This window comes from Salvelinus alpinus, chromosome 27 (genome assembly GCF_045679555.1).
Source record: "Salvelinus alpinus chromosome 27, SLU_Salpinus.1, whole genome shotgun sequence".
Classification (NCBI taxonomy): domain Eukaryota; kingdom Metazoa; phylum Chordata; class Actinopteri; order Salmoniformes; family Salmonidae; genus Salvelinus; species Salvelinus alpinus.
The window spans coordinates 25,131,620-25,203,708 of record NC_092112.1 but is presented as its reverse complement, the minus strand read 5'-3'; the positions used below and the strand labels follow the sequence as shown (position 1 = coordinate 25,203,708).

The 72,089-nt window shown below is 42.0% G+C and overlaps 4 protein-coding genes across 4 annotated transcripts; all 4 read left to right on the top strand.

The window, feature by feature from the left end:
- The first annotated feature begins 36,545 nt into the window (after positions 1–36,545).
- Positions 36,546–37,925, top strand: LOC139556235 (trace amine-associated receptor 1-like). Its single transcript, XM_071369894.1, has 2 exons — positions 36,546–36,650; positions 36,751–37,925. Exon 2 carries the CDS (start codon positions 36,770–36,772, stop codon positions 37,805–37,807), a length of 1,038 nt encoding a protein of 345 aa, XP_071225995.1. The 5' UTR covers positions 36,546–36,650; positions 36,751–36,769; the 3' UTR covers positions 37,808–37,925.
- Positions 37,926–38,244: 319 nt separating this feature from the next.
- Positions 38,245–39,467, top strand: LOC139556236 (trace amine-associated receptor 13c-like). Its single transcript, XM_071369895.1, has one exon. The coding sequence runs from the start codon at positions 38,346–38,348 to the stop codon at positions 39,372–39,374; it is 1,029 nt and encodes a 342-aa protein (XP_071225996.1). The 5' UTR covers positions 38,245–38,345; the 3' UTR covers positions 39,375–39,467.
- A 701-nt stretch (positions 39,468–40,168) lies between these two features.
- LOC139556237 (syntaxin-7-like) lies at positions 40,169–51,914 on the top strand. The gene is made up of 10 exons (XM_071369896.1): positions 40,169–40,678; positions 41,397–41,510; positions 41,772–41,841; positions 41,964–42,054; positions 44,097–44,234; positions 46,762–46,811; positions 47,349–47,451; positions 48,511–48,583; positions 48,959–49,041; positions 49,165–51,914. Exons 2-10 carry the CDS (start codon positions 41,426–41,428, stop codon positions 49,258–49,260), a joined length of 789 nt encoding a protein of 262 aa, XP_071225997.1. The 5' UTR covers positions 40,169–40,678; positions 41,397–41,425; the 3' UTR covers positions 49,261–51,914.
- Positions 51,915–53,385: 1,471 nt separating this feature from the next.
- LOC139556234 (DBH-like monooxygenase protein 1 homolog) lies at positions 53,386–68,954 on the top strand. The gene is made up of 12 exons (XM_071369893.1): positions 53,386–53,875; positions 55,483–55,629; positions 55,821–55,988; positions 56,201–56,284; positions 58,845–59,024; positions 59,162–59,264; positions 59,450–59,616; positions 59,859–60,050; positions 60,700–60,759; positions 64,433–64,575; positions 68,058–68,226; positions 68,470–68,954. Exons 1-12 carry the CDS (start codon positions 53,594–53,596, stop codon positions 68,623–68,625), a joined length of 1,851 nt encoding a protein of 616 aa, XP_071225994.1. The 5' UTR covers positions 53,386–53,593; the 3' UTR covers positions 68,626–68,954.
- The last annotated feature ends 3,135 nt before the right edge of the window (positions 68,955–72,089 follow it).

The following is a 72,089-nucleotide window of genomic DNA, read 5'->3' as shown; positions in this document are numbered from 1 at the left end:
TGTTATTGACCAAATACTTATTTTCCACCATAATTTGCAAATAAATTCATTAAAAATCCTACAATGTGATTTTCTGGATTTTTTTTTCTCATTTTGTCTGTCATAGTTGAAGTGTACCTATGATGAAAATTACAGGCCTCTCTCATCTTTTTAAGTGGGAGAACTTGCACAATTGGTGGCTGACTAAATACTTTTTTGCCCCACTGTATATATACATATATATATATTTAAAAATGATGGCTGTCCCTCTCCGTCACCCGCCTGAATTTACCTTCCAGGGAGGTCTTGGCCTACAGGCCATGATTCATTTCTGTGAAGATCTAGATTATAAACTGCATTTCTTGCACATACACTCTTCTTTAAAAAAAAAAAATTGTACATGTGTCTTTCTATAAACGAGGGTACCAGTGAGGATCAGCTTATCAGCTTTTGATAAGTCATTGATAACAATCTGCAAAAAAATATATTGTCATTACATTAAGCTATAAGGAGAAATCATAGCTATATTCAATAAAATTCACAAGTTGATTTAAAAACTATGTTTAACCCTTTATCATGGTTGATGTTGTGACGGATTTGTCCAAAATTATGAGACATAAAACATTACTTTTCTGTCCTTGCATTTATGGCAGTGTAAGTTGTTATTATATCATATATTAACCATTAATCAGATAAAGTAGACATTGGACAGTTTTTTGTACAGAGAACTCATAAATGCAGTGTTGCTACATAACATTTCGGGTCTCCTTATGTTACGGGTGAAAACAGTTTTCATGGGCACACAAATCCAAAATAATGAATAATGTATGCGGTTGCAAAATCGAATGCTTCTAACTGAAAGAGTCAGCATACCTTAATACTTAAAACCTAAATTGATACTGTCATTAGCATAGTTCTTCAATAATTATGCATAATACTTGATGGATGTGCATTTAGTGTCCAGCTGATTAGTTACACCATGTGATATGATAGAAATTCATATGATTTATATGTTTAAGGTAATGGTAAGATAATGACTAAATTATTTATATGTTTAAGGTAATGGTAAGATGATGACAAAAAATATTCCACTGTTATGACGTTGGCCTGGGGGTAGGTTTATGACAGTCATAAATACCTCTCCCCCCCTTTTTCCTCTCTCTACCCTACTGATGTGACGTTTGAAAATCCCTTGGTTAACATAGAGATTCTGGGAACATCAGAAGTTGGGGGGAAATGAACCATATTTTGGTAATCCGACCAGTTGAACATATGGGTTGGTACTTAATGAATATGATGTCAGTTCGGTTGTCATCTGAGACATTCTCATCAATGATAGGATGACCTAAACTCTACAGTGGAAAGTCTACACATTAGAGTTATCAGATTCACATGGAATTGTTGGGCAATTTAAATGTTTGAATTTAAAATTATTGATGAAAAGATTAAATGTAATTTTAGCTTCCAAATGAGAGATTTGGGTTTTCATAAGGTTAGGGCTCTGCTCAATCAGTGGCCCGCCCCTGTGATGAGACATGGGTTATAAAACTATGAAAACACACCCTTCTCCCTCCACTATATAAAGCCTTGACGAAAATGTAACCTCCTGTTCCGGGTACATTAGGATGACGATCCGATGTCTGAATGGTTCAGATAACTACAGAACGAAGCCAACCTCAGCGTGAGCTTTGGTTGCGAATGGTATGAACTTTGAACTCTTATTCACTACAGAAGTGATACCTCCTAGCCGTTGAGTTAGCAACAGCAGCTGCAAACGTGGGCTAGGAAAGAACAGACAGAGTATCCCGTCTACCACACAATGACGTTACTACAACGTATCCAATTTACTAGCAGAGACATTCTTCATAGGACAAAGGACTCTGTTGGGCAACACGGCCTTCCATCTACCACCAACCTGTAAATATTTATTGCATTTTCCCTTTCCAAATGGGCGGTAATTTAGAATGCATAAGATACTGTATTTACGATAGAGACATCGCTTCTCCCTTTGTTCCTCAGTCTTCCCGCTCTTTCACTCAAACCCAGACCCCTTTTCTTTGTGTAACCAGCTGTCATATCTGTTCCGTCCACTAGGGACGTTTTCCTTTATGACGTAATTTGTAATCAAGGTATGATTCATTCTGTGTATATGTAATTCTGTGTGATTAGTTAGGTATTTAGTAAATATATAATTAAACCAATTTTGTATTGCTGATTCAACTTGTTAGCCAGTGAAGATAACAAAGAATTTACAACTTTCGGATTAGACTGAAATAAGGTGACGATTAATATTGACTGCTATTGATGTAAAATATTACTAGGTCTTTAAGAGTTTATTCGGAAGATAACTGCTCTATAAATATTATTTTGTGGTGCCCCGACTTTCTAGTTAATTACATTTACATGATTAGCTCAATCAGGTAATATTAATTACAGAGAAAGGATTTTATAGAATTGTAACGCTCGTCGTGGGTGGAAGAAGAGGAGGACCAATGCGCAGCATGGTAAGTGTCCATGATGTTTTAATAAGAAACTGAACACTGAACAAAAACAATAAAACGACAAAACGAACAGTCCTGTACGGTGAAACAGCAAACAGAAAAGAATCACCCACAAAACACAATGAAAAACAGGCTACCTAAATATGGCTCCCAATCATAGACAACGACTGACACCTGCCTCTGATTGAGAACCATACTAGGCCAAACACATAGAAATAGAACAATAGAACAAAACATAGAAAAAACAACATAGAATGCCCACCCCAACTCACGCCCTGACCAAACTAAAATAAAGACATAACAAAGGAACTAAGGTCAGAACGTGACAAGAATAGCATGTCATATCACTTAATCCGGCATAGCCAAAGACACGACACCACCCTGAAACCATATAATTGTATGAAATTTAATAGAATCATAAAACTATAATCTGACGATGTGTGTAGTTTTAGTCAGAATTAGAACAAGAACCTTTTGTTCCTTTTTAGTATGTAAGCATGGTGCAAGTGGGAAACAAATGATAAGAGGAGCTATCGACAGACGAGTTGTACTACTGTGTTCCTCACAGGACATTCTGTCATCACCCGTGTTGGGGAGAAACTGTTAGGCTTGCAGAAAATTATGAAACATGTTGCAGATTAAACAATGTATCTGTGTAGTGGAAAAACACAGACTGTCTGAGCAAGGCGTAGCTTAAGATTTGAACTTGTATGTGTGTGCCTAAGAAAATACCGAGAACAGTTCAACTGTGTTTGACCCGACCTGGCTAGAACTCTGAGAAACTTAGGATAGGACAGGGAGTACTTCTCAAGGTTCCTCTAATCTCGGGGGAATGGAACTGTCGGCTGGGTAGTGATACACAGGGGTGAGAACTCTGGAGAAGGATACAACTCACCTACTGTTCGTCTGTATAACGAAATTCTCATAACACCATGATATTTTCACACTTCATCATCTGATCCAGGAAGGAATTCTCCGAATGACAGTCAACTGACGAAGAGCTGTTGTGATAGAGCATGCAGTCCAACAACAGCCCAAGTGCTGGAAAAAGGGTGTTTGCGAGGAATGTCCAGAATATTTTGATTTCTCATTCGTTACGCCGGTGAAGATGGTTGTGCCTGGATCCACATTGGATTTAATATCTCTAGCAAATTGATATTGATCATCTGTTGTTGTCTGCTTGATTTACAGCAGGGTCTCAATAGATTTAACCTTTACTTCATACCCATCCCGGATCCGGGAGCATCCTCATCAAAAAAGCTGACTAGCATAGCCTAGCCTAACGCGACAGGGATAGCATATAATATAATTTCATGAAATCACAAGTCCAATACAGCAAATGAAAGATAAACATCTTGTGAATCCAGCCATCATTTCCGATTTTTAAAATGTTTTACAGCGAAAACACAATATATATTTATATTAGCTAACCACAATAGCCAAACACACAACGGCATGTTTTCACCATGATTCCACCGCAAAGGTAGCTTTCACAAAATCCACAAATAGAGATAAAATGAACAACAACCTTGAACAACTTCATCAGATGACAGTCTTATAACATCATGTTATACAATATATTTATGTTTTGTTCGAAAATGTGCATATTTATAGCTACAAATCCTGGTTTTACATTGCAGCAACCATCACAAATAGCACCAAAGCAGCCAGAATAATTACAGAGAGCAACGTGAAATACATAAATACTCATCATAAAACATTTATGAAAAATACATGGTGTACAGCATATGAAAGATAAACATCTTGTGAATCCAGCCAATATTTCCGATTTTTTAAGTGTTTTACAGCGAAAACACAATATATATTTCTATTAGCTCACTACAGTAGCCAAACACACAACGCAATTTACTCCCCGACAAAATAGCTTGCACAAAACCGACAAAATAGAGATAAAATTAATCACTAACCTTGAACAACTTCATCAGATGACAGTCTTATAACATCATGTTATACAATACGTATGTTATATGTTTTATATGTTATACGTTTTTTTTACAATACGTTTGTTATATGTTTTGTTATATGTTTTATATGTTTTGTTCAAAAATGTGCATATTTAGAGCTGCAAATCGTGGTTATACATTGTGAATACATAGCAACAATTCGCCAGAATGTCCGGAGATATTTTGGACACTCACCTAATCTGACCAAAGAACTCATCATAAACTTTACATAAAAATACTTGTTGTATGGCAAATGAAAGATACACTGGTTCTTAATGCAACCGCTGTGTTAGATTTAAAAAAATAACTTTACCACAACATACTTGGGTTATTGTGAGACAGCGCTCACCAACACGGCGGAGAATAGGAGTCAACAAATTACACAGAAATACGAAATAACATCATAAATGTTGTCTTACTTTTGCTGAGCTTCCATCAGAATGTTGTGCAAGGAGTCCTATTTCCAGAATAAATCGTTGTTTGGTTTTAGAATGTCCGTTTCTTCGGTCGAATTAGCAACCTTGGCTAGCATTGTGGCGCGAACATTCCCATCCTCTCTTGGCGCAAAGAACGGAAAATTCCAAAAGTCCCAATAAACGTTGAATAAACTGATAAAACTCGGTTGAAAAATCCTACTTTATGATGTTTTTCTCATATGTGTCAAATAAAATCAGAGCCGGAGATATTCGCCGTGTATACCGAACGCTTTTCAGAAGACAATGTCGAGGTCCCCCACGCGTCATAGAAAACAAACAAAATACCGGACCTGTCACTCCAGAAGCTCTTATTCGGCCTCAGATCAAGCTAGACACCCCATTCAACCTTCCACTGCCTGTTGACATCTAGTGGAAGGCGAATGAAGTGCATACATATCGATAAATAAAAGCCAGTTGAATAGGCAGGCCCTGAAACAGAGCCTCGTTTTCAGATTTTTCACTTCCTGTATGGAAGTTTGCTGCCAAATGAGTTCTGTTTTACTCACAGATATAATTCAAACCGTTTTAGAAACTTCTGAGTGTTTTAGAAACTTCTATCCAATAGTAACAATAATATGCATATTGTATGATCTAGAACAGAGTACGAGGCCGTTTAATTTGGGCACGATTTTTTCCAAAGTGAAAACAAACTATTGACAAGAAGTTTTAACAGAGAAAGTATCAAGGTAATGAGTTAATGTTTTCATGTTTTTGTGCCTTGGATTGGACACTGAGTCTACTGCACGCAATTGTGGGATAGACTGTTGCGCAACCCCCACCGCTATTCCTATAAATTATTCTGGATACAATGGCAAAAACTGACATAGCCTAGTGTGTTTATTGACAATATGATCTGGTAATGAAATAAAATGACAAATACATTTTGAGTTCCATATTACACCTGCAATTTTAAACAATAAAGTAGCCTACTTGAAATTCAAGTACTGGAATAGAGCTACCTTGAAAACCAATTAGGTGCTTGAAAAGTCTATAATTATTGTAACCAATTTATAAGTTCTCCTGCTCCCTTATAATTATGCTTGATTTCATTTTTTAGCCGTTTTGTGAGAGATGTGGATACTTTAGTTTGTTTTCTGCCGCTTTAATTGAAGGGTGTTGTAGTATTATGTTGCAGTAAAACCACGTGTGGATATTATGAGGACACATCTAATGTTGGCTTCAACTTGGCTTTCCATACAGTTCCTTACATTAAAAAAGGAACCTGGTTTTTGGTCACTTTGTAATTATAAAAACAGCAATGATACTATTCAAATAGCTACCACTATTCATGGCTTTATTATGTGTGCCTGCGTCGGCCACATAGGCTACACTGAGGTCCTTGACAATTACTGTGCTTAAAGTGCTTTAAAAAAGTCCCTGAAAGTCCTTTGAATTTGACTTCCCAATGTACTATGTATGAACCCTGCTTTGAGGGTCATTCCAGTGCCTTGCCGTTCACCTTCGCACCCCTGGGCCAGACTCAATCATAGGACCTACTGAAGAGACCTACTGACTTAAAGGTCAAGACTGAGTCTGCGTCTCTCACATCCATAAAAATGGATCTCTATAGGAGAAAGCTCTGCCTCCATCTATGGAGGAAGGATGTCAGCGTTGCGCTGCAGCTGAAACCTGGTCCCGACTGAGTCCGAACACTCCTTGGTGACAATAACACCAGGCTCCAAAGCATCGAAGCTGTAAAACAGGAAATAACAACAAAAAAATTGGAGAAGACATTACAACAACATCAATTTACCTCCCAAGTTTAGATAAGAAGAATAACCTCATACAATGCAATGAAAATTATATTCACCTGAAGTGCTGGTACTGCTTGATCTGTGGCAACGGCCTGAAGTACGGAGTCAGATGTTGTTGCCAGCCATAGCTTTCCACTAGCACCGTACCATCCTCCAGTCCAACCAGCTGTGGGATGTTGACCCCTGTCACAGTGCTGTCCTGCACAACACCAGCAATCTCAGACAAAGTGTTCACTCTGGTCTTTCTGAAGCGCTGCTTGATGAGGCCGAAGCACAAGTCGGGGAGCAAACTTGGTGTGGCCTGTGATCAAGAAGTGAAGGTCCAGACTGTGGTGATGCTTGTGCATGGTCCACCAGGCACAATACCAGGGCACAAAATTGTTCTTGTTTTGGCCACTGCAGTTATCACAATTCAGGTCCATATATGTTTCCCCAACTCCGTAGTTGGTGAAAAAATGGTGCATGTAGTTGATGGCTGCGCTGCTGCCTTTGCTGGATGACAAGCCTTCATCAATCAAGTAGTTGACTTGTTGTGGTATTCCTTCACAGTAAACACCAAACAAGCCACACTTGCGAGGAGTTAAAAAGTAGATGGGACCTGGCTGCATAGGGTCAGAAGGATAGTGCACCTGCAAACAACAAAATAATTCAAATGAATTGTCTCACCCCTGTCAGTCTGTCTTTACACAGCTCAGTGAAAGGCATTTGCCTGCCTTCCAAATATATATACAGTACTGTGCAAAAGTTTTAGGCAGGTGTGAAAAAATGCTGTAAAGCTAATGCTGTAAAGTACGAATGCTTTCAAAAATAGACATGTTAATATATTATATTTATCAATTAACTAAATGCAAAGTGAGTGAACAGAGGCAAAATCTAAATCAAATCCATATTTGGTGTAACCAACCTTTGCCTTCAAAACAGCATCAAATCTTGTAGGTACACTTGCACAAAGTCAGGGATTTTGTAGGCATATAGTCAGGTGTATGATTAAACAATTATACCAAAGAGGTGCTAATGATCATCACTTCAATATGTAGGTTTAAACACAATCATTAACTGAAACAGAAACAGCTGTGTAGGAGGAATAAAACTGGGTGAGGAACAGCCAAACAAGGTGAGGTTGAAGAATACAGTTTACTGTCAAAAGTCATACACCATAGCAAGACTGAGCACAGCAACAAGACACAAGGTAGTTATACTGCATCAGCAAGGTCTCTCCTAGGCAGAAATTTCAAGGCAGGCAGGGGTTTACAGATGAGCTGTCCAAGCTCTTTTGAAGAAGCACAAAGAAACGGGCAACGTTGAAGACCGTAGATGCAGTGGTCGGCGAAGGAAACTTACTGCAGCAGAGGAGACACATCAAGCATACTTCCCTTCGCAATCAGAAGATGTCATCAGCTCAGAATTGGCAGAAAACAGTGGGATCCTGGTACACCCATCTACTGTCCGGAGAAGTCTGGTCAGAAGTGGCCTTCATGGAAGACGTGCGGCCAAAAAGCTATACCTCCGACTTGGAAACAAGCCCAAGCAACTCAACTATGCACGAAACACAGGAACTGGGGTGCAGACAAATGGCAGCAGGTGCTCTGGACTGATGAGTCAAAATGTGAAATATTTGGCTGTAGCAGAAGGCAGTCTGTTCGCTGAAGGGCTGGACAGCGGTACACGAATGAGTGTCTGCAGGCAACAGTGAAGCATGGTGGAGGTTCCTTGCAAGTTTGGGGCTGCATTTCTGCAAATGGAGTTTGGGATTTGGTCAGAATTAATGGTCTCCTCAATGCTGAGAAGTACAGGTAGATACGTATCCATCATGCAATACCATCAGAGAAGCATCAGATTGGCCCCAAATGTATTCTGCAGCATGACAATGACCCCAAACATACAGCGAAAGTCATTAAGAACTATCAGTGTGAAGAAGAACAAGGAGTCCTGAAAGTGATGGTATGGCCGCCACAGAGCCCTGATCTCAACATCATCGAGTCTCTCTGGGATTACATGAAGAGAGAGAACCACCTGACGTTCCCTAAATCCACAGTTGTGGTTAGTTCTGCAAGATCTTTGGGCCAACCTACCTACCGAGTTCTTTCAAAAACTATGTGCAAGTGTACCTCGAAGAATTGATGCTGTTTTGAAGGCAAAGGGTGGTCGTATATTTTTCTTCTGTTCACTCACTTTGCATTTTGTCAATTGATAAATACAATCTATTTAAAAACATGTCTATTTTTGAAAGCATTCTTACTTTACAGCATTTTTTCATACCTGCCTAAAACTTTTGCACAGTACTGTATATTATATTTTATATCATTTTTTTGTGTATATATGTATATATCTATGTCCATAATCAGTATAAAGGAGAAATGTTGCTTACTTGTTGAGAAAAATCAAAGCTGTAATGCATTCTGATGTCTTTGTTTTCTGATTCAGTAGGGGCCCCCTGAGACAATTGCAAGTCTTGACAGCTAGTCTTGCAGTCAGCAACCATCTTCTGGTAGACAGACCGCTCACTCTGAACAAGCAGGAAATGCTGCTCTTGCTTCTTCTGCTTGGCTGACTTAACAGCTTCTGGCAGATCTGAAGGCCTGATAGTTGTTCCTGCTTGTTCAGCACAGGTCTGTCCTCGGCTTAGTAATTGAGATGTGGGGCAGCAATTCTCTCAACAGATTCCTGAAGGAAGACAGCCTGACTACACATACCTCTGGAAAATACAGAAATAATGTGAGATCAATAAAAGTATTGCCAATCATGTTGGAGGTCAATTAAATAATCAAAACGTGTTTATGCTTTACATACCAAGTGTTGTCATCGATTCCTTGTAGAGACGCCACACTGCTGCTTTTGTCACATGGGATGGCAGCAGCTATCCACCAAAGTGTTTGTGTCCTGGGTGGCGTCCTGGTAATACTATTGCATTATCTTCTGCGTAGTTGTATATAAAGTTCACCACTTGCTGCAAGTCCTCATGCTTCAGGTGTAACCTGTGCTTGCTTGGGCCAGCTCTCTTTTTGATGGGAGGCATTAGACCATTCTTCTTGTATGACTGGTGGAGGAGAGTCAGGCGTGTTCTACTGATGCTGAAAGACAAATTTCAGATACAAATATTTTAGCATTATTATACAATAGATAGCCGTAATCACCGTCAGACACACCTGGCTAACTTGATGGGTTAGCTAGCTAGCTAACATTAGCTAGCTAGCTAAACAATGAACCATAACCCCAATCCATAGAGTACTAGCAATACAAACTGATTGTGATAGCTAGCTATAGTTAACCAAATAGGTTCAATGCTTCTACACCTGCATTGCTTGCTGTTTGGGGTTTTAGGCTGGGTTTCTGTACAGCACTTTGTGACATCAGCGGATGTAAGAAGGGCTTTATAAATACATTTGATTGATTGATAATGGTTACAGCATTGGGCCAGTAACCGAAAGATTGCTGGATTGGATCTCCAAGCTGTCATGGGTGCACGTCAGCAATGCTCAAGGTCCTAAACGATATCATAACCGCCATCGATAAAAGACAGTACTGTGCAGCCGTCTTCATCGACCTGGCCAAGGCTTTTGATTCTGTCAATCATCGCATTCTTAATGGCAGACTCAATAGCTTTGGTTTCTCAAATGACTGCCTCGCCTAGTTCACCAACTACTTCTCAGATAGAGTTCCGTGTGTCAAATCGGAGAGCCTGTTGTCCGGACCTCTGGCAGTCTCTATGGGGGTGCCACAGGGTTCAATTCTCGGTCCAACTCTTTTCTCTGTATATATCAGTGAAGTCACACTTGCTGCTGGTGACTCACTGATCCACCTCTACGCAGACGACACCATTCTGTATACATCTGGCCCTTCTTTGGACACTGTTAATAAACCTCCAAACAAGCTTCAATGCCATACAACACTCCTTCCATTGCCTCCAACTGCTTTTAAATGCTAGTAAAACTAAATGCATTGTCACACCCTGACCTTAGAGAACCTTTTATTTCTCTCTTTTGGTTAGGTCAGGGTGTGACTCGGGTGGGTAGTCTAGTTTTTCCTTTTCTATGTTGGCCTGGTATGGTTCCCAATCAGAGGCAGCTGTCTATCGTTGTCTCTGATTGGGGATCATATTTAGGCAGCCTTTTCCCACCTGTTGTTTGTGGGATCTTGTTTTTGTATAGTTGCCTTGAGCAATGCAATACTGCACGTTTGTTATATTCTTTGTAGTTTTGGTTGTAAGTTTCACTATTAAATATAATGTGGAACTCTACGCAAGCTGCGCCTTGGTCCACTCATTTCAACAAGCGTGACAGAAGATCCCACCACAACTGGACCAAGCTGCGTGCCCGGGAGGAGATGGCATCCTGTTCTTTGGAGGAAGTCGAGGAGAGAATATCCTGGACTTGGGAGGAAGTCTTGGCAAGACACGAAAGCCTGGCGGGGAAGCAGGCGGAAGCAGCAAAGGAGCAACAACGACGACACCGGGGTTCGCGGCCACGACGGAAGCCCGAGAGGCAGCCTCAAAAAGAAAATGGGGGGAGGCACACGGGGTGGTTGGCGGAGCCAAGGTGGGAACCAGAACCAACTCCCTGTACTCACCGTGTGGAGTTGGTCACCGTTCAGGTGCCATGTTTTGCGGTTCTAAGCACCGTGTCTCCAGTGCGCCTCCACAGCCCGGTGCGTTCTGTGCCAGCTCCCCGCACGTGTCGTGCTAAAGTGGGTATCTGTGAAGGACGGGTTGTGCCGGCTCAGCGCTCCTGGTCTCCAGTACGCCTCCAGGGTTCAGTATATCCTGCGCCGGCTCTACGCACTGTGTCCCCAATGTGCCTTCACAGCCCAGTGCGTCCTGTGCCAGCTCCCCGCACTTGCCGTGCGAAGGTGCTCATTTGTTCAGGACGCGTTGTGCCACCTCTACGCTCCAGACCTCCAGTGCGCCTCCACGGTCCAGTACATCCTGAGCCGGCTCCACGCTCCAGGCCTCCTGTGCGTCTCCCCAGCCCGGTACGTCCTGTGCCGGCTCCACGCACCCGGCCTCCACTGCGTGTCTCCCCAGCCCGGTACGTCCTGTGCCAGCTCCACGCACGAAGCCTCCAGTGATGATCCATGGCTCGAAGCCTTCAGTGATGATCCATGGCCCGAAGCCTCCAGTGATGATCCATGGCCCGGAGCCTCCAGTGATGATCCATGGCCCGGAGACTCCAGTGATGATCCATGGCCCGGAGCCTCCAGTGATGATCCATGGCCCGGAGCCTCCAGTGATGATCCATGGCCCGGAGCCTCCAGTGATGATCCATGGCCCGAAGCCTCCAGTGATGATCCATGGCCCGGAGCCTCCAGTAATGATCCATGGCCCGGAGCCTCCAGTGATGATCCATGGCCCGAAGCCTCCAGTGATTATCCATGGCCCGGAGCCTCCAGTGATGATCCATGGCCCGGAGCCTCCAGTGATGATCCATGGCCCGGAGCCTCCAGAGACGATCCACAGTCCGGAGCCTCCAGCGGGGGTTCCCAGTCCGGAGCCTTCAGCGAGAGTTCCCAGTCCGGAGTCTCCGGCGACAATCTACGGTCCGGAGATCCCGGTGACGATCTACGGTCCGGAGTCCCCGGCGACGATCTACGGTCCGGAGTCCCCGGCGACGATTTACGGTCCGGTTCCTCCGGTGACGATCCACGGTCCGGTTCCTCCGGCGACAACCCACGGTCCGACGCATCCGGCGATGATCCCCGCACCAGAGAGTTCGCACTTTTGGGGGGGGGGGTACTGTCACTCCCTGACCTTAGAGAACCTTTTATTTCTCTCTTTTGGTTAGGTCAGGGTGTGACTCGGGTAGGTAGTCTAGTTTTTCCTTTTCTATGTTGTCCTGGTATGGTTCCCAATCAGAGGCAGCTGTCTATCGTTGTCTCTGATTGGGGATCATATTTAGGCAGCCTTTTCCCACCTGTTGTTTGTGGGATCTTGTTTTTGTATAGTTGCCTTGAGCACTGCAAAACTGCACGTTTGTTATATTCTTTGTAGTTTTGGTTGTAAGTTTCACTATTAAATATAATATGGAACTCTACGCACGCTGCGCCTTGGTCCACTCATTTCAACAAGCGTGACATGCATGCTCTTCAACCGATTGCTGCCCGCACCCGCCCGCCCGAACAGCATTACTACTCTGGACGGTTCTGACTTAGAATATGTGGACACAACTACAAATACCTAGGTGTCTGGTTAGACTGTAAACTCTCCTTCCAGACTCACATTAAGCATCTCCAATCCAAAACTAAATCAAGAATCGGCTTCCTATTCGCAATAAAGCCTCCTTCACTCATGCTGCCAAACATACCCTTGTAAAACTGACTATCCTACCCATCCTTGACTTCGGCGATGTCATTTACAAAATAGCCTCCAACACTCTACTCAGCAAATTGGATGTAGTCTATCACAGTGCCATCCGTTTTGTCACCAAAGCCCCATATACTACCCACCACTGCGACCTGTATGCGCTCGTTGGCTGGCCCTCGCTACATATTCGTTGCCAAACCCACTGGCTCCAGGTCATCTATAAGTCTTTGCTAGGTAAAGCCCCGCCTTATCTCAGCTCACTGGTCACCATAGCAACACCCACCCATAGCATGCGCTCTTTGCTATTCTTCTTATCCATGGAACCCCTGGCCCAGACAATTCGTCAATCGAATGAAATAACAGCAATTTCCCTCAAATCTACGGATCACTTCATCTCATTATATGCAGATAAAATTTTACAATATTTATACAATGTATCTCAATTGCTCCCAAACACATTGAAGATCATAGATAAATTCAGCTTAATCTCAAGTTATAAAAATGTATCTAAGCAATCAGCCCTGCTGCCTCTCAAGAACCCAATGAAGGACTCCATCTGTACTTATGGGATCCCAATCATTTCCCATTTTGAGTATAGATTTCCCTGGCTGAGTATAGAGAGAAATATGGTGTCTCCTATTGTCCTGGAAGAGGTGGTCTTCACTGAGATATCCCTTAAATAATGTAAACTACGCTTTGGTCCTATTATTGCTCACACAATTTTTATTTGGTGCAAAATTGAAAAACAATGTAACTGGGAATCATAATTGTCACGCCCTGATCTGTTTCACCTGTCTTTGTGCTTGTCTCCACCCCCCTCCAGGTGTTGCCCATTTCCCCCATTATCCCCTGTGTATTTATACCTGTGTTTTCTGTCTGTCTTTTGCCAGTTTGTCTTGTTTGTTCAAGTCAACCAGTGTTTTGTCTCAGCTCCTGCTTTTCCCCAGTCTCTCTTTTTCTCATCCTCCTGGTTTTGACCCTTGCCTGTCCTGACTCTGAACCTGCCTGCCATCTTGTACCTTGGCCCCACTACTCTGGATTATCGACCCCTGCCTGCCTTGACCTGTCGTATGCCTGCGCCAGTGGTTACAATAAACACTGTTACTTCAACACAGTCTGCACTTGGGTCTTACCTGAAACCTGATAAAAATGGCATACCAATACTACAATATTACACAATAATGCCTGCCTTGCACTCTGGAGGGCGGCCTTTGGTATCCCCCGAATGGTCCAAATGTGGAATCCATACCCTTACTGACATCATGGACTGTAATGGTATGAGACTATTCCAAGATTTGAAAAATACATACACATTACCAGGCAACTCCTTTTTTCTGTTGTCGTGGAAATTTCCACTAAGGACCCTAAAGTCAAGATTAAATTCATTTATGTTTATTCACGCCAGCGGAGAGATTACAAACAGCACTTCACAGTACAAGTTAGTCAGAAGCTCTGAGGTACTTACCCCTCAGCATATTTATACTATTCACAACGGGTTACACAAAGATAGCCAAGTGTGTTCTTTCTCAGCAAAGTGTTTGCTCCCAGAGAGTGGCTGCCCAGAAGAATACATGGCAACCACAGAGTCTGGGCGTTCAGCCTGTTCCACGTCTGCCGAGCCAACCTTGTGAGAGCAAACCTCAGACACCCTGTCTGTCTACAACAGGCGCATTTCTAAGTATGCAAAAGGTCAAATATGAATGACAAGTGTGAGACACTGTAAGCAGAAAGAGACACAGTAAAAATCCACTACACTATATTTATAACTTAGGTCAGGTATGCTGGCCTATGGAGTCCCTTGGGAAACCCAACTACCGAACCATCCAATGATGGGATTTATAAAGACATTATCTGGGCTCCTGAAAGGACTCATCTCTATAATATATAAAGAACATATTCTGAGCTGGCCATTGAAAATGTACAACCCTTCAGATTCAATTAGATCTGTGGACCATACTTTTTTCAATGGCCAGCTCAGAATATGTTGTTTGGAAGAGAGTATGGAAAAATATGACCTCGGCATCCCGTAACCCGATCCGTCAATTTATACAATTTAAGTTTGTTCACAGACTGTATTTAGCACCAACTAAACGTTTTATGATGAAATTGACCCCAACTCCCAACTGTTCACTGTGTTCCCTAAATCAGATATGCACATTCCTTCATATGATGTGGGAGTGCCCTGTAGTTAAATGCTTCTGGGGTAAAGTTACACAATTCATTTTGAAGTGCATGAATTTAAATATTCAGTGCTTTGCATCTATTATGTTACTTAGCGAATATAGCCCCTTGAATCTCAATCAGAGAAGATTACTGCTGGCAGGCAGCACTGCTGTGAAAAATGTTTTGGCTCTCAGATGGCAACTACCTCACTCTCTCATATCCAGTGGACACAGTTACTGTTAGAAGTTATACGATTAGAATTGAATGGTGCTAGTCAAGGAACAATTGAGACCTGAACAAATATACTTGACTAAATTTACCTTTTAGTAATTTAGCAGACACTCAGAGAGTTAGAGGAGCAATTATGGTTAAGTGCCTTGCTCAAGGCCACATCAATAGACTTTTCGCCGAGTCAGCTCGGGGTTCAAACCAGACACTTTTCGATTAGGCGGGTGGGAAACATGGTTTCCTAGTGGGACTGAGAGGGGAATAGGTTGGGGTTATCTTTGTGCGCATTTCTTTGATTGTTTTTGTACCTGTAACCCCCTCTCAGAATTTTTTTTACTAAACTAAATTAAAAGTTGGTCACACAAAAAAATGCTGTGTTAAATAAATATTCATGCTGTCTTAAATGAAATAGTCATGCTGTTGTGAACTAAATAGTAATTATGTGTTGAACTAAATAGTCATGCTGTTTTTAACTACGCTACCGGTCACTTAGAAATGTCCTTGTTTTTGAAAGAAAAGCACATTTTTTATCCATTAAAGTAGCATCAAATTGATCAGAAATACAGTTTAGACATTGTTAATGTTGTAAATGACTATAGTAGCTGGAAACGTCTGATTTTTAATGGAATATCTACATAGGCGTGCAGAGGCCCATTAACAGCAAGCATCACTCCTGTATTCACGTTGTTGACACGTTGTGTTAGCTAATCCAAGTTTATCCTTTTAAAAGGCTAATTGATCATTAGAAAATCCTTTTGCAATTATGTTAGCACAGCTGAAAACTGTTGTTCTGATTAAAGAAGCAATAAAACTGGCCTTTTTAGACTAATTGAGTATCTGGAGCATCATCATTTGTGGGTTCGATTACAGGCTCAAAACGGCCAGAAACAAAGCACTTTCTTCTGAAACTCTTCAGTCTATCGTGAGTTGTTGGCCGTCAAGAAGGCGCTGAAAGCATGGTGGCACTGGCTGGAGGGTGATAAACACCCATTCCTTGTCTGGACGGACCACAGGAACTTGGAGTACATTTGAGCAGAGACGAGGCTGAACCCATGTCAGGACAGGTGGGCCCTATTCTTCGCCAGGTTTGACTTTACCCTCTCCTACCGGCCAGGATCAAAGAATGTTAAGGCCGATGCGTTGTCCCGGGTGCATGACACAGAGGATCGGATGGAGAAAGTGACACCCATTATTCCCCTGTCCTGCATTGAGCCCTCACCTGCCCACTGTCCTGAGGGGTGTATCTACGTGCCCTCTGATGTGCGGTACTGTCTCCTCGCCTGGGCACACACAGCACCTGTGTTGGGGCACCCGGGTATAGCCCATACTATCGACTGTCTCTCCGCCAAGTACTGGTGGCCCACCTTGGCCTGGGACGTCCGGGTTTACGTCTCTTCCTGCTCCACCTGCGCGCAGAGCTAGACACCTCCCCTATGGCAAACTCCACCCGCTGCCGGTTCCACAATGACCTTGGTCCCAACTCTCCATGGATTTTGTCACAGACCTTCCCCCCTTGGAGGGGCACCACCATCCTGGTCATTGTGGAGTGGTTTTCCAAACGCCTGTCGTTTGATTCCTCTGCCTGGTCTACATCCGGCCCTGCAGACCATGGAGGCTCTCTTCTCTCACGTCTTCTGGCACTACAGGATCCCGGAGGACATCGTGTCTGACCATGGTCCTCAGTTCATCTCCTGTATCTGGAAGGCCTTCATGGAACGACTGGGGGTCACGGTCAGTCTCACCTCCGGGTACCGTCCCCAATCAAATGGGCAGGTGGAAAGGGTAAATCAGGAACTGGGTAGTTACCTTCGTAGTTACTGTCAGGACCGGCCGGGGGAGTGGGCTGCACAGAACTTCCCCCGTCACTCCTCCACTAACCTCAAACCCTTTCAGTGTGTTCTAGGCTATCAGCCGGCCCTGGCACCCTGGCACCGGAGTCAGATCGAGGCTCCTGCGGTAAATGATTGGTTCCGGCGCTTGGTTCCGCCGATGAGTTATGGAACACCGTGCACACCCGTCTCCAGCGCGTCGTCCTCCGGCAGAAGGCGCAGGCCGATCGTCATTGCAGTGTGGCCCCGGTCTTTCACCTCTGTGACAGCGTCTGGCTTTCTACGAAGGACCTGCACCTCCGATTGCCCTGCCGGAAGCTGAGTCCACGGTTTGTGGGGCCGTTGAAAGTCCTGGGTAGAGACAATGAGGTGACGTACAGATTACAGCTCCCCGTCAATTACTGTATCGCACCCTCATTTCATGTGTCTTTCCTCAGGCCGGTGGCAGCTGGTCCCTTGGCTAGTGCTGGACCCCATGATGCATCTCCCCTTCCCTTGGACGTCGAGGGGGCCCTGGCGTACTCAGTCTGCAGCCTGTTGGGCTCACGGCATCGTGCGGGGCTTCTCCATAACCTGGTCGACTGGGAGGGGCACGGTCCCGAAGAGCGGTGCTGGGTTCCCGGCGCAAGACATCCTGGATGGTTCTCTCATTCGGGACTCCCACAGGCATCGTCCCGACTGACCCGCACCGCGTCTCCGAGGTTGTCCCCAAGGTCGGCGGCACCCTCGCTTTGGCTCCCCCTCCTGTCCAGCTCAGGCATTCGGCGTCTCCGGCCTTCTAACTGCTGCCGAACCTACTGCTGGCAAACGCCCTTCACTCATCAACCCCGGACTTGTCTCGTCATCTTTACACACGCCTGGTTCCAATCCTCACTCTATCACTGTATACAGTCGTGGCCAAAAGTTTTGAGAATGACACAAATATTAATTTCCACAAAGTTTGCTGCTTCAGTCTCTTTAGATATTTTTTGTCAGATGTTACTATCGAATACTGAAGTATAATTACAAGCATTTCATAAATGTCAAAGGCTTTTAATGACAATTACATGAAGTTGATGCAAAGAGTCAATATTTGCAGTGTTGACCCTTTTCAAGACCTCTGCAATCCGCCCTGGCATGCTATCACTTAACTTCTGGGCCACATCCTGACTGATGGCAGCCCATTCTTGCATAATCAATGCTTGGAGTTTGTTAGAATTTGGGGGGTTTTGTTTGTCCACCCGCCTCTTGAGGATTGACCATAAGCTCTCAATGGGATTAAGGTTCCTGGCCATGGACCCAGAAAATCGATGTTTTGTTCCCCGAGCCACTTAGTTATCACTTTTGCCTTATGGCAAGGTGCTCCATCATGCTGGAAAGGCATTGCTCATCACCAAACTGTTCCTGGATGGTTGGGAGAAGTTGCGCTCGGAGGATGTGTTGGTACCATTCTTCATTCATGGCTGTGTTCTTAGGCAGAATTGTGAGTGAGCCCACTCCCTTGGCTGAGAAGCAACCCCACACATGAATGGTCTCAGGATGCTTTACTGTTGCCATGACACAGGACTGATGGTAGTGCTCACCTTGTCTTCTCCGGACAAGCTTTTTTCCGGATGCCCCAAACAATCGTAAAGGGGATTCATCAGAGAAAATGACTTTACCCCAGTCCTCAGCAGTCCAATCCCTGTACCTTATGCAGAATATCAGTCTGTCCCTGATGTTTTTCCTGTAGAGAAGTGGCTTCTTTGCTGCCCTTCTTGACACCAGGCCATCCTCCAGAAGTCTTCGCCTCACTGTGCGTGCAGATGCACTCACACCTGCCTGCTGCCATTCCTGAGCAAGCTCTGCACTCGTGGTGCCCCGATCCCGCAGCTGAATCAACTTTAGGAGACGGTCCTGGCGCTTGCTGGACTTTCTTGGGCACCCTGAGGCCTTCTTCACAACAATTGAACCGCTCTCCTTAAAGTTCTTGATGATCCGATAAATGGATGATTTAGGTGCAATCTTACTGGCAGCAATATCCTTGCCTGTGAAGCCCTTTTTGTGCAAAGCAATGATGACGACACGTGTTTCCTTGCAGGTAACCATGCTGGACAGAGGAAGAACAATGATTCCAAGCACCACCCTCCTTTTGAAGCTTCCAGTCTGTTATTCGAACTCAATCAGCATGATAGAGTGATCTCCAGCCTTGTCCTCGTCAACACTCACACCTGTGTTAATTAACTTCTTATGGGCGGGTGGGACGGTAGCGCCCCACCTGGCCAACATCCAGTGAAATTGCAGAGCGCGAAATTCAAAAATACCAAATTCAAATATTTAACATTCTTGAAAATATGTGTTACACATCAAAATAAGGCTAAATTTCTTGTTAATCCAGCCGCTGTGTCAGATTTCAAAAAGGCTTTACAGCGAAAGCAAAGCATGCGATTATCTGAGGCCAGCGCCCCGCATACAAACACATGAAAATCATATTTCAATCAAGCAGGTGCGCCACAAAAGTCAGAAATAGCGATATAATTAATGCCTTACCTTTGAAGATCTTCTTCCTTTGGCACTCCAAAATGTCCCAGAAACATCACAAATGGTCCTTTTGTTCGATAATGTCCTTCTTTATGTCCCAAAAATTTCCATTTATTTGGCGCGTTTGATTCAGAAATACACCGGTTTCAACTCGCCCAACATGCCTACAAAGTATCTAATAAGTTACCTGTAAACTTGGTCCAAACATTTCAAACAACGTTCCTAATCCAACCTCAGGAACCCTAAAATGTAAATAATCGCTAAAATTTAAGACGGAATAAACTTTCTAATACCGGATAAAAACAACGTGAAGCGTGCCCCAGTTCACGCGCACCAAAACAGTAGAGTCCACCTGGAGTGAAACTTACATTGAATAGGACTACTTCTTCATTTCTCAAAAGATAAACATCGAAAAATTTCTAAAGACTGTTGAGATCTAGTGGAAGCCATAGGAACTGCAACCAGGTTCCTAATAATAAGGGTATCCCATAGAAACCTATTGGAAAATCCTATGACCTCAAAAACAAAATTCCCTGGATGGTTTGTCCTCGCCTGCCATATCAGTTCTGTTATACTCACAGACATTATTTTAACAGTTTTAGAAACTTTAGAGTGTTTTCTATCCAAATCTAAAAATTATATGCATATCCTTCTGGGCAGGAGTAACAGGCAGTTTACTTTGGGCTGCCCCCTACTGCCCCCTACTCAAGAGAGGTTAACGAGAGAATCACTTACAGGATGTCAGCTGGTCCTTTTTTGGCAGGGCTGAAATGCAGTGGAAAAGTTTTTAAAAATTATAAAAAGTAACACAATAAGAAAAACAATAACGAGGCTATATACAGGGGGTGACTGTACCGAGTCAGTTTGTGGGGGTACAGGTTAGTTGAGGTCATTTGTAAATGTAGGTAGGGGGAAGTGACTATGCATAGATAATCAACAGTGAGTAGCAGCAGTCTAGAAAAGGGATTTACAATGTACAATGTAAATTGTAAATTGTCCGGTGGCGATTTTATTAACTGTCCAGCAGTCTTATGGCTTGGGGGTAGAAGCTGTTAAGGAGCCTTTTGGTCCTAGACTTGGCGCTCCGGTAACGCTTGCTGTGTAGTAGCAGGAAAACAGTCTATAACTTCGGTGACTGGAGTCTCCAGTTTATGGGCTTTCCTCTGACAGTGTCTATTATATAGGTCCTGGATGGCAGGAAGCTTGGCCCCAGTGATGGACTGGGCCGTTTGCACCACCCTCTGTAGCGCCTTACGGTCAGATGCCGAGCAGTTGCCATACCAGGCGGTGATGCAACCGGTCAGGATGCTCTTGATGGTGCATCTGTAGAACCTTTATAACCTCTCTAGGGTACGTGAGACATTAGCGTCCCACCTCTTCAACAGCCAGTGAAAGTGCAGGGCGCCAAATTCAAAACAACAGAAATCCCATAATTAAAATTCCTCAAACATACATGTATTTTACACCATTTTAAAGATACACTTGTTGTAAATCCAGCCACAGTGTTCGATTTCAAAAAAGCTTTACGACGAAAGCAAACCAAACGATTATGTTAGGTGAGTGCCTATTCACAGAATAACACAGCCATTTTTCCAGCCAAAGAGAGGATTCACAAAAAGCAGAAATATAGATAAAATTAATCACCTTTGATGATTTTCATCAGATGACACTCATAGGACTTCATGTTACACAATACATGTATGTTTTGTTCGGTAAAGTTCATATTTATATCCAAAAATCTGAGTTTACATTGGCGCCTTACGTTCAGAAGTCACAAAACATCCTTTGATTTTGCAGAGAGCCACATCAATTTACAGGAATACTCATAATAAACATTGCTAAAAGATACAACTGTTATGCATGGAATTTTAGATGCACTTCTCCTTAATGCAACCGCTGTGTCAGATTTCAAAAAAGCTTTACAAAAAAAGCAAACCATGCAATAATCTGAGTCGGTGCTCAGAGCCCAATCAAGACACAAATATAGCCGCCATATTATGCAGTCAACAGAAGTCAGAAGTAACAATATAAACATTCACTTACCTTTGATGATCTTCATCAGAATGCACTCCCAGGAATCTCAGTTCCACAATAAATGTTCGTTTTGTTCGATAATGTCCATCATTTATGTCCAAATTCCTCCCTGTTTTTCTAGCGTTTAGTACACTTTCCAAGCTCACGACGCGCGGGCAGGTCCAGCAGAAAGTACGGACGAAAGGTTTAAAAAGTTATATTACAGTCGGTAAAAACATGACAAACGAAGTATCGAATCAATCTTTAGGATGTTTTTAACATAATTCTTCAATAATGTTCCAACCGGAGTATTCCTGTGTCTTCAGAATTGCGATGGAACAGAGCTCGCTCTCACGTGAACGCCATGGTCAGAGCATGTTCAGGTCATGGCAGACCTGACTCATTCCTCTCTCCTTCGGCCCCACTAATCAGTAGAGGCATCAGACAAGGTTCTAACGACTGTTGACATCTAGTGGAAGCCTTAGGAAGTGCAACATTACCAATATCCCACTGTATCTTCAATAAGAGCTGAGTTGAAAATCGACCAACCTCAGATTTTTCAATTCCTGGTTGGATTTTTTCTCAGGTTTTTGCCTGCCTGATGAGTTCTGTTATACTCACAGACATCATTCAAACAGTTTTAGAAACTTCATAGTGTTTTCTATCCAAATCTACTAATAATATGCATATTCTAGCTTTATGGCTTTGTAGCAGGCCGTTTACTCTGGCATGCTTTTCATCCGGACGTGAAAATACTGACCCCTACCCCAAAGAAGTTAAGGATCTGGGGAGACATGTCAAATCTTTTCAGTCTCCTGAGAGGGAAAAGGTTTTGTTGTGCCCTCTTCGCGACTGTCTTGGTATGTTTGGCCCATGATAGTTCGTTGGCGATGTGGACACCAAGGAACTTGAGACTCTCGACCCGCTCTACTACAGCTCCGTCAATGTTAATGAGGGTCTGTTCGGCCTGCCTTTTCCTGTAGTCCACGATCAGCTCCTTTGTCTAGCTCACATTGAGGGATAGGTTGTTGTCCTGGCACCACACTGCCAGGTCTCTGACCTCCTCCCTATAGACCGTCTCATCGTTGTCGGTGATCAGGCCTACCACTGTTGTGTCATCAGCAAACTTAATGATGGTGTTGGAGTTGTGTTTGGCCACGAATTCTTGGGTGAAAAGGGAGTACAGGAGGGGACTAAGTACACACCCCTGAGGGGCCCCAGTGTTGAGGATCAGAGTGGCAGACGTGTTGTTGCCTAGTCTTACCACCTGGGGGCGGTCCGTCAGGAAGTCCAGGATCCAGTTGCAGTATGGTGTTGAATGCTGAGCTGTAGTCAATGAACAGCGTTCTCACATAAGTGTTCCTTTTGTCCAGGTGAGAAAGGTCAGTGTGAAGTGCAATTGAGATTGCATCATCTGTGGATCTGTTGGGGGCGGTATGCGAATTGGAGTGGGTCTAGGGTGTCTGGGAGGATGCTGTTGATGTGAGCCATGACCAGCCTTTCAAAGCACTTCATGGCTACTGACGTGAGTGCCACGGGGCGGTAATCATTTAGGCAGGTTACCTTCGCCGCTTCCTTGGGCACAGGGACTATGGTGGTCTGCTTGAAACATGTAGGTATTACAGACTTGGTCAGGGAGAGTTTAAAAATATCAGTGAAGACACTTGCCAGTTGGTCCGCGCATGCTTTGAGTACACGTCCTGGTAATCCGTCTGGCCCAGCGGCTTTGTGAATGTTGACCTGTTTAAAGGTTTTGTTCACATCGGCTACCGAGAGCAGCTGGTGCTCTCGTGCATGCTTCAGTGTTGCTTGCCTCGAAGCGAGCATAAAAGGCATTTAGCTCGTCTGGTAGGCTCACGTCACTGGACAGCTCGCATCTGGGTTTCCCTTTGTAGTCCGTAATAGTTTTGAAACCCTGCGTCGGTGTATTAGGTGTATTCCGATTCAATCTTAATCCTGTATTCACACTTTGCTTGTTTGATGGTTCATCTGAGGGCATAGCGGGATTTCTTATAAGCGTCCCAGGACTATGTTGTATTTAATGTATTTACTGTAATGATACTTTGGCCTAAAGTATTCCTGGATTGTTGGTTAATAATCTTCATCAAAAAAATGTATCACATACCATATTGCTTAATCCAAGGTTATTAAAGGGGCAATCTTGAATTTTGTTTATAAAATCCCATTTTTAGTTGAAGGTTTATAAACCCAAATTAAATCCACACCTGGATTTTGTCACGCCCTGACCTTAGAGATCCTTTTTATGTCTCTATTTTGGTTTGGTCAGGGTGTGAGTTGGGGTGGGTATTCTATGTTCTATTATTTGTATTTCTATGTTTTGGCTAGGTAGGGTTCTCAATCAGGGACAGCTCCGGACTATCTATCGTTGTCTCTGATTGAGAACCATACTTAGGTAGCCCTTTTTCCCACCTGTCTTTGTGGGAAGTTGACTTTGTTTATGGCACATAGCCTTTAGCTTCACAGTTTGTTTTGTAGTGTTTATTGTTTTGTCAGGGTATTCACTTAAATAAAGGAATATGTATGCCTACCACGCTGCACCTTGGTCTACTTCTTTTGACGGCCGTGACAGAACTTCCCACCACCAACGGACCAAGCAGCGTGGTAAGGAGGAGCAGCATGTTCAGGATTAATGGACTTGGGAGGAAATCCTGGACGGGAAGGGACCCTGGAGGCAGGCTGGGGAGTATCGCCGTCCACGGGAGGAACTGGAGGCAGCGAAAGCAGAGCGGCAGCATTACGAGGGAACACGGCTAGCAAGGAAGCTCGAGAGGCACACGGGGAGTTTGGCTGAATCAGGTTGGAGACCTGAGCCAACTCCCCCTGCTTACCGTGGCGAGCGTCGTACTGGTCAGGCACCGTGTTATGCGGTGGAGCGTACAGTGTCTCCAGTACGCGTTCTTAGCCCGGTGTGCTACATTCCAGCTCCCCGCATCTGCTGGGCTAGGGTGAGCATCCAGCCAGGACGGGTTGTGCCAGCCCTGCTCTCCAGACCTCCAGTGCGTCTCCTCGGCCCAGTATATCCTGCGCCGGCTCTGCGCACTGTGTCTCCGGTACGTCTGCACAGCCCAGTGCGTCCTGTGCCAGCGCCCCGCATTTGCAGGGTGAAGATAACCACCCAGCCAGGACGGGTTGTGCAGGCTCCAAGCTCGAGACCTCCAGTGCGCCTCCATGGCCCAGTGTATCCGGTGCCTCTGCCAAGGACAGGGCCTCCTGTATGTCTCTCCAGCCTGGTGAGTCCTGTGCCTGCGCCCATAACTAATCCTCCTGTATGTCTCCCCAGCCTGGTGAGCCCTGTGGCAGCACCAAGTACCAGACTGCCCATACGTCTCCTCAATCCAGTGATAATCCATGGCAAGAAGCCTCCAGTGATGATCCATGGCAAGAAGCCTCTAGTGATGATCCATGGCACGAAGCCCCCAGTGATGATCCATGGCACGAGGCCTCCAGTGATGGTCCATGGCAAGAAGCCTCCAGTGATGATCCATGGCACGAAGCCTCCAGTGATGATCCATGGCACGAAGCCTCCAGTGATGATCCATGGCAAGCCTCCAGCGACGGCCTCCAGTCCGGAGCCACCAGCGACGGTCTCCAGTCCGGAGCCACCAGCGACGGTCCCCAGGCCGGAGCCCCCAGCGACGGTCTCCAGTCCGGAGCCCCCAGCGACGGTGCCCAGTCCGGGGCCCGCAACGAGAGTGTTCAGTCCGGGGCCCGCAGCGACGGTCCCCAGTCCGGGGTCGGCGACAAGGGTCCCCGCACCAGAGGTGCCACCTAAGTGGGGTGAGCCAGTGGTGGAGCGGGGTCTGCGTCCCGCACCTGAGCCGCCACCGCGGATAGATGCCCACCCAGACCCTCCCCTATAGGTTTAGGTTCTGCGGCCGGAGTCCACACCTTTGGGGGGGGTACTGTCACGCCCTGACCTTAGAGATCCTTTTATGTCTCTATTTTGATTTGGTCAGGGTGTGAGTTGGGGTGGGTATTCTATGTTCTATTATTTGTATTTCTATGTTTTTGCCGGGTAGGGTTCTCAATCAGGGACAGCTGTCTATCGTTGACTCTGATTGAGAACCATACTTAGGTAGCCCTTTTTCCCACCTGTCTTTGTGGGAAGTTGACTTTGTTTATGGCACATAGCCTTTAGCTTCACGGTTTATTTTGTAGTGTTTATTGTTTTGTCGGCGTATTCACTTAAATAAAGGAATATGAATGCTCACCACGCTGCACCTTGCTCTTCTTCTTTTGACGGCCGTGACAGATTCATTAAATCTGGGTCTGTGAAACTGTCCCATAATCTAGGATAGATTGTGATAATTATACTTTCTCTTTTACAAATGAGTTACATATAAATGTTTACCTGTTTTTGGTTCATGTCTCTACATTGTGATTTCCATCTGTATCTGAGATGCAAACAAGGTGTGTAGTACGTTTGCACTGATTACGTTATTGAATGACTGGGGAAATGGCAAATGTTTTAATAGCCTTGTTTTTCGATGAATTTCCACTAATTGTCACTCTGGATAAGAGCATCTGCTAAATTACTCAAATGTAAAATGTAGGTTTGATCACATTTTCATACCTCAGATGTTTGATATTCCTATTTGTTTTCCCATCTTTAACCTTTCTTCAGTGGGCTATATGATATGAGCACAAATATAATCTGTTTAAACTAATATGAAGATGTTCAAGACGCATAACTGTCCATGTTCTTGATGTAAATTGACCTATATTTTAATATACTGTATTATACATGATTGAGCTTTTGGTTCATCTGCAACAAGGGTAGGGTTATGGTTGGGGTTGAGGGTTGGTGTTACCATTACAGCTGTAGGGACATATTAATACCATTCTAGTGTTAGTGTTAGGGTTAGGGTTATGGCTAGAGTTAGAATGGACATGAAGCTAGGGTTAGGGTGTTCATGAGCTGAAATAAAAGATCCCAGACATTTTCCATATGCACAAAAAGCTTATTTATCTCAAATGTTGTGCATAAATTTGATTACATCCCTGTTATTGAGCATATCTCCTTTGCCAAGATAATCCATCCACCTGACAGGTGTGGCATATCAAGAAGGGGTTCAGCTCAATTTAATTTCAAACTATCATTTTGATCTCATTGATGCTCAGTCCTTGCATTCATAGCTTAGTTTATAAATTGAAGAGTGGTTACATTTTTACAGCGTCATCCCTCAGTTTTCCAAAACAAGTGGCGGGGTGTTGTTTTTTTAATCAAAGATTTCCCCTTTAAAGATGCATGATCAGAGCCTAAATGAGTACAAACTGCCAAAAATGACATCACCGCTATTGTTTATCAACACCTTCTGGGTGGCGAGACACCTTTGGGAATGGCATCATCATTAAAGGTGAAGGGCCTCCATTGGCCCTCCTGTATACCAGAATCATTGGGCCTACTAACCCCACCCCCCTCACGCGTGGAACTCATGGACGCATGGAATTGCTGTTATTCAGCAACAACAACAAAATCTACATTTGAAATAGAATAGTTTTAGAAATGTAGGTGTTTTAGAAACCTTACAATCTGCTCTTTCCCATAGGTTTTACAAATCAAAACATCTGACCTGCATTAACCACTGTAGGTTGATTTGAAAAAGTAGATTTTTGGTAAGCTCTGTTCCCATATTTGTTAATTACACACTGCGCTGTTCGTCATGTTTCTTCATTCACAAGCCAATTGATAATATAGTCACCCATCAGACTATTGTAAATGTAATCTTGTCTTTAAGCTACCACTATTATCATATGTGTGAAATTAGTTTGGATATAGTTTAGGTGTTGTTTCGATGGGCCAGTGTCAGATGGGCATCCAACTGTCAGGTGAAGAAAAGGCAGGGGGGGGAAATGACACTGCTTATAAAATCTAACCAAAATCAAATCGTATTTGTAACATGCACTGAATACAAAAGGTAAACCTTACCCTGAAATTCTTACTTATGAGCCCTAAAGGAAAATTCCACCCAAAAACTATCTTTTGGTGTTTGTTTCAATAGTCTATTGTTAACATAGTCCCAAAATGTTTTGCTTGTCAGCAATCAAGCTTTCAGGATATGTAACTTTCAAAATACAGAAATCATGATTTCCCTTATTTCACTTATTGATGTCACTTCTTAATTCCACTTCAATCAGTGTATATGAAGGGGAGGAGACAGGTTAAAGGATTGTTAAGCCTTGAGTCAATGAGACATGGATTGTGTATGTGTGCCATTCAGAGGGTGAATGGGCAGGACAAAAGATTTAAGTGCCTTTGAACGGGGTATGGTAGTGGGGGGAGGGGAGGGGGGGGGGGGGTACAACTCAATATTAGGAAGGCGTTACTAATGTTTGGTATTCTCAGTGTATATAAAATACAGGAAAATCACGTTTTAACTGCGCTGGGCAATTAACATGAAGAGAACAATGTTTAATAATGAAGTCACAATCAATGCAACAACCAAAAAATGCATTTGCAAACAGGTAGGCTACTGTAGGGCTTACATGCAGACAATGCCACCTCTGCCTATACTGTAGGCAGACTTGGCGCTACGAGTAAAAAATTGGGAGGGGGGGACTCAGTCGAGGTCTTGGGAGTTAGAATAGTAGAGTGCACAAGGTTGTAATTTCGAAATTTGGTGGTGCATCAGAAGTTTTCCTCTTGTTATGTATGTCACTGACAGTCACTCAATTAGCCCATGTCAGTTAATATTTTATAGATTGCTCGGTAACTTAGTCTGGCCAACTATCTAAACTATCTAAACAATAAAAGGCCACTCTAAAATGTGCAGTTTTGTCACACAACACAATGCCACAGATGTCTGAAGTTTTGAGGGAGCATGCAATTGGCATGCTGACTGCAGGGACGTCCACCAGAGCTGTTGCCTGAGAATTGAATGTTCATTTCTTTACCATAAGCCACCTCCAACGTCGTTTTAGAGAATATGGCAGTGCATTCATACGGCCTCACAACCGTAGACCACGCGTAACCAAACCAGCCCAGGAACTCCACATCCGGCTTCATCACCTCCGGGATCACCTGAGACCAGCCACCTGGACAGCTGATGAAACTGTGGGTTTGCACAACCATAGAATTTCTGCAAGAACTGTCAGAAACCATCTCACTGAAGCTCATCTGCATGCTCATTGTCCTCACCAGGGTCTTGACCTGACTGTAGTTCGGCGTAGTGGGCAAATGCTCACCTTCGATGGCCACTGGCACGCTGAAGAAGTGTGCGCTTCATGGATGAATCCCGGTTTGAACTGTACCGGACAAATGGCAGACAGCTTGTATGGTGTTGTGTGGGCGAGCGGTTTGCTGATGTCTACATTGTGAACAGTGTGCCCCATAGTGGAGGTGGGATTATGGAATGGGCAGACATCAGCTACAGACAACGAACACAAATGTGTTTTAGCAATGACAATTTGAATGACCAAAGATACCGTGACAAGATCCTGAGGCCCATTGTCATGCCATTCATCTGCCGACATCGCCTAATGTTTCAGCATGATACTGCATGGCCCCATGTCACAAGGATCTGTACACAATTCCTGGAAGCTGAAAATGTCCAAATCTTTCCATGGCCTGCATACTCACCAGACATGTCACCCATTGAGATAGTTTGGGATGGTCTGGATCAACTTGTACTATAGCATGTTCCAGTTACTGCCAATATCAAGCAACTTCGCACAACCATTGAAGAGGAGTGGGACAACATTATTGTTGGTATTTAACCCCCTTTTCTCCCAATTTCAATCTTGTCTCATCGCCTACTCCCCAACGGGCTCAGGAGAGGTGAAGGTCGAGTCATGCGTCCCCCGAAACATGACCTGCTAAACCGCGCTCCTTAACACCCGCCTGCTTAACCCGGAAGCCAGCTGCACCAATGTGTCGGAGGAAACACGCTCAACTGACGACCAGTCAGCCTGCAGGCGCCCGGCCCGCCACAAGGAGTCGCTAGAGAGAATCCCAGTCACGGCCGGTTGTGACATAGCCTGGGATCGAACCCGGGTCTGTAGTGGCGCCTCAAGCACTGCGATTCAGTGCCTTAGACCGCTGCTTAACTTGGGAGGTGCCCTATCTTTTTTATTAAGGTATCTGTGACCAACAGATGCATACCTGTATTCCCAGTCATGTGAAATCCATAGATTAGGTCCTAATTAATTATTTTAAATTGACTGATTTCTTTATATGAACTGTAACTCAGTAAAATCTTTGAAATTGTAGAATGTTGAGTTTATATTCCTTTCAAGAAGGTGGCCACAAAAATGTTGTGGCGGCATTGTGGGGGGGGGGGCTCCAACCAAATCTTGTTTAGGGCCCCCAAAAGGCTAGAGGCGGCTCTGCATGCAGGGGAAAACACATTATTGTGGTAGATATACAAACAGATAGAGTTACAGTCATTACATCACAGGACCTGTAGAGCAGGGGTTTGTAGGGGGGCCTGATGAAGGTGCTGCACAGATATGACTCACTAATATATAATTCACCTTGCATTCCAAACCATTCATTTATGGAAGAATGTGTAAAATGTCCTTGTAGGGGGGACGAGGGGTTATGACCCCCTCTGCCCAATATTAGAAACAGGTCAATTTGACCTGTTTGGTTTGTTGACTGTGTTACACCGCTCTGCCCCATGTAATGTCAATTTTTATAATTTACTCCGTTTGCTACTTGAGTCATCTCCCTCTCTCCTTCCCCACACACACATTCCCGCCCCCTGTCACTCAAGGAGAGCAGTTGTGCTCTACCACGAATCACAACCACTTGCAGTCTGCATGGTCAATGCTGCAGATGCAACAAGATACTGGTGACAATGATGCTGCTGTATGTATTCCATCCTCTAATACTAAACATGTGCATTTAACATCTCTATTTTGGGATTTTGATATTGAACACTGTTTATGATTACTATGGCATCTTCAGTTGCCATAGTAATGACTGACGCCAATGCGTCATTGGCAGGATAGAGAAAATTGTGGGTTTTTCAGGGGACTGAAAGTGAATGCTGCCACCGGGAGGTGCCTCGCGCCCACATTTTTAAGGTAAGAAACTGTGTACAATTAATTTTTATGTTGGTAATTACATTTTAATTTTAGAATGTTTAAGATGAGTCTGTGAAATTAACTTCGGAATTCCGACATAGGCGATGCGTTGGATTGAGACGCAGCCAATATCTCTAGTTTAAACTGACAGATTATTAATGTGGTCTTTGATAACTGAACAAAATAAAATGCTCATATTGACAATATGAGGAGCATTTGTCATTGGTATTAGCTAAAAGCAAAAATTAACTGGCTGGTGTCTCGTTCAGTTTGTAGCTAGCTAGCAAGCCACAAGCGAGGGCTGCTGCACGATTGCTGTTTAACCAGTAAAATGTATGATACACATATAATGATTAACTAGCTAGCTAGATAACTAGCTACATACAGTGGTTCCTCAATAAAAAGTTTCAAACTTATGCCGTGACATGTTTGTAGTAGATGGTGGCAGATTGTGGTAAATTGTGTCATTCTGTCATTGCGCCACACTATGGCAAGGGGAAATTAGAACGATGATTATGCTTTTGGCTATGCTGTTGGTTTCTGTACCTTGAAAACCAGAAATAAATCATTCTAAAAACAAACTGCCTATATTTACCACAAGTGATAGCTCCTCTATTTAAATTGAGTTTCTGAAACACAGAATCCTTCTTTGCTGATGTGAAGAAGAAACTGAATGAAAGAGTGTCCAGCGAGGATACGGAGGGGAACATAATTTTTTGGGGGACAATAGTAAACATATACATACAATCGATAACTACATCACACCTGCCCAGACCCACCTGCTCATATCCCCATCACTCTCCGCCACTTGGCCTCAAACTGCACCATTTTGTTTCTCTCTGTCGCCCACGCACTTTCAACATTTGGATAATAATGCATTTAAAGTGTTGTTTACACTTTTCCAAACAGGCAGAACAATAATGTAATCTAACAGCACTTGTTCGTCATGCAACAGTATTTATTGCGCTTTTGACAATGATTTTACATGAGGCCTAATCTACATGATATGCCTAAAATACTTAACCTACCGTTCAATATTTTGGGGTCACTTAGAAATGTCCTTGTTTTTGAAAGAAAAGCACATTTTTGTCCATTAAAATAACATCAAATTGATCAGAAATACATTGTACACATTCTTAATGTTGTAAATGACTATTGTAGCTGGAAACGGCAGATTTTTTATGGAATATCTACATAGGCGTACAGAGGCCCATTATCAGCAACCATCACTCCTGTGTTCCAATGGTACATTGTGTTAGCTAATCCAAGTTGATCATTTTAAAAGGCTAATTGATCATTAGAAAACCATTTTGCAATTATGTTAGCACAGCTGAAAACTGTTGTTCTGATTAAAAAAGCAATAAAACTGGCCTTCTTTAGACTAGTTGAGTATCTGGAGCATCAGCATTTCTGGGTTCGATTACAGGCTCAAAATGGCCAGAAACAAAGAACTTTCCTTCCATGCAAGAAATTAAGCTATTCCATGCAAGAAATTGCTAATAAACTGAAGATCTCGTACAACGCAGTGTACTATTCCCTTCACAGAACATTGCAAACTGGCTCAAACTAGAATAGAAAGAGGAGTGGGAGGCCCCGGTGCACAACTAAGCAAGAGGACAAGTACATTAGAGTGTCTAGTTTGAGAAACAGATGCCTCACAAGTCCTCAACTGGCATCTTCATTGAATAGTACCCTCAAAACACCATCCCGTAGAGTACTACGGGATGCTGGCCTTCTAGGCAGAGTTGCAAAGAAAAAGCCATGTCTCAGACTGGTCAATAAAAAGAAAAGATTAAGATGGGCAAAATAACACAGACACTGGACAGAGGAACTCTGCCTAGAAGGCCAGCATCCTGGAGTCGCCTCTTCATTGTTGACGTTGAGACTGGTGTTTTGAGGGTACTATTTAATGAAGCTGCCAGTTGAGGACTTGTGAGGTGTCTGTTTCTCAAACTAGACATTCTAATGTACTTGTCCTCTTGCTCAGTTGTGCACCGGGGCCTCCCACTCCTCTTTCTATTCTGGTTAAAGCCAGTTTGCGCTGTTCTGTGAAGGGAGTAGTACACAGTGTTGTACGAGATATTCAGCTTTTTGGCAATCATTGCATGGAAAAGCCTTTTTTTCTCAGAACAAGAATAGACTGACGAGTTTCAGAAGAAAGTGCTTTGTTTCTGGCCATTTTGAGCCTGTAATCGAACCCACAAATGCTGATGCTCCAGATACTCAACCACTCTAAAGAAGGCCAGTTTTATTGTTGCTTTAATTAGCACAACAGTTTTCAGCTGTGCTAACATAATTGCAAAAGGGTTTTCTAATGATCAATTAGCCTTTTAAAATGATCAACTTGGATTAGCTAACACAAAGTGCCATTGGAACACAGGAGTGATGGTTGCTGATATTGGGCCTCTATATGCCTATGTAGATATTACATTTAAAAAATCTGCTGTTTCCAGCTACAATAGTCATTTACAACATTAACAATGTCTACACTGTATTTCTGATCAATTTGATGTTATTTTAATGGACAAAAAATTAGCTTTTCTTTCAAAAACAAGGATATTTCTAAGTGACCCCAAACTTTTGAACGGTAGTGTATGTAAACAACAGCTGGTGCACGATATCTAAGAAGGTCTCAAGGTTTTGCTCGCCTGAGGAAGAGTATCTCATGATCTACCTCAAGAGTTTTCATCTGTATTTTTTGTAGCTGTCTACATACCACCACAGACCGCCATAAGCAAACAGGAAAACGCTCATCCAGAGGCAGCGCTCCTAGTGGCCGGGAACTTTAATGCAGAAAAACTTAAATCAGTTTTCCTTCATTTCTATCATCATGTTAAATGTGCAATCAGAGGGAAACAAATATTTACCACCTTTACCCCACACACATAGCTCTCCCTCGCACTCCATTTGGCTTATCTGACCATAACTCTATCCTCCTGATTCCTGCTTACAAGCAAAAATTAAAGCAGGAAGCACAAGTGACTCGGTCTATAAAAATTGGTCAGATGAAGCAGATGCTAAACTACAGGACTGTTTTGTTAGCACAGACTGGAATATGTTCCGGGATTCTTCCAATGGCATTGAGGAGTACACCACATCAGTCATTGGCTTCATCAATAAGTGCATTGAGGATGTCGTCCCCACAGTGACTGTACGTACATACCCCAACCAGAAGCCATGGATTAAAAGTAACATTCGCGCTGAGCTAAACGGTAGAGCTGCCACTTTCAAGGTGCGGGACTCTAACCCGGATATTTATAAGAGATCCTGCTATGCCCTCCGACGAACCATCAAACAGGCAAAGCGTCAATACAGGAAAAAGATTGAATCGTACGACATCTGCTCCGATTCTCGTCGGCGGTGGCAGAGCTTGCAAACTACTACAGACAACAAAGGGAAGCACAGCCGAGAGCTGCCCAGTGACACGAGCCTACCAGACGAGCTAAATAACTTCTATGCTTGCTTCGAGGCAAGAAACACTGAAACATGCATGAGAGCATCAGCTGTTCCAGACGACTGTGAGACCTGTAAACAGGTCAACATTCACAGGTCGCTGGGCCAGACGGATTACCAGGACGTGCACTCCGAGCGTGCACTGACCAACTGGCAAGTGTCTTCACTGACATTTTCAACCTCTCCCTGTCTGAGTCTGTAATACCAACATGTTTCAAGCAGACCACCATAGTGCCGTGCCCAAGAAAACTAAGGTAACCTGCCTAAATGACTACCGACCCGTAGCACTCACGTCTGTAGCCATGAAATGCTTTGAAAGGCTGGTCATGGCTCACATCAACACCATTGTCCCAGAAACCCTAGACCCACTCCAATTTGCGTACCGCCCTATCAGATCCACAGATGATGCACTCTCTATTGCACTCCACACTGCTCTTTCCCTCCTGGACAAAAGGAACACCTATGTGAGAATGCTATTCATTAACCAAAGCTCAGCGTTCAACACCATAGTGCCCTCAAGTCTCATCAATAAGCTAAGGACCCTGGGACTAAACACCTCCCTCTGCAACTGGATCCTGGACTTCCTGATGGGCCGCCCCCAGGTGGTAAGGGTAGGTAACAACACATTCGCCACGCTGATCCTCAACACTGGGGCCCCTCAGGGGTGTGTGCTCTCTCCCCTCCTGTACTCCCTGATCCCTCATGACTGTACGGCCAGGCATGACTCCAACACCATCATTAAGTTTGCCGATGACACAACAGTGGTAGGCTTGATCACCGACAACGATGAGACAGCCTATAGGGAGGACTCCTGAACATCTAATCAAATGGCTACCCGGACTATTTGCATCCCCCCTCTTTTACAACGCTGCCACTCTCTGTTGTTACCATCTATGCATAGTCACTTTAATAACTCTACCTACATGTACATATCACCTCAACTCACCGGTGCCCCCGCACATTGACTCTGTACTGGTACCCCCCTGTATACAGTCTCGCTATTGTTATTTTACTGCTGCTCATAAATCACTTGTTACTTTTATTTCTTACTCTTATTTCTATTTTTTTATTTGTATATAGATATATATAAAAAATAACTGCATTGTTGGTCAGGGGCTCATAACTAATAATTTCACTGTTGTATTCGGAGCATGTGACTAATAGCATTTGATTTGATCTATTTTCCCTTCAAAAATCACCAGAAACAACTATTTCACAGTAATTTCTTTAACACCTACAAGGGTGTTGACCTCAGAACCCATTGAGTGACCTCCCCAATATGCAACTCAAAGTTACGCCCTCGTCGCGCAGTGTATACCCATTGATTATTGAATACTTAAATGTGTGATCTTTGCTTATGCTTGATTGCTTTTTAGATTATGACAGATAATCCTGCATTATTACAATGCTAATTGTTTATTGCAAATGGGCCCATAATTGATGACTATATGTTGTCAACTGAATCATGTGGACTCATCAGACACAGTAAACAACATACAATAGGAGTCTCCACAGACTAAAAATCTAATTTCATTGGTTGTGAAGCAGCATCCGTCTGTTTATATAATGCTCAGAGGAAAGTCTAGGTGCTCGTAGAGCCTGAGACTGAAGGAGGTCGTGCATGGTTTGCTGACTATCATTAGGTGAGATTAAACTTGTCATATGCATGATCTATATTACACACCATCATTTCATAACCAATTGTTCAACAAGTCACCATGACTACAGTGTTTACTTGTCTCTTTGTTTCCCCCAGCTGAAAGGATCCTGACCAGAGCTCAAAATCAACCACCTTTCGTTCTGAGTGCTTCCCATGGACACATACGGATTGAGGTATTGATTGCTGAGAACTAATTAAATAAACGCACAATATTTGTAGATATTAAGGTGAGTATAAGTTTTAGGTTGATTGCATGGAGTCTGTTTATTCATACCACTTTTTCATACTTTCAAAAGAGCAAGAATAAGAAAGATGACATTTCAACACTATTTTCTTTCTTTGTGACCTTTCAATCAAGAACCCCATACAGTATGACTAGTTGAAGCTACCCCAATTTTGCTTCATTTACTTCTGTGATGTGAAATTGTTGTTGATACTAGTCATGTACAGAAGTAGTTGTTCAAGTTGCACGATTACATTTACATACTATGAATATATAGTATAAAAGTTTGATAAAAACTGTGTTTATTAAATGTGTAACTATTTCATGAAGATAGTAATGGCTTAGTATTTATATGGGAATGTGTTACCATAGCCATTTTTCCCTCAAGTGCATTGTCCTCATTTGTGTTATTTTTAGAAATAAACTGGATTCCGATGGGAAGCATTATCAGCAGGATGTGTTGTATTTTCAGAAGCCCAATAATCTACTCAGACAATGTTTTGGACTAGCAGTTCAGTGTTCCGTCTGTTACAGTAACACTATTCTTGCAAAACTTTCATTGAACGTAAGTCCAGTTAATTTTTGCAAACATAAATGTAGATGAAAACATGAAAAATGTTGAAAAACACATTTAAAGATGTGATCAAATTGTTCCTTGTCTCTAGGCCTAAAACACCAGGTGGAATGGACTTCTCAAATACTTCGAACCTCAACAGCACTGTGAAATCACAGACTCTTTTCTGCTACGAGTCTTTGAGTGGATCGTGTGTGAGGTTTGCTCGACCCCTGAGCGTTCAGGTTCTGATGTTCACATCGATGGTGTTGGCCATACTGGTGACTGTTATTGGGAACCTTCTGGTCATCACCTCCATTGCACACTTCAAGCAGCTCCAAACCTCCGTAAACCAACTGCTCGTCTCCCTGGCTGTGTGTGACCTCCTTCTGGGAGTGTTTGTAATGCCGTGCAGTGCTGTGCGCTCTGTCCAGGGCTGTTGGTACCTAGGAGGGTTTCTGTGTAAGCTCCACACCAGCACTGATATTATGCTGAGCACATCCTCCATCTTCCATCTATCCTTCATCTCCATTGACCGTTACTTTGCTGTCTGCAGGCCACTATCATACAGACTGATCATCACCAATAACACTGTATTGATCATGATCACCACCAGTTGGCTGGTCCCTGCCATTTTTTCTTATGGAATGATCTTCCCTGAGATCAATCTGAAAGGCAGGGAGGATTTCTATGAAACACATGTCAAGTGCATTGGAGGCTGTCAGGTGTTCTTTAGTCCAGTGGCGGCTGTAGTAGCATCCTCCTTCAGTTTTTACATCCCAGGCATGATCTTGATTTGTATATATTCCAAGATATATTGGGTTGCCAGGGCTCAGGCCAGGTCCATTAAAGATTTATCTCGTCAGTTTAAAGAGGCAGACTCTGGACGTAGAGAAAGACGAGGGGCAAATATTCTTGCAATAGTAGTTGGAGTGTTTCTAATCTGCTGGAGTCCCTTTTCCTTGTGCCTCATCATTGACCCTTTCATAGAGTACTCTATCCCCCCGCTGTTGGGGGATACCCTGGTTTGGTTTGGATATTTGAACTCTGCTTTTAACCCTATTGTCTATGCTTTCTTTTACACTTGGTTCAGGAGGGCTTTGAGAATCATCATCAGTGGTCACATCTTTCGCAGAGGTTCTTGTAGATTTAGATTGTATTCTGAGTAAAGTTTCAGTTGACATTGTATGTGTGTTCAAATAAATATATGAATTATTGTGGGATGTAACATGTGACAGCTATGCAACTAAAAGATAAAGCTTGAGTGAAAATGTAACAGAAGCTGCTTTTAACCTGTTTCATATAAAGCTGTTTGCCTGAAATAAATGTATTTCAATGCCTGTGATGCTTGTGCCTGTCACCTTGTTTAATAGTGTTCTTTGTCTCCTCCTAGTGCCTACATGAGGTACACACCGCTGGAACAGTAATTCTGAGCTTAGAGCTCATGACATCACTATTTTACGAAACTATCATACTGTACATTACTTGAATATACACATATAAAATAAACAGATGTAAATCATGTAACCTATTATAACTGGCTGGTAGCTGGGAAAGGGGTGTGACCAAAATATGTCCAATACAGTATATAAACTCTGTCATTCTTCTAAGAAGACTGTGCTGGATTCAGCACCACTCACACACCTGCACCTGTGACTACAGTTGCAAGTGATCAGCTCTAACTTGAATGTCTTTTTGTTTTTGGCAATGGATATCTCATCTCATCAACATCTGGATCCAAAGATGTTCTGTTATCCAGAATCAAATGCCTCCTGCACCAGAGAAATCTTCAGTGAAGGAGTTCAAATTGCTTCATACTTTGTGTTTGTTTCTGTTATGCTGGTCACTATTCTAGGGAACGGTGTGGTCATTATCTCCATTGCTCACATAAAACTGCTCCACACGCCAACTAACACGCTTATAATGTCTTTGGCAGTTGCAGACCTGCTAGTTGGAGTAACTGTGATGCCTTTTAGTACAATTAAGGCTGTGGAGGGCTGCTGGTACTTTGGAGATGCTTTTTGTTTGCTGCATTCTGATATGTTCCTCACATCTGTTTCAATTTTCCACCTGGTATTCATAGCCATAGATCGATATGAGGCTGTGTGCAGTCCACTTCGCTATTCCACAAAGATTACTATACCAATTGCATGGCTCATGGTTTTTGCCAGTTGGGCCGTTGCTGCATTGTACTCATATTGCCTACTATATTCAAAAGCAAATGTGAAAGGACTGAATGAATTCATTGCATCCATATACTGCCTGGGAAGTTGTAATCTTTTCCTTAATGCTCTGTGGGGCGCCCTAGACACATTGATAGCCTTTTTCTTTCCATGCTCTGTAATGGTGGGTTTGTATACCAAAATATTTTTGGTGGCAAAAGAACATCTAAGGAAGATTGAAGACAGCCAAAATAATTCCAATGAGGGAGGTAGAGGTGTGGTGTCTAAACGGTCAGAGCGGAAAGCAGCTAAAACTTTAGGCATTGTGGTGGGTGTTTTCATCTTTTGCTGGCTGTTTTTCTTTGTTAATTCCATAGTTGATCCATACACAAACTTTAGCACACCACCTATTCTCTTTGAAGTGTTTATCTGGCTGGGTTACTTTAATTCTACTGCAAATCCAATCATCTATGCACTGTTTTATCCATGGTTTCGAAAATGTCTTAATCTTATTGTCACATTGAAAATATTCAATAGAAATTCTTCCTATATAAATGTATTTGCTACTACATGATCTATTGTAAAGCTACATCAATATACTATTCAACTATGTGTGAACAGTATGTAACTAACTTCATGCAAAAACATTTAAATGTTTCATAATAGCCCTTTTTTGGGCAGAGGATGAATTGTCCAGCTACTGTAATTTACTTCTCACAAAAGGATTCATGTCAATACATATACAGTATGTGGCTTAGTAGCATTTTTTTTTTACCTAAGCAATGACCTGTCCACTTTGGATAGTGTGTTCAATGAGGCAAATGAAGAGAAGCATTTGAGAAACCTCTTCTGCACATTATACTGCTGTCGATATTTGCCTGGTCTTTTTCATGTAACCTTGTTTAACTTATAAATCCTTTCTTATTGTATTTTGAATGTAGCATAGGCCTACCTTATAATGAAGCGCCATAAAGTACATCAAATGTGTCTTTGGATTTTTTTTTGTAACTCAATCATCTTGTGTCTAATCATATAATGGCTAGAGGTGAAATAAACAATCAGAGGTACCCGGCTTCCAGTCCCATTGTTTGAGCTAGACATTTTATCAAAGATGATCTATTAGAGTGAGAAGACAGCTGCTCTAACGATGGAAAAGCATGTCCTCAAAGATGGAAGGCAGGCAGGAGGAGGCGAGATCAATCCATTGAAAGGGCAAATACGCATATAAACAACAGGCACAATTTAGCCTTAGCCCCGCCGAGGCTGATTATAAAAGGATGTTCCGGTTGTTAGTGGAAATGGAAGCGAGAGCGCGTGACGTCACCTCCGTTTTTGAACGTTAACAAGGCGACACTACGTCTTAACTCCTCGTCCACATTTTCTGGATTGGTTGAACAGTGCAGAAGAGAACCTCTCCTAACATTTAAAAAAAAAAATCTCATCAAGACCAGAATGTGAGGGATCTAGTTTCAGGAGTTTATTTTATGCCTGCTATGTTAGGTTATAAAGTTTTTTTTTTTTTTAAGTTACCGTAATGCCATGTGCGTCCAATTATATCTGTGCATTTGTAACAACCAAACCATTATGAAACTTCTATTCTTTCAAATAAGCAAGACGTAACAAAATAGCAATCAATTACATTTTTGTTGACCAAATTCGACATTCTCATTGACCTACATGCACAAATTCCTCACTTCCTGGTCTTATTTTCGTGGAAAGATTTTGGGCGAAGTAAATCCTCTCACTTCGCCTCTTGCACTCTGATTTGATCTTTGCTGTAAAGCGGTATAGAGTGGATCATGTGACTAGAAAAACATGACACACCGATCAGGAAGCAGAGGTTAGGCCGAGCAGACTGTCAAGACAGAACTCATTAAGGTAAACGAATATTTAGTGTTCACCCAAATTTGCCATCAGCAATGTTTGGATATGCAATGATTAGTAAATGTCGACAAGCGACAATTAAGCTGTAAATCATGCGACCTGAAACGTATCTTATTAATGTTTACTGAAAGTTGTCAGCATTTGTGCAACTGGAGATACAACAATGTATCTCTTGTACGCTGCAGTATTTCCTTGATCTAAATGAACATGGCTACTTTACCATTCATGTTTTTAGCGTTTGATGAAATGTATATGATGACATACGAGTAGCAAATAGACACAGTGGGGAGGGGGCGTATTTGACATTCATCCATGCCCAGTTATTCAGGCGTTCGTATTTCCGCATTTTCTGGCCTAGTTTGTCAGGGTGAGGGCGTTAGCTTGCCCTGCCTGTGCTCTCTTCCAATGCCTGTATCTGATTGGACGGCTGGCTGATGAACTTCAACTAACCTCTTGCAGACTGTATTCTTGTGTACATTCATGTGTTTCTCTTACTGATGGCCTATTATGTTCCTCAACATTCATGGTTTATTCACTTAAAAACTATTTTATGCAAGCATTTGGGATTTTTCCCACTTTGGCCACAGCAAGTATGTATGTCTAGGGGAATGAGTGTTCATAATACATAAAGCAGGTGGTAGTGAATAGAAGTGAACTGAGGCAAGCCATGTGAGTGACTGACAACAATACTTGTAACATTTTATATTTCAAGGTCTTGGGGAGACTCCCAATGTGTCAACGATGGCCTACCAGTACGGAAAAGTGCAGGACCCAAATGTGCTTACTCAGACGATAATCTCCAACATCCAAAAGATAGCACAACAAAGTAATTGATACACATGGACAAACTGTGCACACAACCACAACAAGTAAATCAGTACAAACAAGTTTTGTTATATCCTCACACTTTAGTAGGCCAATAGGCTACTACTATACATATCCTATGAGGCCTGGGGGTGGACTCAAAAGTATTAATATATCTACATTATATTTTTATTTTGAATGAATTTTCAAATGTAATACTTTTCCTATTGAATGAAACCACGTATTGTTTTGTGTCACAATATGTGTGCCTTGTTTCTACCAGCATCTGAAATACAGAGTATTGTGGATAAGTTGGGAACACCACAAGACACAACTGAGCTCAGACAGCAACTGTGAGTTCCGTTTTAATCAGAATAAGTCTCTTGTAGTCTGTAACTTTTAAAGATGTTTTTACATGCAGGTATATGTATTATAATGGAATATCTAAATTAGGCTTTTGACTTTTCAAATGTAGGCAGCAGAAACAGCAGAATGTCAACCACCTTGCCAAAGAAACTGACCGAAGTGTGAAGCAATTTGGCTCTTTACCTGTCACAACTGAACAGGTACTCAACACCTTTTTTTGTACAACAAGCAACAAAACGTATAGTAACTACTGTCATGTGCAATAGCAGACAGAACATTATTCACACAGTAATGTAAAAACAGCTAGGTGAACAGCACCTCAGTGCTCATTGGTCACATGTTAGGTGGGCTGGCCTGTGTTGTCCAAGCTGGTCCCTGGATGACCTGTTCCTAAGTCTCAAGTCTCAATCAACACAACTTGTCAATAAAAAATCTAAAATAATTGCACTTGTAGAAGTGCCCTCCGTTCACCTTTTATGAATGCATTTGTCATTAAATTGGCAATCAACAGTTGCTACATCCATTTTTCGACTTAAATGTATCCATTGGTTCTTGAAGAATATTACTTATACATGCCTCCATGAGTTTAGTTCAAAGGTCGTACCCCATCAGAACCCAAAATATAAGCTTGTTTTATTCCAATGTTTGTAAACAAAGTAAATGTAAACAAACAATGTATAGCATTAAAAAAACATGGTTAAAACTATAATTTTTAGTCCTTGCATCCATAGCTCTGTCTTTTAATTTGAGAGTGGTTACATTTCCCTAGTCACATCCCCCGCTTTATGACGAAACAGTGTTGGGGAGAATGCTTTGTTTTTGTTTTAACTGCTGATTGCCGCTTTGTATTTGCGTCTTTTATCTTAGCCAACTTTCAACAAACTTACCCTGCATTGTCAATGTTTCTGACTGGGAACAATCGTTTTGAATGGTCATCCAACTCCGAATTCAAAGTCAGAAACTCGGGCATCTTTCTAAAGCTCAGACTTTCCGACCTGAAGATCACTGATATCAAGAGTTGACCTCAGTTTTTTTTCTTGAGTTCCCAGATGCAGGTACCATCAGTCCGGTAAAATAAAAAAACAAATTATTTCAATTTATGGTCCACAGTGCCTCGCAAGTGCTACATTAGCACATCTATTTTGTTATCAAAGCTTGAGTTTTGAAATCTAATATGGTCTGAGAATAACAATATTGGCAGGACAGGCATATAGCCAAGATGCTGTGATAATGTACTAGGAAATGTATTAGGTCTAGAACTGTTTTATATTTGGTTAATGTCAAATGTTTTTAGTCATGTTTAAAAATAAATCTGAGCGGTAGGTCTCTGCTTGCTTTTTGACTGGGAAAGTGATCTTGACTCTGAAAAGGTTGGTGACCACTGCTGTATATAATTCAAAACAACACTGTACTGTGCAACACTGCATATTCCCATGAAATTGTGATTGAGATCAAATGGTTGGCATGCAGATGCAACATGGACGTTTCACCGGTAAAACTTGAAGAATTATCATTCACAATTGACAGTGAGAAATGTGAAGAGAGGGTGACCTCAAAAATGTGTGCGTAAAGTAGAGCTAAAGAAAAGCTTGCGCAGAACGTGTTTCGGATCTTTAGCTCTGGAGAAGAGGGTTCCAGTGGGGCGGGGGGGTTACTTTCAGATCCGCCTTTATTTATATATACTGCTGGTGCACTATTCTTAAACACATTAAGCCTTTATTTCCTGTTTTCGTAGTTGTGCCTTCTCGTTCAAGGAAGGCCCAAGGCACACTGCATGAACATTTTTCCTGACAGCAGAAATCCAACAGTGTTGAAGGAATTTCTGTTTGTGTGTGGTAAAGAAAGCAATTATTGCATTCTTGTAGAGCTCATAAGGAAAGGTTGGAATGCACGCCATGGCAGGACTAAAGCAATTCTTACAAACATCCACATTTTCTGTTTTTCAATACTGTCCTGGATGTTTAATTTAGACAATGGAAAGACAAATGATGGGTTTAATTGCAAACACATTCTAGTTGTATTTCTTGCTAACGAAAATATATATAAATATTTTTCATATAAGTCACATTATGAGTTGTTAGTATTTTACTTCTGCTTATGTAAATTAGGACATGAGGGCCTGAGACGGAAGTCGTAAGAATAATTCTCTTATCGGTTGAGATTAAAGAGTGATGCTATGGCACAGTATCATGAACACTGTATGTGACGTTAACTCATTTGTTTACATATACCTCTCTTCTAGCGCCAGAGAAAGATCCAGAAAGACCGATTTATCAATGACTTCTCCAATGCACTGGCCAATTTCCAAAAGACACAGAGGCAGGCTGCTCAGAAAGAGAAGGCGTTTGTTGCCAGAGTCCGTGCCGAGTCCAGAGTGTCGGTTAGTAATCATAAAAAATGTACACAAACTTTACTAGGTACAGACAAGAGGAGGCTGGTTGGAGGAACTATAGGAAGACAGGCTAATTTGAATGGCTGGAATGGAATTAATGGAACGGATTCAAACGTGGTTTCCATATGTTTGAAACGTTTCATACCGTTCCACAAATTCTATTCCAGCCATTAGAATGAGCCCATCCTCCTATAGCTCCTCCCACCAGCCTCCACTGGTACAGACCACACCTTCAACATTAACGTTTTTGTTTAATGCAGGAAAAGGTTTAAAGGTACTGGATGGGGGTGTGTGTATGTGTTACGTTACAGCCTTATTTGAAAATGCATACAAAAAATAATAATATTAGTCAATCTACACACAATACCCCATAATGACAAAGCGAAAACATGTGTTTTGAATTGTTTTTGCAAATGTATTAAAAATGAAAAACTGATACCTTATTTACATAAGTATTCAGACCCTTTCCAATGAGACTCAAAATTGAGCTCCAGTGCATCCTGTTTCCATTGATCATCCTTAAATGTTTCTACAATGTGATTGGAGTCCACCTGTGGTAAATTCAATTGATTGCACATTATTTGGAAAGGCACATACCTGTCTATATAAGATCCCACAGTTGACAGTACATGTCAGAGCAAAAACCAAGCCATGAGGTCAAAGGAATTGTCTGTAGAGCTCCAATATAGGATTGTGTCGGCACAGATCTGGGGAAGGGTATCAAAAGATTTCTGCAGCATTTAAGGTCCACAGGAACACAGTGGCCTCCATTCTTAAATGGAAGAAGTTTGGAACAATCAAGACGTAACAAAATGTGGGAAAAAGTCAAGGGGTCTGAATACTTTTCAAATGCACTGTGTATATACACATTTAGTTACGTTACAGCCTTATTCTAAAATGTATTCAATATTTTTTTTTTCATCAATGTAAATGTCATATTTCAGTTTTTATTTTTAATACATTTCCAAAACTTTCTAAAAAGCTGTTTTTGCTTTGTCATTATGGGGTATTGTGTGGAGATTGAGGATTTCTTATTTAATCAATTTTAGAACAAGGCTGTAAAGTAATAAAATGTGGGAAAAAGTCAAGGGGTCTGAATACTTTACAAATGCACTGTATGTCTGTGTGTATATATATTACATAAGTATGCGTGTGTATATGTATGTGGACACCCCTTCAAATTAGTGGATTCAGCTGTTTCAGCCACACCCATTGCTGACAGGTGTATATAATCAAGCACACAGCCATGCAATCTATATAGACAAGCATTGGCAGTCGAATGGCCTTACTGAAGAGCTCAGTGACTTTCAACATGGCACCGTCATAGGATGCCACCTTTCCAACAAATCAGTTTGTCAAATTTCTGCCCTGCTAGAGCTGCCCCGGTTAACTTTAAGTGCTGTTATTGTGAAGTGGAATCGTTTAGGAGCAACAAGGGCTCAGCCGCAAAGTGGTAGGCCACACAAGCTCACAGAATGGGACCGCGGAGTTCTGAAGCGCGTAGTGCGTTAAAATAATCTGTCCTCGGTTGCAACACTCACTACCGAGTTCCAAACTGCCTCTGGAAGCAACATCAGCACAAGAACTGTTCGTCGGGAGCTTCATGAAATGGGTTTCCATGGCCGAGCAGCCGCACATAAGCCTAAGATCACCATGCGCAATGCCAAGCGTCAGCTGGAGTGGTGTAAAGCTTGCTGCCATTGGACTCTGAAGCGGTGGAAACGAGTTCTCTGGAGTGATGAATCACGATTCACCATCTGGCAGTCGATGGACGAATCTGGGTTTGGCAGATGCCAGGAGAACGCTACCTACCCGAATGCATAGTGCCAACTGTCAAGTTTGGTGGAGGAGGAATAATGGCCTGGGGCTGTTTTTCATGGTTCGGGCTAGGCCCCTTAGTTCCAGTGAAGGGAAATCTTAACGCTACAGCATACTGACATTCTAGATGATTCTGTGATTTCAAATTTTGGGAAGACCCTTTCCTGTTTCTCACGTGACAATGCCCCCAGCGAGGTCCATACAGAAATGTTTTGTCGATATATGTGTTGAAGAACTTGACTGTCCTGCACAGAGCCCTGACCTCAACCTTATCAAACACCTTTGGGATCAATTGGAACAGCGACTGTTAGCCAAGCCTAAACGCCCAACATAAGTGCCCTACCTCACTAATGCTCTTGTGGCTGAATGGAAGCAAATTCCCACAGCAATATTCCAACATCTAGTGGAAAGCCTGTTATAGCAGCAAAGGGGGGACCAACTCCATATTGATGCCCCTGATTTTGGAATGAGATGTTCGATGAGCAGGTGTCCACATACTTTTGTTCATGTAATGTATATACAGCCGTTGACTGGTGATAGGAGGAGTAGTCAGTTATTTGGTTGTCGAGAGGGAAAGAAATGTAAATGTTTCAAGTGTGGCCTTTCCTCACAAACTGTAGTGACTTTACATAAAGCCATAAATCAAATCCCACCTGAAATTAGAGAGCATCAGACTGACTGTTCTGTCCACCCTCAGGGTGGCCATCCTGATGACAGCTTTGGAGGAAATGGAAACGTCTTTGAAAGGTCAGAGTTCAGCATTTCAGTGGTCTCGTGCTTTTTGAGTGAAATAGTACACAGACATGCTGCACTAAATGTACTGTGCAAGCTGTTTAAATACATCCCACTGTCTTGTTGCCACATAAAACTGCATGCCGACCACAGAGGAAGGAACCACTGTAGACACTCATATTTAATGGATTTACCCAGAGTTCATCATCCTGATTCCTCTATTATTGCCTACAGTTGTGGAGAATGTAAACATCCTCTTTTACCGTTTAGATAATATTTTTGATTTGGTCTATTGGTGTTTAGCTCTTTTTTTGATTGTCCTGACCTTTTGTTCTACTATGAATTGCTTAACCATCAAATGAATGTTCACATACAAAACCCACAGTTGACTATTCTCTAACTGCCTGTTTATCTTAACATCCACTTTAGTGTTTACATGTCAGTCTTTACAGGCCCATCAGGCCCATCTCTCTCTAGCCCAGACAGACGGAGTGGGAGGTGAGTGTTTGCTTTGGGTGGTTCACCACGTCTTCCCCATGTCTGACTCTACAGTGGGGGGCAGGCCCAGGTCCAGTTACAGTCCCAGGAGGTGGCCATCACTGAAGAGGACCTGCAGCTCATCCAGGAGAGAGAGACTTCCATCAGACAGCTAGAGGTGACAGCATTCCTATTACTCACCATCAGTGAACAAGATTCAGGGTTAAATTATGATTTTGCTGGATGTCTTTCATTCCTTTAAATTGTCTTATACCATAAGCCATACAGTAATCATAGCTTATTTGGTCCGAAGGTGATTTTATTTGCCCCCCTAAGTTTTCAGATAATTATTTTTTGACATAACGGACTGTAAAAACACCATAAAATCAGCTCCAAGTGATGCCAAGCAGTTGCCATACCAGGCAGTGATGCAAGTGGCCAGGATGCTCTCGATGGTGCAGCTGTAGAACTTTTGATGATCTGGGGACCCATGCCAAATCTTTTCAATCTCCTGAGGGGGGAAAGGTGTTGTCGTGCCCTCTTCACAACTCTTGGTGTGTTTGGACCATGATAGTTCTTTGGTGATGTGTACACCAAGGAAGATGAAACTCTTGACCTGCTCCACTACAGCCCCGTTGATGTTAATGGGGGCCTGTTTGCCCCTCCTTTTCCTATAGTCCACGATCAGCTCCTTTGTCTTGCTCACATTGAGGGATAGGTTGTTGTCCTTTCACCACACTGCCAGACCTCCCTATAGTCTGTCTCATCGTTGTCATTGATCAGGCCTATCACTGTTGTGTCATCAGCAAACTTAATGATGGTGTTGGAGTCGTGCTTGGCCACGTAGTCATGGGTCAACAGGGAGTACAGGAGGGGACTAAGCACGCACCCCTGAGGGGCCCCAGTGTTGAGGATCAGCATTCCCAAATCTGTTCCCAAGTATTCCCACGCATAATAGAGAGACACGGGAACTTATACCAATGCAAGTGAGGTTTGAAATGATTATGTTTTAGTAAAATATTGGGCTTCTTGCTGTCAATTTGCAGTCTTCAAATAACTTGTAATTGTGTTCTGGCCCCCCGACCATCCGCTCAAGAAAAAATTGGCCCGCGGCTGAATCTAGTTGATGATCACTGCCTTATGCTATCCTGCAAATCACACTTACATAATGGATTTATATCCAGTCCATTTCATTTATGTTGTCTGTTTATTCAATGATTGTTTTCTCTTTTTTTAGTCTGATATTACAGATATAAATGAAATATTTAAGGACTTGGGAATGATGGTCCATGAGCAAGGTGATGTGATCGGTAAGCATACATTCAGTCATTTACTCCTCTAAACTTCTGACTGTTAGAAACTTTTCCACTTTCAAAACATTGACAGCATACGCCTACAGGGATCAAATACTGCATGTTTAGGAGTCTTTATGGAGAACAGTCTAATGAGTGTTCTGGGTACAGAGGATGACAAACAGCTACGCTAGCTAGACACACACGATTATGTCCCACAGTTAAAACTGAAGGGATGTTAACGTGATAATGACATAATTTGAGAGGCTAGTCATCGTCATGGTGCACAAGTCAAAGGTTCTAACTTTTTAAGCAACATTTTCAAGAAAACATTCAACCAAAACTGAACCTCTGGGAGAGAATGACCCTTTCACTGTGCATTTATACCCCTAGACAGTATAGAGGCCAATGTCGAAACTGCTGACCTTCATGTTCAGAATGCCACCCAGCAGTTAGCACAGGCTGCAGACTATCAGGTAGGTAACATAAGAATCATTCTTTTGAGGGTGAATAAATCATTATGCTTTTTCTGTATATTTTACAATGCTGCATCAAATGAATGTTCTTATAACGTTAAGTGTTTATTTTGCCCCTTTCAGCGCAAATCTAGAAAGAAGATCTGCATTCTCATTGTAGTTCTGGCAGTTCTTGCTGTTGTCGTTGGTTTAATCATCTGGGCATCAGTCAAAGGATGATGATGCTTTTCACATACTCTTTGGTCCTGGAATTTTAATGATTATTTAGGACTAAGTTTGAGTTACAGATCTCATAGCCATAATACTATAGTAAGAAGAATACACACAGAATTTACCTGAAATAGGCTTGTGTGATACAGTACCTGCTAATTATTATGGACTGTAGCCTAGTCTATGCACCAGAGGCCAAGAATTGTGCAATGCTAAGTAATATCTTGCATCACTTTTGCTGTCAAGTTCCTCAGTGCTGTCTTATTCTTCACTTCAAGCCTTTATTTTCTATGAAGCAATTTATGCATTTTTATTTAATCTCACAAAGATTCTCACTGTATAAATAAATATGTACAGTGCCTTCGGAAAGTATTCATACTGCTTGACTTATTCCATATTTTGTTGTTACAGCCTGAATTCAAAATAGCTTAAATTGCTTTTTTTCTCACCCATCTACACACCATAATGACAAAGTGAAAATATGTTTTTGACATTTTTGCAAATGTATTGAAAATGAAATGCAGAAATATCACATTTTCACAAGTATTCACACCCCTGAGTCAATACATCTTTAGAATGACCTTTGGCAGCAATTACAGCTGTGAGTCTTTCTGGGTAAGTCTCTAAGAGCTTTGCACACCTGGATTGGGCAATATTTGCAAATTTATTATTTTTACAATTCTTCAAGCTCTGTCAAGTTGGTTGGTGATCATTGCTAGACTGCCATTTTCTTGCTATAGACAATTTAATTGACAACTGCAAGTAGGCCACTCAGGAACATTCAATGTCCTAGTGTCTGTTGGAAAGCAGACTGAACCAGGTTTCCTCTAGGATTTTGCCTGTGCTTAGCTCTATTCTGATATATTTTTATCCTTAACTCCCTATTCCTTGCCGATGATGAGCATAACATTATGCAACATTTTCTGCAGTTTTACTTTAGTGCCTTATTGCAAACATGATGCAAGTTTTGGAATATTTGAGGTTAGTATTGTGGAGTAACTGCAATGTTGTTGATCCATCTTCAGTTTTCTCCTACCACAGCCATTAAACTCTGTAACAGTTTTAAAGTCACCATTGGCTCCATGGTGAAATCCCTGAGCGGTTTCTTTCCTCTCTGACACCTGTATCTTTGTAGTGACTGGGTGTATTGCAACACCATCCCAAAGTATAATTAATAACATCACCATGCTCAAAGAGATATTCAATGTCTGCTTTTTATTTTTACCCATCTACCAAAAAGTCGGAGTGGACTTTTAGTCCGACTCAGGAGGTGTGCACACCACTCACCTCTTCCGAGTATATTACTCACTAATGTTCAGTCTCTGAATATTAAGGTTGACGAGCTCAGGGCAAGGATTTCCTTCCAGAGAGACATCAGGGATTGTAACATACTCTGTTTCACGGAAACATGGCTCTCGGGATATACTGTCTGAGTCCATTCAGCCAGTTGGTTTCTCAGTTCATCGCGCAGACAGGAATATATATCTCTCCAGGAAGAAGGGTGAGGATGTATGTTTCATGATTAACTACTCATGGTGTGATTGTGATAACGTACAGGAACTCAAGTCCTTTTGTTGACCCGACCTAGAATACCTCACCATCAAATGCTGACCGTATTACCTCCCAAGAGAATTCACTTCAGGTTATAGTCACAGCCGTGTATATTCCTCCTCAAGCCAACACCATGATGGCCCCCAAAGAACTTAATTGGACTTTATGCAAACTGGAAACCACATATCCTGAGGCTGCATTTATTCTAGCTGGGGACTTTTACTGAGCAAATTTGAGTAAAACGTTACCGAAGTTCTATACAGGCTTTTCGCTACACCCGCAATAACATCTGCTTAACACGTGTGTGTGACAAATAAAATTTGATTTGATAGGTGCCCTTCTTTGTGAGACATTGGAAAACCTCCCTGGTCTTTGCGGTTGAATCTGTGTTTGAAATTCACTGCTCGTCTGAGGGAACTTACAATTGTATGTGTGGGGTACAGAGATGAGGTAGTCATTCAAAAATGTTAAACACTATTATTGCACACAGAGTGAGTCCATGCAACTAAGTATGTGAATTGTTAAGCTCTTTTTTTTTTTTTACTCCTGAACTTTAGGCTCCCCATAAGGATGGGGATGAATACTTATTGACTCAAGACATTTCATTTAAAAAAGTAATACATTTTAGATTTCAGGCTGTAACACAACAAAATTTGGAAAAGTCAAGGGGTGTGAATACTTTCTGAAGGCACAGTATGGTTTATAGAATTATTGTGGAACTGTGAATGTTTTTGCTGCCTCACAAAAATGTTATTCGTTTTTATTCAGCTCTTTCCGTTTTCACTTTCTTCAATAAAAAGCAGTGCAGCACTAGATGCAATGAGCTCTTAATTACTGGCTTCCCTTTTCCCCCCATTCTGACCTTTGCCTACTAATCATCATTCTTCTTTAATTTGGTGTGTTTTGGTTGTACTTTAGGCTACACAACTTTCTATCTGCTTTGTGTTTTCAATGGAAAAGTTACATATCAAAAGTTTAAATAATATACTTTTTCTTTTTGATTCTTGATTTTGTCCAGTTTTTCTGAGGGAAGAAGCTTTACTGTACAATATACTCCTGAAACATGATAAATGAGCTGAATAACAGAATAAAACCCTGATTAGTGTACTCAATCTCATATGCTTAATTGCATTATTCTTGTTGAACAAGGGTTTCAGTGAAAATGAGCATATACAAATTCCAACACATTTACCATTTTTTGCAGTGGGTGATTTTATTTCCTCGCCTCTTCTTGCATGTAGGCGTGTTTCTGGAGGAGGAGCAGTTCCAGTTTTTCTCCCTGCAGTTGATCTCTTGACAGATGAGGCTGCATGTACAGACTGGATGGCACTGATACATTTAGGAAAAGTTCAATTTAAGAAAGTTGTTTAATTTTTCACACAAAATATGACAGGGTGAAATATGACAAACAGGCCTTCTGTATGCTTGTTTAGAAACGACTGGCTAAAATTATACATCTTGTAGCATCACTTTTAATACTCTTATTTTTCATCCTCTGTATTCTATTTTAGCCTGATACATTTACGTGGAGCTTTTTTTATTTTTATCTCTGGTTGGCATTTAGGCAAATAGCCTATTATGTCCTTACATGTTCAGAGATCATCCATCCAGTGTAACTATACATTGTAACCAGGCTCCCTGGCCTGTTGCACCATTCTGAATTGATGTGCTTGTCACACACCCATTCTGCACCCTCTGTGTTGTGATACAGGCAGTGAAATTTGGCAGAGTGGGGTAAATTGAGACAACCTTGTTTCTGGGAAACCATAGACAAAATGTAATAATTTGACGTAACATTTAGGAAAAGGTAATCATTTAATGAAGTCTGTGGAGAAAGAAACACCATGGCAAAACTGGTAAGCAAGTTAGGTCAAAGTTAGGTCACCAAGTCAAGTGAATTTGTGTTAGAGGTTTTTTGGGCGTTTATATCTAAACCAAAGTGGATCATTTTAAGATTGTTTTATACATCAGTTGGGGTCTCTATAATCTTCAATATGATGTCCTAAACCTAGCATGAAAGTTCAAATGTTTGACTTGGGGTAAGTTGAGCCAATGGCAAATGTAAGTGTTTTCTTCCCATCACTGGGATATGAGGTAATAACAGGGCCTGGCCTATGTTAAAAGTGTTTTAAAAAGTACAAAGTGTTGTTAGGTGTTAAGCCTGTGTTAAATATGCTTAAAAGAAAAAAAGTGATTTTGATTGTGTTTGGGAAATAAAGATAGACATGATTTTTAAAAGGTAGTGTTAATATTTCATTCAGAACAGAAATATATAGGCCGCTGAACCGGGGGTAAGTTGTGCCAAGAAACCACTTATTTTTTACATGCTATGTTTTCAAAACTGTCTTGTTTACATGAATTCTGATAATTTCCAGGGATGCACAACATCCTGAAATATATTTAGATATCTTTGTTAGAAAGAATACTACATTTCCCTTGAGAGTGATGCTGAATGTAAACAATGTCTCAACTTACCCCACTTTCCCCTTCATATCACAGTCCTATACTGCACTGCCTAAAGCCACAGCCACCTGTATGCACAACAAGCCCACAGGTAAGGCCTTGACCACAGGAGTAGCCGTGTGGGACGTGTCTCTATGAAGATCAAAGGGGCCAGCACAAGTTTCGACAGTTCTAGTGAGAGGATGAGAGAAGCTGCTTCCTCGCAGATGAGTGCGTGCTTGGACGCCAGCGTACAACTTGCAAATCAAACACTTCTAAAGAAACGTGATTTGTATCTAGACAACGACATTCAATTATATTGTTTTTGTTTGTAGTTGTTTTTTCGTCAATGTTCACAATGTTACCCGCGAAATATAGTAGTGTTATAGTTTTCTTCACAACTTTTTGGTTTTACGCAACTTTGACACACGGGAGTGGATTTAGTCATTCAACTATTTTGGACCCTCATGGGAAGTATAATCTAAAGTGGAGGTTTGACCGGATAACTATTACTTTTGAAATAGAAGTGGAAACTAGAGGATATATAGGATTTGGTCTATCTCCCAACGGTGCCATGGCGTCGTCGGACATTGTCATTGGTGGAGTCACGGATGGGACACCGTATCTACAGGTATGTTACTCACCTGGGTTTTACAGAATGAAAGTGCCGCAAGGTATGCCTTGCTTTTTATCACATGAGAGGTGGGCTACTTTCACTGTAATTTTAACATTGCATACACAGTTCAATTGTGCAGTTATATGAAAATTATGATTTATATTACATTTATGTTTAGCTATTTTCACAGGGCACTTGGGTATATTTGGGGTGTTTACCTGATGAAATAGTATTATGCAGAGCCATGTATTTAGATGAGACATGTAATTCCTAAATACATGGCTTTGGATCTATTTTTTATTTTATTTCTTTACCTTTTATACAGGTTTTTTCTCGTTGAGATAACATCTCTTTTCCAAGAGAGACCTGGTCCAATAGCAGCAGAGGGAACAACGTAGATCTAAAAGTAGATTAAATAATAAATGAGAGTCTCCAAATTGAATTTATGGTTATTGGTAAGGTGTAACAAGCTATTGGCCATACCTGTTAATGTTAGTCCGACCCACTGCCTTATGGTAAACTTTTGTGAGGCACAGCCAGCAACTCATGGGTTGACTACAACAGGGTAAAGTGTCTGGATATTGCTACACATCACAGGAAGCTCACTGTGCCTCGGGGATCTGCCAATGATGCCACACAATCTAACACAGTCCCTCTTATTGTGTTACCAGAGGGTCAGGGTCTATGAGGAGACAGCAGCTGTAGTTTTGTGCCAATGTTGTTGTTTGTTGTCATGTATTTACAAGCAATGCTTGGCAGTGATAAGGACAAAGACATAACAGCGAGACACTTGCCACAACAAAGCCCTGTATATACCTGGTGCTAACGTGTCCTGTGTCCTGATCTTGTCCGCATTCTGATTGTGCCCACGTATTCTGAAATGTGTCTACACATGGTATTAAAATGTGTCTGTTATCCGTCCACTGTGTCTGCATTGTGACCAGATTTCCTGGTCCATCCTTGTATGCAAATAATTTCACAGCTATTCTTTCAAAATAATTTGTATTTATTTTAAGACATATTGACAGACAGTCATTTACATTTCAGACACGGAAATGTATACACTATATATTACACACACAAAAGTATGGCATAAGTCAATTGGCCACCTTGTCAATGATTTTAAAGTGTAGGATAATGATGATTTAAATGGTTTCACAGTCCACATGCGATTGTCCACAAAGCGTCCCTGACTACCTCCAGAGGTGGTCAGGAAGATCTGATCACAATGCGTATTTTAATCATCTACACCTGTCTAAAGATGTGGGTACAATCAGAGTGTGGAGAAGATCAGGACAACGGAAGCGTGTTGGTACCAGGTATAAACGGGGCTCAAGACAGTTGGTTAACCACAAATGAAGCATAGTCCTGTGCTAATAGTCCTTTAGCTAGTCGTCATCCTAGCTAATGTAATAATACAGTAATAGATCAGTAATTAAGCAAAGTAATGCAATTATCTACTGTGTTCTTTCAATTGTGTCATTCGAACACTGGTTCTCCCAAAGTTTTGTGATTTACATATATGAATGTATTTTTACATTGAAGGGCTCTCTTGTCCCCTTGTTCGGGACAGTGTTATTGCAGACAGGACAGTTGTATTTTATCCGGAATGCTTTCAACAGGATTACTTTGCAGACGCCAACAGAAAAGTGCACAGAGATGTGCAGCAGAACTACAGGCTGCAGTATGGCAGCGAGAACAGTACACACACAGTCCTGGCTTTCAGCAGGCACCTCCTGACCTGTGACACAAGTGACAAGGACATCACGGTACGTGGGTGGTGGAAATGTTTTATCAATGGGAAATGTGGAGGTGATGTTTGCGTGTTTGAATGTGTGCGTGTGTGAGCGTTTTAGTTTAAATGTCAGTTCATGCCCGATGTGTCATAGTACTTCATACCGCATTTTAAAATTGAAATTCACTTATAGATAGAAGATGTGTATGTGTATTGTCTGCCCAGGAAAGCACAGTGAGGGTAATATGGGCCTACCACAGTGAGGATGTGGGACCGTCAGGACCGATGTACCATGGAGTGAACAGGGGGAGGAAGAGTATGCGGCTACTCGACCCAGGAAGTAAAGTTAATATTTCCTCTGAGATTGACTTTTTCAACTTGCAAAACATAAACGTAAGTGTGACAGCTGGAGAAGAAAAGGTTACTTCTCTCACCCACTATCCATCTCTTAAACAAACTTGATACCACTTCTAGCTTTTATTACTTCAGAGGACCTTTTGTACTCTGAGACTGTATTTGTAGTGTGTGAGATTTATGATCAGTCCAATTTTATGGAGAGTAAATACAGTATCAGTCTTTCTGTCTGTTTGTTCCTCTCAAGATAGGTGCCAGTGCCATTCAAGGACACTACCTACTGGTGTCAGATATTTAAGATCCAGGAGGTTCAGAAGAAGCACCATATCATTAGAGTAAGTACACACTTGGAATTCATTGAGCTATATTAACAACACAGCAGAAAAATTATAGCAAATCGACAACAGGCTTTCCCTTGAGAAAGGAGTAGCCTGCAGTTCAGTCAGCATGCAGTCATCTTGTTTACCTTTCTTTAAAGGCATCTCACCTGGATAATTTCTGAGTTTTTATTTGTCTGCCTGCCTCCCTCTTTCATTGCTGTTGTCTGAAGTGGGCTCCTCTTTCAGATTTCTCCCACTTCTGAGGCACACCTGCCGCTTGTTTGCTGCTCCAAATTGCTATTGTGTATTAAATGAGCCATTATATAAATGATATGTCCCAAACATAGTTGAACTAGTATGAAACCAAAAAGCTTTAAAACACACTTGATTAAAGGAGGAAGCACATACAATTTAGAATCAAAAGAATGGTGCGATGACACATTCCTTATCCATTTCTTGTTCTAATCCTTAGTGGGATTTGTCATAAAGACCAAATGTGCTTTTGAAACTAGATTTTGATGTTTTACTAAAAGGCCTTAGTTATATTACCGTAGTATGGAATAGTAGTTCTGTACTGTATCGTGTTATCATTGGTCATATCACTTACAGTAGGACTTTTCTGCCAAGTAGAAAACATGAGAGTTGCTTTTAAAGTTGCCATGGCTATGACCTCTTTGACTTTAGAATCCTTGAGCTCAAAACAAAGAGTCTTCAGTCATTAAGTGAACCAGAGCCAGAAACATATAAATATAGCTAGCGCTTTCTTCTCTTACTCCCCCTCCAGCACACAGCTTACTGTACTGTACATGAATATGGCTCTTCTGTTCTGCAATCTGCCACTCTGATGATGACAATTAGATCATAGAATGAGAAACACCAGCACCATTCTATCAGAAAAATATGCTCCACTGTCCTTATCCAATTTGTCAGAGGAGTTTCAGAAAAGGTTTCAGAAAAGGTCTGGGAAATCCTACCCTTATTAACAGCTGCAGGGCTCAGAGGATCTCTGATTCCACTATACATAACACAAACTATTGTGAGATATCCCAGATATTGTTGTGAACTCTTATTTTGGAGGGAGCTCTTTGCGTGACGAAATAATGTAAGATGCTAAAAGTGTTGCCTTTATAGAATTAGTAGAGTAAAACGGAAATCATTTCAGTATCCAAATGCCACGTGGGAGTCGGACTGTTGTGATTAAACATTGTTATTTTTCCATTCCAGATGTGTTCATGTGTGTGTGCATGATGTGTGAGTCAGTGAATGAGAGGCAGTATGTAAGACATCTGTTACTGTCTCCTCCAATTCATCTGTGGTCTATAAAGAAACGCTACTATTGTTCTTTTGGGGTTTTAAGGCATTTATACAGAAGTTTAAAAGGCCCATCTCATTTTCCCTGTGCACGTTATACCAATAATCCTATCTTGACACTTCAAAAAGACCCCATTCCCATGATATTTTCTCAGTCACGGTTTCTGTCCCTACCCTCCGTTCCACCTCCTTCGTCCCTCTGAGGGATTTGGTCTTTCACCACCTCACTCCACCCTCTATTATCTTGGGCACAGCAACCTCACCTCCTGTTTAGATGACTCTATGACTTTCAAGACTTCCTGAAAACTGTCTACATGACATGCTTATTTTAGTTTGATAGATATATTCTATTCAATGAAGTTCTTTGTTCAGAGAAAGCGGCCTATAAAGTGTTCTATAAAGGCAGAGTTTGTTTCACAGTGTACCAAATCGTCTAACAAGAGAGGCGCTATCCTTCCTCTCTCATGGCACAATCTCAACCTCAAACTTCGACTACCACAGCTGCTTCCATCATGAATAAATACATTTGAGAAAAAGTAGGAAGAATGTCTAAATATTAATACGGTGTTCATGGGCCAAGCTTGGTCTTGTGTCCTGTTGATTTTAAAGGAGGCCTCACAGTATGATGTCACGGTTTGCCCAGCAGGCAGCAAGCTGCTTTTCTCCGATTCTAAGTCCAAGCTAGAGGCCCCCAGGCCCATTGAGGAAAAACGTATTTATTTACATTTATTTTTCAGTACTTTCATCCTGAGGTGAGCAGGGCCTACCCAATCCTGTTTATCCCCTCTTGTGTGATTTCTACGGTTGAGAACAATATAATTGAGGTCTAACCCTTTCCTACAGTCAAATGACTAAATAGACCTCTAGTGGCCTCATGAGTGGAATGTTGTGAATGATTTTCATTATTTTATCATTAATAAACGCCAAAAATCTGGTGTTTCAATGTCAAGCGGTTTTGTTATATTTCAGTCTTCTGTGATGTATATAAAGTGTAATATTGGGATGCAAACTCAAAATTGAATACATTTCAAAATACTTATATCTGACATGGTACAGGTGTCTTCTTTTTTTAAGCCCATAACCATGTGTGTATACTTTTGTTTCGAAGTAGATTTGTTTAAGACTACCAATAAATAATCTGTGTGACCCTGATTTAGCCCACTGCAGTAAAAGTTAAGGCAAGTGGAGGCAATTCAAAAGAAGCCAACCGGGGTTAGAATACACTAACATTTACTACTTCCCTTGTTCTTCTTTTTGTTTACAGATTGAGCCTTTGATTCAAAGGGGCCATGAAAACCTGGTTCATCACATTTTGTTGTATCAATGTGATAGCACCTTGAATGAGAGTGAGCTCAAGGCTGGCCATGAATGTTACCACCCAAATATGCCTGACTCCTTTCTCACATGTGAGACGATAGTCTTCGCCTGGGCCATTGGTGGTGAGGTGGGCAATTGGTTTAAATTTGTAGTCATTTTTAATTCAGTGTTATACAACTTTTCATTAGCCACTTGTATTTCCATGTATCAGAGTGAAGCTTCCTTATTGACATGTTCAGTATGCCTCTCAATCTACCCTTACAGGGGTTCACCTATCCACCCCATGTTGGACTGTCCATTGGCACATCAATAGACCCTGTCTATGTCCTGATGGAGGTCCACTATGACAACCCAGCCTTTCAACAAGGTATAGTACACCCACAAGGACACGTCATGTTGCATTACAAACAATGAATGTGACTTGCTTGTGTTGACTCTATTGTAATTTTCCCGTTTCACCCATTCACACTATACACATTTGTGTGGCAAAGTGATATCTACAGCACTTTACAGTTCAACAGTCAGTTACTAATGTTACTGTTTCATTGTCAGGAGTGGTGGACAGCTCTGGCCTGCGTCTGTTCTACACCCCAGAGTTGCGTCAGTATGATGCAGGAGTGATAGAGACAGGTGTGTGGGTGAGTCTGTACCACATGCTGCCTCCAGGCATGCAGGAGTACACCTCAGAGGGACACTGTACCCGCGAGTGTTTGCAGGAGGTAAGAAAGCCAGCTATGACGGAGTCTTTCAAACTGGTGCGATGCCTGATATTCCCATTTCACTAGGGAACAACAGGAGTCAAACATTCACTGTTAAATTACTGTTATGCTATACCACCAAAAGTGACAAGCCTCCATTTTAGTCTTGCTACGTGCCCAAAACAGTGATCATCCAAAAGTGCAATAAAACTAAAAAGCACTTTCTGTATCTGTGAGAGAATATCTATTTGCTCCTCCATCAGTCCCTAGGCCAGGAGATGCCCAGCGGAGTGAGGGTGTTTGCTGTTCTGATGCATGCTCACCTAGCTGGCCGCGCCATCAGAACCAGACACTTCCGGGGACAGGAGGAGCTGCAGCCCCTGTCACATGACGAGGAGTTTGACTTCAACTTCCAGGAGTTCCAGCTGCTGAAGGACGAGAGGCTGCTGTTACCTGTTGGTACTCTGAAATACTGTTTAGCTGACACGTTAAAGGTAGACTCAGTGATATGATGTAGGTGCACAAAGTAAACAGCATAGTGGGTCAATTTCCACAACAACTAAGAGCGTTGAAGAGTAAGGCTAAACTTCTCCACTTATTTCGTCCCGTACCTACCACGCTCTAACAACGTGAAGCGAACCCATGCACATGCGCAGATACTGTGTGTGACTGTGTGAGAGAGAATTCTTGCATCTCGCTCACCGAAATATCTGTGGTGCTGCTCGTGGCAGCATCATTTTACTGAGTCTACCTTTAAATAGTGTAGGAAATATGGGAATATAAATCTACCGCTTGAGCTTGCCATGCAGGTTGAAGCATGTTCCCTTCTCCCTGTGATGAACAGTAATGATTGATGATTGCATGACTTTGATCCACCTACATAGATACAGGACATAATTAGAGGTTCATCTTTTGGCTGTTGCCTCGTACCTTCGACCGCAGCATTGCCATGCTAAAACCACAGGAAATCACGCCTCCTTGTACTGTATATGACTGCTTTAGTGTTATCGTAATTATGTACTTTAATGAAAACACAATTTTGTTTGATGTGGGGTTCTAAATTCACAACCACAGAAGAGCCTTGATTTTAATCTTTCTTTTCAGGGTGACAATTTGATCACAGAATGCAAGTACACCACAAAAGACAGACAAAACATGACCTGGGTAAGAATGCACTACTCACAATCCACATGGATAAATTAATATTTATTTTGCCAGCATTCTCTATTATTATCTTCCTTTTGCTTTTATGGGGCCTTTGAAACTGAGCTGTCAGCTCTGACATGGTGAATCCAGCTCATCCTTAAAATGTGGCTTCTTCCTAATGATCTGTTTTATGTGAGTTTACAGAGATCACCTACTTTTTACATGTGTTCTATTGTTCCTCAGGTGGAGCCTATTTGAGCTCATGTTTCAAATCTGTCTTTGTGTTTCTATGATTTGATGATTTGAGGATTTGGTTGATTACAGTACGGAACAAAAATTGTCATGTTCATAACAACATTACACAACCCTTGAGGGTAGAGCTATGGGGTTATTGCTTTGACTTCAGATGTACCATAAGATGGACACAAAGCCCATATTGTTTTTGAACCATTCTTACCATTGAAGAAAAATTACACAGAAGGATGTCATCATTCCTATTACACAATTACAAATGAATAGATCAGTAGAATTAGTATACTTAAATGGAATGGAATTTAGTGTTATGTACTTACGGGTAATAGAAATGAGTTGTGTTTCCCCTGCATGAACCTCTTTGTTGATACTTTCAGACATACAGTGCCGTGAAAAAGTATTTTCCTCCTTTCTGATTTTCTCTACCTTTGCATATTTTTGATACTGAATGTTATCAGATCTTCAACCAAAACCTACTATTAGATTAAGGGAACCTGAGTGAACAAATAACACAACATATACATACTCATTTCATTTATTTAATTAACAAAGTTATGCAACACCCAATGCCCCTGTGTGAAAAAGTAATTGCCCTCTTACACTCAATAACTGGTTGTGCCACCTTTAGCTGCAATGACTCCAACCAAACACTTCCTGTAGTTGTTGATCTGTCTCTCACGTATCTGTGGAGGAATTTTGGCCCACCTTTGCATGCAGAACTGCTTTAACTCAGTGACATTTGTGGGTTTTCAAACATGAACTGCTCATTTCAAGTCCTGCCACAACATCTCAATTGGGATTAGTTCTGGACTTTGACTAAGCTATTACAAAACTTTGAATATGTTGCTTTTTAACCATTTTCATGTAGATTTGATTGTGTGTTTTGGATCATTGTCTTCTGCATAACCCAGCTGCACTTCAGCTTCAGCTCACAGACAGATGGCCTGACATTCTCCTGTAGAATTCTCTGATACAGAGCACAATTCATGGTTCCTTCTATTAAGATAAGTTGGCCCGGTTCCTGAGGCAGCAAAGCATCCCAAAACCATCACACTACCACCACCATGCTTGACCATTGGTATGAGGTTCTTACTGTGGAATGCAGTGTTAGGTTTTTGCCAGGCATAATGGAACCCATCTCATCCAAAAAGCACTTGGAAACACCTGGATGATCATCAAGACTCTTGGAAGAATGTTATATGGACAGATGAGTCAAAAGTAAAACCAAACACTGCATTCCACAGTAAGAACCTTATACCAACGGTCAAGCATGGTGGTGGTAGTGTGATGGTTTGGGGACGCTTTGCTGACTGGACAACTTACCTTAATAGAATGAACCATGAATTCTGCTCTGTATCAGAGAATTCTACAGAAGAATGTCAGGCAATGTGTCTGTGAGCTGAAGCTAAAGTGCAGCTGCGTCATGCGGTAAGACAACGATCCAAAACACACAATCAAGTCTACATGAAAATGGCTAAAAAGCAACACATTTGAAGTTTTGGAATGGCCTAGTCAAAGTCCAGACCTAATCCTAATTGAGATGTTGTGGCAGGACTTGAAATGAACAGTTCATGCTTGAAAAGCCACAAATATCCCTGAGTTCAAGCAGTTCTGCATGGAAGATTGGGCCAAAATTCCTCTACAGATACGTGAGAGACAGATCAACAACTACAGGAAGCGTTTGGTTGGAGTCATTGCAGCTAAAGGTGGCACAACCAGTTATTGAGTGTAAGAGGGCAATTACCTTTTCACACAGGGGCATTGGGTGTTGCATAACTTTGTTTATTAAATAAATGAAATATGTATGTAATTGTTGTGTTATTTGTTCACTCAGGTTCCCTTTATCTAATATTAGGTTTTGGTTGAAGATCTGATAACATTCAGTATCAAAAATGTGCAAAAGTAGGGAAAATTAGAAAGGGGGCAAATACTTTTTCACGGCACTGTACTGTATGTGTTAAAGGCTGTCTGTTCTTGGCTGAACAATCTGTCTGCAGATACCCCCCAGGACCACAGATGGGATCTTGGTTATGTAGTTGTTTGCAGCTACTGGCATCGTTTCTTACAGAGACATCAAATGAACAAATGACTGATGACCACAGTCGTAAAACGGGGCTCCTTCTCTTCAATGAGTTACTCTCTACTGTTCAGGAGTAAACATGCCAACCAATTGTTATTCTGGAACAATATAAAACAGAATTTTATTCCATTACGACTGCCACAAGGCACTGTTATTGTGTCAGCTTCGTGTTAGACATAATACAGCCTGAAGTGATACTTAATCTATATCAGTCACATGTTTTCAGAAACAGATTTTCATGATTTCTTAGTGGTTTACAAGGACCCTGGTGCCAAATCTTGGTGTTTGTTAAAGTTCATGATTGTTACACAGATATCCATGTATTTGCAGAAGAATGTTGTTGTGGGGCTAAATAGAATAGAATAGAAGTGTAATTTGATAACAGTAAAGTATAGTAAAGGCAGTGGTGCAGACTACACGCTGTACGTAGGACCCCAGCGACTCCCCACCATAATTTTGTTACTGCTATTGTAATCCACATTTTAGGAACTGAGTCGAGGTCTCAACTTATTGTTGAGAGATAGCATACTAGAATACACAATGTGCAATTTTGTAATTTGGTTGTGCATCAGCAGTTTTTCTCTTGTTATGTCAGTCACTGACAGTCACTCAATTATCCCATGTCAGCTAACATTTTATAAGACTGCAAGGTGTATAAGTCTAGCCAGCTTTCTAAACCTTCATCGCTGAATTAGGAAGGGCACATGCCCAAGGGCCCTGACCTCCAGGGGCCACCGACCTCCAGGGGCCCCCATTGATTTTGTTAGTCATCCAGATATTGTATGAACATGGCATAAGCCAAGGCAAAATGTGTACAATTTCAGAAAATTAGCTTTAGAACAGCAACATTTTCTCTCCACCCCATAGAAAATTTTGTAGAATTGTTGGAAAGTAGCATTAAAACTGCAAAAGTTCACTTCTCTGCCAAGAGGGAGGCCACTAAAATGCCTGCGAGGTGGGGGGAGGGCAACCAAATCTCACTTAGGGCCCGCAAAAGGCTAAAGGAGGCTCTGAGTATATGTAACCTTTAATGTATTTGTTGTATTGGTGTTTAGTATACAGAATATGGAAAGGGGGGATACCTAGTCAGTTGCACAACTGAATGCATTGAACCGAAATGTGTCTTCCGCATTTAACCCAACCCCTCTGAATCAGAGAGGTGTGGGGGTTGCCTTAATCAACATCATCGGCACCCAGGGAGTAGTTGATGTTGGGGGTTATCTGCCTTGCTCAAGGGCAGAACGGCATAATGTTTTACCTTGTCGGCTTGGGGATTCGAACCAGTGACGTTTCGGTTACTGGCCCAATGCTCTTAACCACTTGATTTCTAGATTATTTTCCCTCTGGCTGTTCCCTCAGGGTGGTTTGACCACCAGGGATGAGATGTGTCTGTCCTACCTGCTCTACTATCCCAGAGTGAACCTGGCCAGGTGTGAGAGCCTCCCTGAGATCATCGGGCAGCTTAAGTTCATCGGAGTCAAAGAGATCCAGGTGCCTGTCACGTAAGTAAGAGGCTCTGTACTGCGACTGCTATACCCATGTAGTGGTTCAAGTTGGAACCTGTAATACCAATTGGGGAAGATCACTTTTAGGTGAAGCGTTTTCTCTGCCTGGAGCACCTTACAAATGTCAAAGGTCATACACAATGCATTCTCATGGAGAAGTTATGTTCCAAATGAGTTACTGCATGTTATAGAGAGAGATTAAATACATACGTTCCCCCAGGCCTGGCAGAGAGAATAGGGGAACAACTGGAAGAGGTTTATGGGACAAAGAGATTGCATGTCATAGGAAGGAGGAAAGGACAGAGGAATATGGGGCATAGTCCCAAAGAGCTCATAGTCACACTAGCCCAGTGGGGTCAACATGTGGAGCACATCTGAAGTTGAGCACAGTGTTACTCTTTTTCCTGTTTTAGATGGTTCTGTTTTGTTTTACTAGTTAGCATGCTGGAATTTGACAGCAAGATATACAAAGCAATAGTTTATTGTTTTCCTCACTATGTTTTTGCTCTTGCATTCCATTCATTTTGTTCAAAATAACATATTGTTCATCCATTTAAATTAGACAATGCACAATATTTGTCTCTGTAGCTAGATTCCCATTCAATTGGTGAAATTTTTCATGGGAATATTCTAAAATCTGAATAAAGAAAATATGCGCATTTTCCCTCTAGTGGTGTTTCCACCAAACTAACTTGTTGTAGAGAAAAATCTGTGCATGATGACATAGTGCACACAAAATGTACATTTTTGCTTACATTTTCATTACCGAATAAAAATCTAAAGTTCAACTGATAGCTTTGTCACAAAAACCTTTGCGTTAAATACAAAATGTGCCCACTCTTGATTTGGCACCTGCGTTCTAGGCAACAGCTCACATACAAAGTGAGGGTAGGCTAGTCTACATGATGAGATTATTATGGATGCACAAGAATATTTGTATTTGTCAAACGGCAGTCAAGCGTCAATCATCATGTCACCAGATAAGACCCTCGGTATTTATTGGAAGGGAGCATCAAGCTCATAGCGTGCACTTTCAACACCCACTTCATCTGTAGCCTAATAAACTGTGTTGTTTCCCGAGTCGTAGTTGGAGGCACACATACCATATCGTTTTATAAAAATCTTTGATATCATCGCGTGACTCCAAGTTTGCGTTCATGTGATGGTTATTATATCAGTATTTGCGCTTACAGGCGTTTCCACTGCTATTTCTCGCATAATACATTTTAACGACACCCACCACCGTCGAATAAACATAGTATCTGTAGGTATTTATAAAATTGTACCGAAACCTGTTTCTATCCTGTTTTTTTATACTGTATGACTTTACTTGCATGAAAACTGGATGGTAGCATGCTTAGTGAAACAAATAATTTTACCATTAAGTTTTTCCATCTTTGCTTTATGCAAATAAAATGACAATGGCATCAAAAGCAGATGTGAAATCCTGAAACATAACATCAATCTACTTCATGTAATCATTAGATTACGTACAAGTCAGTTCATTGTCAGTATGTCAGTAAATTAAAGAAACATAGTGCAACCTATTCCTTAACCGATGCTCCTGCAGGTATTGTAATGTGTCCATGGTGTTTCCTGTCCATATGCCCTGAGTGGTAAGTTGTGTAAGCGAGACCTTAGACCTGAGAATAGTTTGTAAAAAAAAAAAGGCCTGGAAATGAGAGTGTATTTGATGGGTTGGGCTGCTGGAGCACGTTTACTCCTCCTGCTATTACAGCATGGCTACACTCGTTTATTCCAAGAAGCCTTGTCATGAAGAGGAACACCAACCTTCTATAAACAAAAACAGGCCTTGGCAGGAAACAGCAGTCCCACTTTCCCTAATGTCTTCCTCATGGAAATGCTTTTGGAAGGATTTAGTTAGCAGCTGCTGTTTTTCCTTCTGACCATAAATTGTAAAAATGTTGAATAATGTAGAGTGCATTCAGAAAGTATTCAGACCCCTTCACTTTTTCCAAGTTTGTTACGTTACAGCCTTATTCTAATATTGATTCTACTGTTTTTCCCCCTCCTCAATCTACACACAATGCCCCATAATGACAAAACAAAACCAGGTTTTTAGAAATGTTTGCATATTTATAAAAAAAAATCTAAATTGAAATATAACATTTGCATAAGTATTCAGACCCATTACTCAGTACTTTGTTGAAGCACCTTTGGCAGCAATTACAGACTTGAGTCTGTCAGGTTGGATGGGGAGCATCGCTGAACATCTATTTTCAGATCTTTCTAGAACTGTTCGATCGGGTACAATTCCGGTCTCTGGCCGGGCCACTCAAGGACATTCAGAGACTTGTCCCGAAGCCACTCCTGCGTTGTCTTTGCTGTGTGTTTAGGTTCATTGTCCTGTTCGAAGGTGAACCTTCGCCCCAGTTTGCGGTCCCTAGCGCGCTGGAGCAGGTTTTCATCAAGGATCTCTCTGTTCTTTGCTCCGTTCATCTTTCCCTCGATCCTGACTATTCTCCCAGTCCCTGCCGCTGAAAAACATCCCAACAGCATGATGCTGCCACCACCATGCTTCACCGTAGGGATGGTATTGACTAGGTGATGAGCGGTGCCAGGTTTCCTCCAGATGTGATGCTTGGCATTTAAGCCAAAGAGTTCAATCTTGGATTCATCAGACCAGAGAATCTTGTTTCTCATGGTCTGTGAGTCCTTTTAGTGCCTTTTGGCAAACTCCAAGCGGGCTGTCATGTGCCTTTTACTGAGGAGTGGCTTCTGTCTGGCCACTCTACCATAAAGGCCTGATTGGTGGAGTGCTGCAGAGATGATTGTCCTTCTGGAAAGTTCTCCCATCTCCACAGAGGAACTAGAGAGATCTGTCAGAGTGACCATTGGGTTCTTGGTCACCTCCCTGACCAAGGCCCTTCTACCCCTGGTTGCTCAGTTTGGCCGGGCAGCCAGCTCTAGGAAGAGTCTTGGTGGAAGAGTATTGGTTCTTACATTTAAGAATGATGGAGGCTACTGTGTTCTTGGGGACCTTCAATGCTGCAGAATTTTTTTGGTACCTTTCCCCAGATCTGTGCCTCGACACAATCCTGTCTCTGAGCTCTACGGGCAATTCCTTCGACCTCTTGGTTTGGTTTGTTCAACTGTGGGACCTTATACGTATACTGTAGACAGGTACTGTAGGTGCCTTTCCAAAACATGTCCAATCAATTGAATTTACCACAGGTGGGCTCCAATTAAGATGTAGAAAAATCTCAAGGATGATCAATGGAACAGGATGCACCTGAGATCAATTTCGAGTCTCATAGCAAAGAGTCTGAATACTTATGTAAATAAGGTATTTCTGTTTTTTTTTATGTAACAAAATGTGGATAAAGTGAAGGGGTCTGAATACTTTACACTGTACATGTATACAGTGACTGATATATTGTGCATCAGCATGTGTATGGTAAATATTCTACCTTTTACATTCTACCTTTCACTTACTGTATATTCTTCTTCTGTCATAGGACCTGGCCTTTCATGATCAAGAGCCCAAAGAAGTACAGCAACCTCTCCTTCACGGAGGCCATGGACAAGTACCGGTGGTCGAAGAACAGAGGGAAGTCCTTCAACGAGATGGTTCTACAGCTGCCCATGAATGTGCGCTGCTCCAAGTGGGGGCAGGATGAGTGGTCGGTGAGTGTTCAGTCAGGGCTGGGGTTGATGTAGTGCTTTCAATTAGTCACTGACTAGGGAACCAGAGGGAACCAATGAATCTGTGTCCTTTCACTCTTCTGGGATGTTGATTTATATAAATGTTGATCACTTATTAGTTTAAAATCGACTGTATAATATATGATTGAATGTGTTTTAAATAGTAATCTTCCTCACTGTATTTCATAGTTATACATATGTCCCTCTCTTTTGTTTCCCCTCCAGATTCAAGGGACCATAGTGTCACCACCAGAGGTGAAGTCTGAAGTCAAGCTTCCCTCCATGATGTGCCGTTCTGCCTCAGAGCCACACAGTGGAGTGGTTCTACTCTTTACCATGTGCCTCACATACTCTATAGTCCAGACCTGTTTAAGCCTTTAGTCTATAGCCAGACCACTGTGTGAATCACACCACTCACTCTCTCACACCAGCTGTGGAAGAAGTCGTTTGACTGAAGAAGACAAGACATTCCTAGAATCTCTCCGCCCTATCCATTCATTATGTGTTATTGGGATGTCTGTTGAATGCAAATTCAGTCCTTGATCAGCAACAATAGAAGATGGTTCTAGAATGACTTCTCTGACTCGATCGGAGTTATCGGAGTGTGAATTATTATAAGGAATCTTCCATCGGATGGGCTGAAGTTCACATGTTGGAAAAATGTTTTGTTGTTGTCTAAATATATACGTGTATAAACCATACTTTTTATATTCTGTGTGTCCTAAAGTTAATACATGTTTAAATAGTTTTATTTTGTAGTTATTAGTATTACCTATGGTCAAGTTTGGGTTGTTAGTTATTTATTTTGAGTATAAGACAAGACCCTTTTGCTAGTATTGCTCATGATGCGTTCTTCATAGCCTATGATTGGAATTCTCTAGACCTGAGTACATTATTTGACAAGTCTACATAGAAACATAGTAATAAATGATTTCCCTCATCCCATTATCCTGTGGCAGCTCAGGGGGGGGTTCAATACTGTAAGGCCACTGTTATGGCCTTGGGCTCCCTGGTACCGCTAGGAACATCTCTCCCTAAGGCCGCAGGGCCACCAGCACCGCTAGTCCGACTTACAGCGATTACTCTGACTGACTAATTCTAATGTGCCAACGTCCCATATAGTCACAAACAGGTCCAAAAGGAAGGTCTCGTTCTTGCTTTTCTGCATGTGTTATGTGGTTAGTGGTTGGAGAGAAGAGTCATGGAATATGGAATATTGTGTTATTTACAGACCACGTGGATGACAATGCATGAATATTTGATGGATGAATGGATGGATATTTAATCTAATGGATACAGCAAGATACATCAGTGGGATAGGGGCGCAAAAGAAGGTATGTGAATTATTAGATTACATGGGACCATTATGAAAATGTATTGCCATCATTGTCTTTGACTAGGTTATTGAGTGTTTTGTTTCACTTTGTGTCTCTAGTCAGGCTGGATTATTATGAGAAGGCAGTTTTCTCACAGGGGATGGACTTAGCTGTTTTGAATTTGCCACCATCTGCAGTGTGGGACTGATGTATTGTTTGAGATAGTCATGGGTGAAAACATTACTTTTTTCCCGGCTGGGGTACCTCTGTGTCCAATATGTTATTCTGTCTGTGTTCTACACTTAGAAAAGAAGGTGACATCTAGAACCTAAAAGAGGTATTTGGCTGTCCACATTGGAGAACCCTTTATAGAACTCGTTTGGTTCCAGGTAGAACCCTTTTGGGTTCAATGTAGAACCCTCTGTGGAAAGGGGATCTACATGGAACCCAAAAGGGTTCTACCTGAAACCCTTAAGGCTTCTTCTACCAAGTACCAAAAAGGGTAGCCCAACAGTGGTTCTCCTATGGGGACAGCCGGGGAACTGTTTTTGAACCCTTTTTTCTAAGAGTGTAGGAGTCTGCCAGGTTTCCTCTCTGCCTAACATCGAGGTGATACCATAGTATAACAACAGTATGAGATAGTAGCCATCCACCCTCTCTCAAAACTGGCAAATCAAGACCACCTATATTTAAGAAGGACATTTTTTATATAACAAACAAGAAATCCAAATTATTTAAGGATTCCCTGAGGATAAGCAGTCATTGAGGACTGCTCCTGTTGCAAGGTGAGGAACCATGTAAGAGCATTGCAAAGTAATTTGGTTTTCCTGACTTTGATGCCCTTGTCAAATGCCATGGGACATGAAAGAGCCACTCTCAAGATGGGGCATGTTTCGAATAAAGGATGTGGCTATGGTGCATCAGAGTAGATTGGTGTAATCTGTCCAGTGATTTTGTTACTCCTTAGGGTGATTCCTCTGTTGCTACTGCTGCTGCTACTGTCCTGAATGTCATTATGTCAGTGTTGTACATATACAATTACCAGTAGCAGATGATTTTCATTGACCTCAAAGCTCGTCCTGTAGACCAGCACAATGCTTCTTTGAGGTCCAAATGATTCCAGATAAATTCCAAAGGCATCCAGCAGAGGTCGGTATTCACTAGCAAATTGCTGCACCACGTTCTCAAAATCAACACTCACAATAGTGTGAGCCTGATCTTGTAGCATCAAAACATTGCAGACACTGATCCTCCATAGTAAGCCTTGTAATTTGTGTATCATTTAAAACCAATATCAAAAGGATGACATCCCCACTGGGCAGAAACTGGTTGAATCAATGTTGTTTCCACATCATTTCAACCCATACAATGAATGTGATGACGTTGAATCAACGTGGAAAACTGATTGGATTTGCAAAAAGTCTTCAACGTCAGGACATTTAGGCTTTTTTTCACCCAACCTTTAACCTAAATCCAATGACGTGACATTTTTTGTTGAATTGACATCTTTTAACAACTCAACCAAATGTATGTCAAAAACTAGACTTTAAACTGATGTCTATGCTCAGTGGGTCTCCTTTACGTCAGAATGTGTAATACAAGGTCTTGGCCCAGGATGCCTGCCAATTCACATTTTTATTAGGAGCTCTATCCTACTCTGGGTTTGACTTGCTGACAAATCTTTGGATATAAACACACTGATCCCTCATAGCATATCCATCATGTACAGTATGTATCAGCCTGGTCTCAGACACAGACACACCCAATCCCCCTGTCTGGGAGCTGCATGGAATCTTTTTATTCAATTTCGTGATCAGTCTGGAGGGCCAGGAACCCTCTGGACATGTTTGGGAGACCATTGGTTCCTCTTCCTGTGACAGAGAGATTATTATTGAGCCCAGAGGAGGCTAGTGAGAGAGACTCAGATCACTGTCATTTCTCAAGGCCTCACAGACAGACTGCTGTGGGTAGTGTGTAAATATACCCATCTGGCCAAACCACCAGGGAATGACCTTTTCCCATTCTATCCCATTCCTCCTCCTGTCCTTGGACCTTTTACAGCAGCAGACTCACAATCAACAATTGGCACTCCCCTCGAATGGCATTCGCTGTTCCTCAAGCCACGGAGACATGCTTATATAAGACAAGAACCTGACAGGTCTACTACTACAGAAGGTGCCGTTTTCTCCTGGCTGGCTGGAGGATATGGTGGGAAACAAATGAGCGATTGTCTTGGCCTTTCTCTCTTTGATGCTGCTTAGCACAGGATGAGGCAAAGGCAGCAGGGAATTGAAAAGGACATAAAACAAATGACTCAATCACGCAGTATGGGACCAGCCAGGAAAATGGCAACACAAGACATGTATCTACTACAGACTTAATCAATAGTACACAGTGTAGGCTAGAAAATATGTATTGTTTGTATGGCTGTCCATCTGACAACACATATATACTGTATATATAACATTGGTCTTTTGGTGTTGTTTATCTAATGCTAATGAACAGTAAATAAACCTGTAATAATTGCAC

Bases quoted from the DNA above. Each gene is read 5' to 3' on its own strand.
- LOC139556234 (XM_071369893.1), top strand. From the start codon at position 53,594: ATGTTCACAATGTTACCCGCGAAATATAGTAGTGTTATAGTTTTCTTC. The intron at 60,051-60,699 runs GTTGGTACTCTG...CTTTCTTTTCAG, and splicing joins ACGAGAGGCTGCTGTTACCT to GGTGACAATTTGATCACAGA. The intron at 68,227-68,469 runs GTGAGTGTTCAG...TTTCCCCTCCAG, and splicing joins GGGGGCAGGATGAGTGGTCG to ATTCAAGGGACCATAGTGTC.
- LOC139556235 (XM_071369894.1), top strand. From the start codon at position 36,770: ATGGACTTCTCAAATACTTCGAACCTCAACAGCACTGTGAAATCACAG.
- LOC139556237 (XM_071369896.1), top strand. From the start codon at position 41,426: ATGGCCTACCAGTACGGAAAAGTGCAGGACCCAAATGTGCTTACTCAG. The intron at 41,511-41,771 runs GTAATTGATACA...TGTTTCTACCAG, and splicing joins CCAAAAGATAGCACAACAAA to CATCTGAAATACAGAGTATT. The intron at 42,055-44,096 runs GTACTCAACACC...CCTCTCTTCTAG, and splicing joins TACCTGTCACAACTGAACAG to CGCCAGAGAAAGATCCAGAA.
- LOC139556236 (XM_071369895.1), top strand. From the start codon at position 38,346: ATGGATATCTCATCTCATCAACATCTGGATCCAAAGATGTTCTGTTAT.